Below are 70672 nucleotides of genomic sequence, written 5' to 3' on the forward strand. Positions count from 1 at the left end.
AAGATTTACTCCTGTGGGGCATTGTTTTACTGACAGAGAGATGGTCTCCTTGGCCACTTTGATCGTTGCATCAACATGAAAAACTATTTCAGAGTCTTATTTTTAAAGCGGAGTAGGCTTCAAAATTCTCAAATCTTGGATTTCGAGGAAATATAACATTTAGCAATTAAATGTGAATAATATATTGTCATATGTTGCATTTTGAGGGATACTTCATCTATGATTTGCACCTAAAACAAGGTGCAGGTCTGTGGTCCATCCCTTGCAGGCTCCATTCCCCAGTCCACAGGCTGGAGCTGCCCTGAAATTTTCCCTTCCATGCACAGAGGTAGAAAGTTGGCACCCACCCCATCCAAGCACTTGAGCAATATTTGGGTTCCTCTGTGACAGAGACTAAAAGGCATAGCAGGCACCACAAGTGGCTTTTTCTTGCCCTGCAAAGCCCGCATTAAAGAAGCTGGCCTAGAAACATTTTCAACAGAAGAAGAATATGCTTAGCACATAGGGGCAGCTTCAGCTGTGTGCATAAAGCCTTCCTGGAAACAGCTTTAATGGGACAGCCTTTCAGTTACTGTTAATGATTTACCTTGGAAATGTAGTTCTGTAACTCTACTACAGCTCTCAATATGTGTAACAGAAGATAAATTATGAGCTTCGGAGTCTGAGTCAGTGCAAGCTGGTAACATCTGAGAGGGTTTACAAACCGGTTCTGATGGCGGTGCCGCACGTTTCTATAAACGCTGGTTTCAGTGCTGAAACCATCAACACCACGTAGGTCTATTGCAACACCGTGTATCCAGAGTTAAAACCAAAAGCATGATTTTGGAGCTGGCTTTTTCCTTTTCTTTCAGGTTCATCATTTTTTTGTATAACTCGTTTAATTCTTTGGTCACTCTCCAGGAGTTCCTATGGGGACTCTTCCTTTTTGCCTCTTCCTTTTTCTTAGAGAAGGCTACATAGGGATTTTCCAGCCGTGCTCCAGTGCTGTGCAAATATGAACTTTAAAAAAAATCCATCTTTTTAAAAGGTGAGAGCCTGGCATCCCTGCAAGGAGCTGCGGGAAATGATGGATGAGGATTGGAAGCCTGTTACCATCGCGGGAGGTTCTGCAACTTGATCTATTTGTTTTGTACTTAATTGTTGCTCAGCTTTAAATGAATCTAAATGCCAGACCTGTCAATCTAGTGCAGAAACGGTGCAAAATCTGGGAATCCAACTGCAGAATTCATGTTGCTTAAGGCAACCTGCAGTCATAGTCAAAGGTATCCCATCTTGCTGCATCTACAATGCAGTTAGCTCTTTGTGTGATGTATAGGCTGCTGTCTGTTGTGTTGGTGATGCTTTCGGTGCAGAAAATGCCATCAGTGTGACAGATATTTTCTGCCAACACATTGAAATAGAAAACCTGCTGCAATCGTAATAGAAATATCCCGGGAGATTCTTAGTTGCATTAAATGAAGGAAGAATAGATCAAATGTTTTTTTTTTTTCTAAGCTCTGTTAACTCCACCAGAACAGGACACAGCTGTGAATCCCTTAAAGGCAGCACACATTCTCTGCCAAGTTAGAAGGCAATTGTTCTTTGTAAAGCTGTCTTTTTAAATTCAAGCAGATGATTGTCTCATGCATCCTTTCCCTAAGCAGGAAGGCTCTCTGAGGCCCACCTCTGGGTATCTTGGGTACTGGGTACCCTGCTTATCAGAGAGCTGCACTGTGGGGTGATGTCAGCCTGTCAGCCCCACATACCCCTGTATAACAGTGGATGTAAAGGTGTGATCAGATTTTAAGTGTTTTAACCAAAAAAAATCTGGCTTTATGTATCTGACCTCTGTGCCAAAAATAAAAAATAATAGGGCATTCCTAAAAAGTGACCATCTATCCAAAAGGCAGCAAAGAACTGTAAGAAGGCAGGAGAATTACCTTGTAATTATATCATGGTTGCATCAGAGTTGTGCTCACTTGGCTTGGTTACAAGACAGTCATCCCCTAATAGCCTTGCTTTGCTACATCACCCTGTCTCTGAATGTCCCAATGGCTTCTGCCCTTCCCAATGACCTGCCATCACTGCTGGGCACTCAGCAGGAGCAGAGATGCAGCACACGCCTGGTGCCATTGTGAGCAAAGGCTGCACTACAACACGTGGGAGGCTGGGCTGTGTACAGGGCTGTAAGGAGCTCACTGTGACTTGTGTAAGGTTTGTCTTGATGTTTATCCATTTTCATTTCTTCCAGACAGGCATAATATCTTTCACTCTATATAATGTGTTTTTTGAAGCTGCACTGATTACACCCACCACTACCATGGTGTGTCTCCTCTGGTTGCCATTTGGTGGATTTAGTAAGGCCCTGAAAAATCAATAAACACCATGAGAACAGGAGAGGAATTAGCATATATTGTGCCCTCCCACACTGCAGTGGGACAACAATGAAAGAAAAGGTGTTTGTATATTTATTTACTTATTTATTAAGACCACGTCATTATATATACTTCATATACATTCTGTGGCAATGAAACAAAACAGGTAAACAAGGTATTTCTCCTTATCAAGCTTTTTTGAGCCCAGCAGCAAAGATGACCCAAGAGATGGGATGTGGTTTGAAATAGATCCAGCAGCAAGTCCTGGGTTTGCTGCCTGGAGGCACTGGGTAGGACTGGGGCAGCCTGGGGATAAATGACATTTGTTGCATACTTTTTCAAGTGAAAAAGTATGGTATGGTATTCAGAAGGGTATTCAGAAATATAAGACATTCTGCTTGCATGTGGGAAACTCCTGTTTTACCTCTACTGGCGTCGTAGAAGGGATCTCTAGGCTCTTAGTCCCGCTCCTGCAGTACAGCTGGCCTCAAAGCAAAGCCCAGGATCATTGGAGCTGATACTTTAGTTTTGCAAAAACTGGGGATAAACGCTTTGAGCATTGCTTCCTCATCTCCTGAGTGCGTCTTGCAGGGGTGCTCCAGGCATGGCTGAGTGTCACCTGACTTTGACAAGAGTGTCTCCTTTATCTTCCAACATCTTCACTGCTGTGCTGGAGAGCTGAGATGCGTTTAAACCCTACGAATACGGGAAATTGTAGCTGCGAGTCCTCTGATAAATCACAGCAAAACAAGGATGGAAAGATTCACCGGGGCTCATTTAATCTTTTCTCCAGCCTCAAGGCAGGTTGTGCCACTTTATCATCTCTAACCACCACTTGTCTGACCTGTTGGTAGCTTGATGGAAATTTCAATCCCCTCCAGCCATCCAGTCTGGTGGTTTGATGCCATTACCTGTAGAAATTTGTTTCTGCGTGCAGGCTCTGATTCTTGCCTGCTTTAATTTAAGCTCATTGCTTCTGTTCACTTCAGGCATCCTTTTCTGCTTAAAACAACACATTACCAGCTGGAGGAGGATGTTTCCCTTCAAGTTTCTCATCCTTCCAGCAGCCAGCCCCTGCTCCCAGCTTGCTTCCCACCACCCCTGACTCTGCAGCCACCTTGATGGGTGTGCACTGGTAAATTCACATTTCACGAGCTTTTCTCCTGCTTTATCTGACTTGCAACATCTGGCATTTCCACAACAGCGGCGTTGCTGATTCTTGCTGCTGTACAAACCATAGCCATGCTCTCAGCTGTCTTTTTGGCAAAGCTGTTGCAGCTGAACCCAGTTTACATTTGCAGAGCTGACCGTCCCAGTCTGCCCTACCTGCAGCTTTACTGAGCTTCAACCTTTCCTCCAGGCCTCTCCCCCAGCTGCTCATAGCATTTATGTTCTTTCAAGAATTTTTTTTTAAGTTCAAGGAATGGCATGGGCTTGTAGGGAAGCTTTTCACCTTGAAGGATGCCTATGCTCTTAATAAACAAAGTGTAAAGGAAGTCATTGCTTGCCACTATGGAAACAGCACTTGTTTAGCAGTGTGCTATGACTACACCCAATAACTTCATACAGGAGATGAATAATAGCTCAAGAGAGAGGTCATGGAAATGTGAGCTCACAGAGAACAGGAGGGTTAATGAACACTGGCCATCATAAAACTGGCTTGAGATCTTTAATTAGCACAGATGATTCCCACTTGCCTTGACATCTTCTTGCCTTGTCAATCCATGAAACCTAAAAGCATTCTGCAGATCATCCAGCCTGGCCCTCAATCCAGAACAAGCAATGAATTTGCTCCCAGCAGGCAGCCACAGACCTTCTGTGGCAAAGCACAGTGTCACTGCCAGCACAGCGCTGCTGCCAAAGGTGACAGGGCAATTGTGTGGAGAGACAACTGGGACAGTGCTGGGACTGCAGATGCTCGAGCCTGCTTGTCCCAAATCACCGAATCATAGAATGGCTTAAGCTGGAGGGGTCATCTAATTTCAACCTCCTGCCACAGGCTGGGTTGCCAGCCACCAGATCAGGCTGCTCAGGATCCCATCCACCCTGGCCTTGAATGCCTCCAGGGATGGTGCACCCACAGCTTCTCTGGGCAGTGTGTGCCAGGGCCTCACCGTTTTCTGAGTGATAATTTTCTTAACATATAATGTAAGCCTAATCTCTTTTAGTTTAAAGCCATCCCCCCTTGCCTCATCACTATTAGTCTGTGTAAAAAGTGAGTCACTCCTCTGCTTGCAGGCTCCTCTTAAAGACAGATAGGCTGCAATGAGGTCTCTCTGGAGCCTTCTTCTCTATAAGTTGAATGAGCCCAGATTCTTCAACCTTTCTTCATAAGAGTGGTGCTCCAGCCCTTTGATTGTCTTCATGGCCCTTCTCTGGACCATCTCCAACAGCTCTGCATCTTTCTTGTGCTGGGGGCTCCACACCTGGACACAGTACTCCAGATGGGACCTAACAAGGGCAGAATGTAGGGGGCAATCCTCTCCCTCTCCCTGCTGGCCACCCTTCTTTTGGTGCAGCCCAGGGTACTGTTGGCCTTCTGGGCTGCAAGAGCACATAGCTTTTCATCCATTAGGACCTTAAGTCCTTCTCTGCAAGGCTGCTCTATGAGTTCCTCTCCCAGCCTGTAATTGTGTTTGGGATTGCCTTGACACAAGTGCAACACTTTGCATTTCGGCCTCGTCAAGCCTCATTAGATTCTCATCTTAATACTTCTGGTGCATCTTCTATTCATTGCCCCTTGTCTTCTCCATGAGGTTCCTCTGTCCTGTTTGTAGCCTCTCTTTGAGTACTGAAATGCTGTGATGATGTCTCCCTGAGCCTTCTCCTAAGAGAAAATTTCCAGTTTATAGAATCATAGGATCACAGGGGCTAGATGGCACCTCTGGAGGTCACCTAGTCCAACCCCTTGCTAAAGCAGGTTCCTTACACTAGGTCACACAGGAAAACATCCATTCTTGAATATTTTAGACCTCTGTATTTGTTTGCTGGTTACTCAGGTTTAATGTTTTCAAACTTCCCAAGCCAAATACAGGATAGAAATACAAGTGCTTTGAAAACTGAAGGTCTGTGCTCTCAAAAAATACACGAATTCCAGCATATAGAGCTTTGAGAAAGCCCAAACACAACAAGTTCGTAAAACAAACAAATTTTGTTGGGCCAGTTTTAACACAGTAAACTTGATAATAGAGGATAGGGAGTGGGGACACCTAAAGCAGTGTCATAACATGTCTTGGCAAGGCACTGGCAGGTGGGTGGTGGAGTCACCAAACCTGGAGGTATTCAAGGAACATGTAGACATTGCACTGACGGACATGGTGTAGAGCAGTCACAGTCACGGATGGACTAGATGATCTTAGTGATCTTTTCTAACCTTACTGATTCTGTGATTCTGAGATAACAAAATATGTTGGAAAATATCAGTTCCCATTTGCAGCTGGAGCATGAATGCTAACCTGAAATAATTCCAGTCATGTCAATGCTTTCTATATTAAGAGATGCTATTTTTGACTTCTACTCGCTCCTTCCATCCAAATGCAGGGTCTGCCTTCACTCCCTGAGCTGGATCTGTCCCTGAGGAGCTCTGCAGAAGGCTCTGCTGTGCTGCCGAGTGTGAATCTGACCTACTGTGCTTGGCCGCCCTACTAATACATCTGTCCTGGGTCCAAGCGTTCTCCCCATTTGCGCTATAATTATCCTAAAACTAGATTTTTCTAAATTCCATTCCCTCATAGCTTTTTATAGTTCTGGGATTTAATTATTCAGAGCCGTGGAAGTTCTCAGCAGTGCTTTTTTTCCTGGCATTTATGGGGAGAGTGCATTTGTCTACTGCAATGCACTTCAGGCAGAGGCGAGGGAATGGCTCAGTGTTCAGCATGCTGTGTTTGGTGCATTCTTCTATGAGAGCATCTTGTTGAATCTGTGGATGGTACTGGTGGTCTCTATGCCCAATAATGATTGCATCCCCTCCTTCGTTTGTATGCTTTCCCATTACTGGATGGGAATGAAGTGAAGCAGGGCTGCAGGGGAGGATGGGGGAGATTAGTGATGTCAGTGGGTTGCAGGGGGCTCCGAGCAGGACCTGTTCCCCTGCAATCGGCTTTGCAGAGGCAGTGCAACAGCAGCAGCAGAGAAGGCTGAGCCTCTCCTGCCTCCCACATCCTGCTCGGGTGAGAGCAGCGTGTGTACTTTAATTAGCGATGATACATGAGGGAGACAGGAGATGAAGCAACACTCAAATGAAGTAGCTGCAGAGCTGGTGAGAAGGCAAACAAGAGCTCCCATACCTGGGGTGTTATTTTTAGTCATGGCCAGCCCCATGCTCTCAGCTGAGGGTCTCAGGGTATATCCCTGCCCCTGCTTGTGCCACCAGGGTGTGACTTGCAGCGTTGCACTTGTGTCCTGTGTTCTCTGTATGACAGTTTTTGCTTGCTTTTGTAAACGATACAGTATTTAAGCACTGGCTAAGGGCTGCAGTATAGCTTCAAGTGCATTTCAAATGGGTAAACACCTATTATTCACATCTCCTTTGCTGTGATGTCACTAAAGGCTGTTCCCAACAGGAGCCCAAGGCAAAGCTGCGTTGATTTGTGCTGCTGGTGGGAGGGCACGTCTGCGAGGCAGACACGTGCTCTGTGCACAGCAGAGGCCAGGCAAAGTTAATCACCCAGTGCTGCAATGCCTCCGCTTTATGCAGAAGGTGACCCTGGGCAGCACTTGTTAGGAACTCATCTGGTGCCCTTTATTACTTCTTAATCTGCAGGCAAGAGGGAGCAGAAAAGATTACTCTGAAGGTCTCTACTGGAATTGACACAGCTCAGATCTTCCAGCTTGGGACAAGCAAGGAGACTTGTTAAACTTACCTGAGCACCACTTTAAAGCTCAGGATGGCAGAACTGGGATGTCCATACAATGACATGGAGGATCTGGTGATTATTTAAATGTGCAGACAGTGCCCTCATTTAATTACTAGCATGCATTTGTCAAACACCCAGCAATGTGATTGTCCTATATAAGTATTTTCTCCGGGCATAAACCATCTTTTTAAAACAAAAATTACTTTTTTCTTCTTGAAAAAGTTATTAATTAATACATTTATTGTCCTCCCCTGTGGTTTGCTTTCCCTTAATTACCAACAAGAGCACTCCACTGCTGGTGCCAAAATTAACCCGACTTCCTCCACGTTGCAGTGAATGATTCACATGGATTTGCCTTTGGATCTGCACCCCAATCCTATGAGAAATAGTGCTTTGCTGCAGCCCTCTGATCTGGGGCTGGATATGTGCAGCTGAGAGAAAGGTTTCCAACAGCAGCAGCTTTCTGGGCAGGAGATGCAGCCCATCATCCTGCCACTGCCCTGCTGGCTCTGGGCAGTATCCCAGAGCACACAGCATGGCACAGCACTGAAATAGCATCTTGTTGGCTCAGACATCCCAGAAATCACTGCCAGGTTTCCTCCTCCTCCTCTTGCTCAGCCACATGAAAAGAAAAGAAGCAGTTTCAGCAAAACTGGAAGTCTCAGTGGGGAAACATCAGTTTTACTATATTATTATTTATTGCCCTGATTAAATTATAATGTTTTTGTTTTGTTTTGCTTTGTTTTGCTTTGCTTCGCTTTTCTTATGTCTGTTGTAATGCCAGCCTAAATCATTGATTTCTGTTTAGATACACTGGTATTTTTCATGGTTAATTTCTGGCTACTCTGTTTTCCTGTTGCGGTTCAGAAAATGAACAAGCAAGTTATTTTCCACTGTGTAGAAATGCTCAGCTTTTCATACTCTATTCCACCTCTCTCAGTGAAAGTCTGATGTTTTGGACCACCAACACTAAGTAAATTCTGTTGCTTCTTGTGTCAGTAGGTCAGATATGAGCTCTGATACATGTACCCCTGCATATGAGCCCATGAGAGATCCATGCTCTGGTAGGCACAGCTGTAAATAAGCGCATGTAGGCTTAGAACAGAGGAAACTCTATTGTTTCTTTTCAGTGGGTATAGTTAAGACACCACCATCTCACCTCCCCATGCTTTGATGGCACATTGCAGTGTGGCCAAGCATTGCAGTGCCAAATTAACACAAAACACCAGAGAGAGAAACTGAGCTTTTTGATTTTCCTTATTTAGCAGGGTTTTACCATTCTATGCAAGAAGCCTTTGTATTAATATCTTATCTGTAGCATCTAACTTTAGTGTCTAACATAGCAACTGCAGCCTTGGAGGCAAAATGAAGTCCCGTGTAATAGACGGGTAGACAGCAGTCGGTGAAATGAAAATGTGCTGGTTTAAATCATAAGTTCTTCACCCCTATTATTTCTTTCTGTTTTCTCACTCAGTCATTCTGTTAGCTGAGAGGAAGACCACACAGCCAGATTTCTTTTTTGTTGTTGAATCGTTGGTCTCTCTGACTTAGAGAGGACACCAAGTGTTCTTATATGCGTAAATGTGCCTGATGCCTTGTCTGTCCATATGCTGTCACATGCAGGCACTGTGGCAACCTTAATACAGCTGTAGGTAGGAAAGTGCACTCTAGTCTTAGCACAGCTGTACAGCTTACATCTGCTGTTCCCAGCCTCACTGCCAGTCATCACAGCTCTCACTATTCATTTTTCCTCAGAGGGGAGGAAAGCAACTAAGACAAACTCCTGCTAAGGGGAAGAAGAGCAGTGACACGATGATGGAGTATTGCAACTATTTCTTTCTTGGCACAGCAGCAGGCATGGCAAGTAGGTTGGAGAGGAAAAACCATGCAAAAACTCCATTACATATTGTGCTGTAACTACGTTTTCTGAACTTTCAGTCGTTCCACATTACGTCATTCAAATCAGACAAAGAAATTCTCAAGGGTATGGCAAATACCACCGTCTCATCTCTCCTCACTCTCCAAGGTCGTTGAAAAGAGGCCAGGGAAGTGCCCTGGAAGATACTGCAGAGAACAAGCTTCCTTTAGCAGTGGAATACACTGTAAAATTTGACCTGCTCTTTTCCACCTCTGGATTCTGTGATCCAGATGACTGGCAAAGCCCCTCGCGTATTTGCTTTGGTAGTACATTAAATTCTGTCTCTGCCTGTCAAATCAATTCTCTTCCCCACAGCTGGCATTTCCCAAGCAGCCCAAGCTGGGAATGCAATGCAAAGGAGCACTGATGGATGAGATTGATGCCTGCAACAACCTGAGCCCCAGCATCTGGTAGCAAAAATTGTGAGGCTCAATAGATGGGCCCTGTCTGCAATGGAACCAAATCCTGGCTCTTGGAGCTCCCATCTGGCCTGAAAATGGCTGGAGCAGTCAGCTGCCTTCAGGGAGGGAGCTCTGGGTCCCATCACAGCTATCAGGAGATCCAGAGGGAAGGAGCATTGTGAGTTTTAAATCCCTGGCAACAGTTCCCTCTGATAGTTTTTGGGTAGAGGTAAGAGGAATTGAAATCCCCAGGAACACAAAGGGCTCGAGGTCTGGCCGATGAACTGCTCAAAAAAGGGTAAATATTGCTTTAACACCTCCCCAGAATTAATCACACCAAAACCCAGCAAGGCGGGTAATAACTGGAGATTAGCAATAGCCTTAATGCTGCCACCAGAGCTCATGTTATTATGGCAGATATTTAAAGAATAGCAGTGTGCCACACATCTCGACTTTCATCTCCACCAAATCCCTTGGTGATTAAGCACCGGACAGCAGAAGGAATTTCTCAGGGTAATTTCAGATTCAGCAGAGCTGGAATGATCCAGATGAATCTAATTCAATCCCTCATTGTTTCTGTCTTCTGATTATAGAAACAGAATGAAAAGCAGAAAGAAAATCAACCGAAAGGATGCCAATACAGCTATGGCACCATGGTTGGTAAAGACCCACATTAGGTGAACACAGGGTTACTAGAGTGGCTTAATAAACAAGGGGAAATTGTTTTAAACTTAAAGAGAGATTTACATTGGATTTAATAGAGGAAGTTTTGTACAGTGAGGGTGGTGAGGCACTGGCACAGGTTGCCCAGAGGGGTGGTAGATGCCCCATCCCTGGAGACACCCAAGGCCAGGCTGGATGGGGCACTTCTCAAAGTAGTTAGGCATCCAAATGAAGACTGTGAGGATAGGGAAGGATCTGGAGGGCCATGTGTGTGAGGAGCAGCTAACAGTGGGGCAAAGGGCTGTCACTGCCTGTGCAAGTACCTGCCCCAAATGAGCCACAGCCCCAGCACCTGGCAGCGCTCACATAGGGTGTGCAGGGAAACAGAGGGGATTACTCATGTGTAACCACCCCCCGCGAGGAGGAGCGGGCTGCAGGCGTGTGAAGTTGGCAGTGACGGTGCTTGCATCTAGTTTTCCATTCTGTGTTCCTGTTTCGAGTCGCTTCTAGTTTTAACAGCACAGGTTCGCCAGCTTCCCAGCTTGTTTTTTGCCTTGGGTCGACCTTTATGTGTATAAACATATAGGTCATTTTTTAAGTTGGCAAAATGGTTTGAGCTGCTCTGAAAGGGGCTGGAGAAATGGGTTACTGCAGAGCAACACTTTCAGCTTTGCATCAGTAGTTACAACGTATTCCAGCTTTGCATCAATAGTTACAACGTATTCCAGCTTTGCCTTAGAGGTGAAATGTGGCTTTTTTTTCCTTCTATTTTTGTTTCTTAATTCAGTTTTCTGCCCCCACAGTACGGAGATAAGCTCTGAAAACCTGCATTTCGGAGGCTTTTTGTGCCTCCCAAGGTTTGTTGCTGAAATCTCTCCAGATCTTTTGTTCCTGGTGTGGCCCTGATTTCAGCTCTGCTCGGTTCTTATCTCGTGCGCTCGCCTGGACTCCTATGAAGGAAGGCAGAGTGAAAGCTGCCGATAAGGCACAACGGGAACGGCGTTCAATTCTCTATACGTTCCTGACTTGAAAGCGCGCCGGGCAGGAGCTAAGGGAAAAACAGAAATCCTAAAGGAAGGATTCATCCCCCGTGCGCTCTGCAGGCCGTAGCTCTAAGCAAGGCTTCCCATGACCTCCCTCGAGAAGCAGCTTAGCACTGAGCCCTCAATCCCCTCCATTTTGTGGCAGGGTGCGCTGTGCGGGCGGCTGTCCCCGGCCAGAGGCAGCGCACCCGTAGGGATCCACCTGCACGGGCACGGATGGGGAGGGGAGGGGGGGTGGGTACGTGCTGGCTGCGGTGGCAGAACTCGTTGTAGGGCCCGCAGCTGAGCGCTTCCTTGTTTGCACTGGGGTTAGAAGAAAAAATAATAATAATAAAAAAAAAATAAAAAGGAGAAAAAAAAAAAAGGAAGGAAAAAAAAAAGATAAAAATATATTAAAAATATTTTTTTAAAAAAAGAAGGGGGAATTAAAAAAGCATAAAACCAAAGAGATCAACTTTTCCCCGCCGCCCCGCACTTCCTGCCCCGCGGCGGCCGGGCGATACCAAGTGGCTTCGGGCTGTTGGGCGGCCCCGTCGGGGCGCGGCGCTGCGCAGTGCTGCGGGATCCGGCTCCGCTCCGCCCCCCGGCGCCGCCGCTGCCCCGCGGGGAAGTTGCGCTCCGTGCCTCGCTTTCCCGCTCGCTCCCTCGGCGGCGGCTCTTTCCTCCCCCTCCCTCCAATGCGCCTCCCGCTCATTTCCTCTTTTCCTCTCCTCTCGCCGCCGCTCCGCAGGCGTGCGGCTCGCCCGGGCTCCGCCGCGGAGTTGTAGCTGCCGGGAGGCCGCCGCGGGACCGCTCCGCAGCCGGGTGAGGGGCGGCGGGATGCGGGCGGCTCGGGGGGCGGCGGGGGGCAGCGCCGGGGATGCGCTACGGGGTGGAGGTGCGCGGTGCCGGGAAGAACGGACGCGGGGATCCGTGCGTTCCGCGTGCGTTAAGGGGGATCTTGGAGCCGGCGAAGTTCGCTCCGCACGAGGTGTGTTCGGGGAGTCGGCTCCCCGAAATCTTACTTCCTATTGCCGTCTGTCGAACCGGCCCTGGCTGAACGCTGGCTCCGCTTCGGTCGCCCCTCCCCCGGGGCCGTTCAGCGGCCCGATGTCCGCTCGGTGCCCCGCACCGGGAACGGGGGGGAGCGGCGGCCGCAGCGGGCGGGGAAGTTTGGGCTTAGTTTGGGAGAAGGCGGCTGTGTAGTTTGTGTGCGTATGAGAAAACGGCGGCTTTATTTCCGCAGGAATAATGCTAGGCGAGCGCTGGAGCTGCAGGCTGTACCGTAGTCCCGTTCACAAATATAAATGTGGCAGAGAGACGGAGTTTTCTTTGCGAGGAAAACAAACGGAGGAGGCAATAATTCCGTCCCCGACACGTTTTCTCAATGGGAGCCGTTTGTTGTGGTTGTGGGTTCAAACGCTCCCGGCTCCTCTCGGCACAGCCCGGCGGCCGTTCGGGCAGCAGCCGCCCTGGGTGGTGCCGGGGATGCTGCGTGTGCCTGCACGGGGACCGCATCGCCGCCGGTGCTGAGCCCCGGGGCCCTTCCCCGCACGCGAGCGGATCGCACGGCAGCTGCGAGCCTCGGCTGTCATTAGGAAAAGGCACTTTGTGCTCATCTCTGCCTACGCGAGATGGGGAGATGCCGGCCGGCAGCGCTGCTTCTGTGCCACACCTGCCTTCTTCTTGCTTTCAGTGTAATGGTTATGTCTGGCTTAAAGTGTAGGAAACTGTGTAGGGGAGGGAAAAACAAGAACCGCTCGCCTCTTTAGAATGGATGTCGCAATGCTGGCAGCAGAACTCGTGTGCTGTCAGCTATCCCGGTGAAAAAAGCGCTTTTTGTTGGCGCTGCTTCATCTTCTTGGGGAGCAGTGCTGGGTGGGGAGAGCTGTGCCAGCTGCAGAGGCTTTCTATGTTACAGCTGGATGCAGGGCTGGCACCGGGCGTAAGGGACGGGCACAGGCAGCTGGTTTGGGCTGAGCAAGTCAGCTTAGGGACTGTGGCTCTGCAGAAGAAAAAAAAACCATAAAAACAAAATCCAAAGAAATCTGACATGATCTGTGATTCGGAATGGTTGCGATTCAAAAAGATTTGTGCAGCATCATTTGTTGTATTTTTGAAGCCGTACAAATAGTTTTTGATGTATTGATTACCTCGATTTGAGAGGGATGGGAATGCTGGTAGACAAAGTGGGCAGTCTGAGTTGGAATTCTATAGTGTAGGGATTTTTCTTGCTTTTGGTGATATGAGACTGTGAGGAATGAGACTGTGCTCTGTGTGTGTGTGAGATGCACTGATGCTTGTGGGAAGGGGATCTCTTGCTTGCAGAGCTGCTGCTCCTTCCTTCAAACCTGACTCCTAGGACAGCTTCAGTAACAAATGCTATACGTTTTCCAGCGAGTGGAACAAAAACTGACCATTTCTTTTCTGAAATGAGCTCTTTCCCTTGTTCCTCCTGTGCTTCCCATAGTGGTTGTATGTGGGATTGGTTTCTTGTGGAAATCCAGTGCCAATGGCTGGGAGACCCATAGGATGGGCTGCGCAATGAACGATACATTACCTTGCGCTGTCTGTGCTACAATTAGAAGGCAGGAGCCTGGAGGCTGCATCCAGCTCGTAATGTGAGAGAGACTGTACGTCTCCTGGGCTGCATCGCACAACATGTGCCACTGGCAGTAAGAGATGCTGCTTATAACTAGGGGGTTCAGGTGAATAACCTGTCCAACCCAACCAGCTTTTCTCTTCTCTTGCGCTCTCAAATGTCTTTCCTGATGACTGAACTACCTGTATTGAGCAATGCAATCTACTTGGTATCTGTCTGGCAAAAAAGCAGAACCAAAAGCTGGGCACAGCTATAGTTACGTACAGCTAATGCATCCTCCTTTGAGACCTGCCAGTTTTGTTGATGACATCTACAATCACTGCTAGGATTTCAGTGGCTGTGATCTTAACCTCATCAGAAAGGTGTCTGGCTGATGGTAAACCTTCAAAACTCCAGCTGGGTTGGAAGGTTTGGCTGGTAGGGACAGCTGGGGACCTCAAGGGCAGGAGGCTGAGTCCCAAGAGGCTGCTTTGGCCTCAGAGATGCTTGCTAGAAATGAGGCATACCGAGATCCTGATGCTTGTGCCAGGAGGGTTGGCTAAGCTGAAGCAGTTGGTTTTGCAATTAGATTGAATTTCTGTTTCAGACAATGTGTTTATCGTAAGGAATTAACCAGCGTGCTAGTCAGAGTGGCAGAGGTGTTTGTTTCCAGTTCTCCAACCATGCAGAGTACGAGCATTGGGATGCGAGTGTGCACACGTGTGTGCTGGTATGCAAATACCAAACGTGTGTTTTGAAGGAATAATGAACCTTGCTCCTGGCTATCCCCACTCTGCCCACTGACCACATCCATCAGTGCCACGTTTTCTTGTTCCTTGAACACCTCTGCTGACAGTGACCCCACAGCCTCCCTGTGCAGCCTGTGCTGCTGCCTCACCGCTCCTTCTGAGAAGAAATATTTCCTAATATCCAACCTGAACCACCTCTGGCACAACACGAGCCCATTCCCTCTCATCCTATCACTGTTACCTGGGTGAAGAGGCTGACCCCCACCTCGCCACAGCCTCCTTTCAGCAGGTGATAGATGGTGTGCAGCTCGGGCATGGGCTTGGAAAACAGATCTTTCTGATGCTTGGGGACTGTTACGTGGCTCCTGCAACATCATTTTACATAGGCGAGGGTGGCTGTGGTGGGAGGTAAAAAAAAAAGCCTTTTAGGGGCCACGCCTTCTGTTTTTCTAATTCACCTCTGTGAATGTGCCTTGCACAGAATGGATGCTTTTTGCTGTGCTGAGATAGCAGGATTTTCTTCTAGGCTTCTCTAAAGGGCACTGTGAGCAGGATTCTCTCTTCTTGGCAGCTCTTCTGTTGTGTGAAGAGAGAGAGAGCTTGCTGCTGCTGGTCCTGCCATGCTTAGCTGTCAGAGCAGTTAGCACTGGTGGGGCACTGTTTGCTTTTCCCCTTTTTCCGGGCTTTTTTTCCAACAAATAAATGGTGTTTCTCAAAGGGTATCATTGTGCATTTCTTAGAACAAAGCTTCTCAAGGGGGCAAGGGGAGCAGTTTGCAAGGGGTGAGCATGGATGATGCTGGGTGTGCATCTCCAGCAGCATGGAGCTCAGTTATTAAATGCGTGATCGAAAGCAAACATGCGGAAAGCAAGCGTACTTCATGGTGCTTAGGAAAGGGCCTCGGAGCAACATCTGTTAAGTCTATTAGAAAACACTGGAAAAACCTTTATCCCCTTCACCAGAGCTGAAGGGAACACAGCAACTTAAAACTTTGGCTTGGAAGCAGCTGCCTGGAAGGAGCTGCCTGGCTCACTGCATTGAGGCTGCTGCATCTCCAAACGCTCCCAAAGCACAGCCCCGAGCAAGCTCCTGCTGCTGCCTCTTTTGTTCCTGCTATTGCCTCCAGCTTACAGTGCAAGTGTCTTCTGAAATGATTAGTCCGTTTTGTGTCACCGCTTGGTTTAATTTCCTCTCGCTGCCGTTTGTCCTTCTAATGCTCTTGTGAAGAGATGGCTATAGTTACCGTACGGTGGGGAGAAGAAAGTGGAATCAGCATAAAAGCTCTTAGTGATTAGGCACTGCTTTGATTTCCACTGCACTGAGTTTTATTGTTCTTAAGCTAAAGTGTGTGAGGTTTGTAGTTGGAAATGCAGATGCTTCAGTCACCTTTTGTGACCGGTCTGAAAGCCAGATTGATGTAAATGAACAGGAGTTTCAGCGTCAGCCCTCTCTCCTGTCTTTGTGCAATAGCACCTTGGTGGCTGCATCCTGCCAAAACCTAGCACTGCATGGAGCCCAGTTCCTCCAAGCCAGCAGCAAACAGGAGGAAGGTTCCTCTCAAACCCACTGAGATGGAAAGGCCTTGTAAGCTCCTTTCCCCTGGCTTTCTTAGGGAATGTGCTTGTGGTGGCTGGAGCCGTGCTCAGGCTGTGGGAAGCCATTCTGCCAGGCTGAGCTGGGGCTTGCTCTGATTGTCAGAGGATGTAGCAGAAGCTTATTATGGGTGTTTGTTTTTAATGGAAATTGGGTTTCATTCCAGCTGAGGGTAACTGGAGCTGTAGAAATGGTCTGAAAGCAAACAAGAGTGAGCTCTGAAGCCTCCTGCCACAGCTTTCTATTCTCCTGGTGTCATGGTTCTTAAAATGGCATTTGTTCCTAAACCTTACCATTACGTGCCATTACAAGAGCTGCCTTTCCCTCAGCTGACAAACAGGGTGAGGGAGGACTGCCCTTCAGCTTGAACCCCCTCCAGCCCTTCTCTCCTGCTCTGCAGGGCTTCCTTGATGCTGCAGGCCAGCATGCACAGCCAGGTCCCAGTCCTGGTGGCACTGAAGAACCTGTCCTTTCTTCATGGCTGCCATCCTCTGAGGTTCTATTTGGTCCTCAGAAGCCAAAAGCAGGGGACACCCTGCCAAAATAGTTTGGTGCAGGTAGGTTTTGCCACATTCAAGCCTCTTAGCATTGCCACTCTTGGCTGTCTTTGATACTTGCCTGTGTCTTCCATCTCTTCCAGCTGGGACTGTCAGCAAGCTGTTCACAGGGCATGCTGCTACTGCTTTCCAGAAGGCTTGTCCCTTCGGTGAAGCACGCCATTACAAGCTGAGAGCACCAGCAACAAGTGCATTTATCAAGTGCTGATTGTTATGGGAGTAATTCAGAAAGACAGCTTTGATTTTGCCATTTCCAGAGCTCTAGCTTGCTGCAGGACACAGTCAAGAGGCCAAACTAACTCGAATTGCTAAATCTGGGTAAGAGGAGTTCTCCCAAGGGAGATCTTTATCTCTCTCTACAACTGTCCCCTGGAAGGAGGTTCTGGCAAGAAGGGGGTGAGCCTCTTTTTCCAGGTAATAGTGATAGAGCGAGAGATAACAGCCTCAAGCTGTGGCAGGGGAGGCTCATATTGGATATTAGGAAACATTTCTTCTCAGACAGTGTTGAGGCAGTGGCACAGGCTGCACAGGGAGGTGGTGGAGTCACCAACCCTGGAGGTGCTCAGGAAATGTGGAGATATGGCACCAAGGGATGCGGTCAGTGGGCACAGTGGGGATGGGCTGGAGGTTGGACTTGATGATCTTCAAGGTCTTCTCCAGCCTCTATGATTCTATGATCTTCAGCCTTGACAGTTGGCTTGGCCCTCGTCTCCCTGTTTCTGGGTGTTTCACAACCAAGTGTAGGCCCACCTGTAGTGGGAGTTTTGGATGTGGCTGCTTTTTGTTGTCCAGCCTTGTTTTCAAATGCATGTCCCATGGCTGGCACTGGGGTCTCATGGGTCTCTTTCTTGACCCCACTGACTTTTTACCCTTGGCGGTGAGGCACATTTATTAACAACAACAACAACAAAGTTCTGCATTACTTGCTCAAGGGGATTCCATTAAAGCTTTGTAAAACTAGTTCTATTGTTCTTCTACAGGTTGAGCTGTATGCATATAGGCTGAGTAGACTAATGTTAAAGTCTCCTCAGGGACTTTCAACAAGTGTGTGTGCTAGTGTAACAGCCATTGTATGGAAAGACAACTCATCCTGGCCTTGACGTATCACCAGAGGTAGCACTGTGTCTATTACTCTCCATGTGAGCTTGCTCTGCATCTTCTGACCTGTGCCTGGGGAGAGGAGCAGGCATGTGGCTCATTGTCACCTGGGTGTGTGGCAGTGTTTGTGCCATGCCCATTAGTCTGTTTCATGTGCCAACTTACATGTGGGTCATTGCTTCCACAAAAGCATCCTCAGTGCCACCCTGCTACAGAAAGAAGGGACTTCCAGTGGTGTCACCTGAGTGTCCCCATGGCTCCTGAGAATGGTATCACCAGTGCCTCGTGCCACATACAGATTGCAAGAGCAGCAGACAAGCAAGTAAGACCATCAGCCTCAACTCTGGGCTGATATTTTACAGTCTGTAAAGCAGTGATTGAACTGTACAGGCACTCTTGCTCTTAATGCTGCTTTCCCAGCTCTCTGGAGGTTTAGTAGGAAACCAGAGCCTTGTTTTTTTTTTTTGCTTTGCTTTCAAGATGTTTTTCCCCTTTGTAATTAAAAAGGCAAGAATGTGTAATTTTTTTTTTTTTTTAATGAATAAATGATCTGTCCAGGAACATTAGTTTGTGATGAACTCATTTGAAATTCAGCAGCATATTCCACAGCTGGAGAGTGCAGGAAATCCACACTTTTATGTGGCATAAAATAGTCTTAATATACAGAGAGGGTTAAGGTTACTTGCAGCAGCTTACTGGTGCCATAACAGCACTAATCACTGTAATTTTATTTATTTATTTGTAGTACATTCATGCTTCATTCAGTCCTTGGAACTGCTCCGTTGTGTCCTTCCACCTGATAACCTTAGCAGATGCAAATTTGCAATCTCTTTTAATAAAAAAGCAGTTGACACTTTGCCCTCTGTATCTGCTAAAATAAGATTTGCTAAGCAGCTACCTCCCTTCCCACGACCTCCCCTTGTTGCTCCATTCCTCCCCAGTCTGTATCATGTAACTTGAATATAATGTTTAGTTTAGAGCATCCTGTGAAGCAAGGAAATGCAAATGAAAAGGAGGACTGAAAGGGGAAGAGAGAGATAAACTTCCTGGGCAGTGAATGTGCAGCGATATCATTTTGTTAATTGTACTGGGAAAAAGTTGAAAAGAGGAAATAGAGTAAATAAGGAGCGCTGTTCTGGTCTCTGCTGCCTGTATCCTTTTAAATGGCTGATGGTGTGTGTCTGAGCCTGACCTGGCAGTGTGTGGCATCTGTCACTAGTCTTTCTGGATAAAAGAAAAAGAAACCCTGCAGTTCAGTAAGGGAAAAAACACATAACTGCAAATAATTCACCTTGTTCTGACACTTTAAATTAGAATTAATAAAACGTAATGTCTTTAGTCACAGCAGAGTGCTAAATTTCCATGCCTTCCTTCCCTCCTTTTACACACACACAGCTTCTGTGGGAACTGAGTGCAGTATGTGAAATTACACGTTTTACTTTGGGAATCAGATACATGATAACATCAACTTACCCAGCTTGGCTTCCAATATGAAGCCCTGGCCCCGAGAAGGCCATCCTCACCATTGTTTGCTTGCCTTCAACTTTAGAAAGCCTCCTTATGCCGTTATGCTTTCCTTTTAGTTGCTTATGTAGAACTCAAGTTTGGACTGTGTTTAATAAGCCAAATAGCTCTGCTTGTGTGAAACTGCGCTGCAAATATTGATTACTTGCTTGACTTGGGTGGAGATGTTTGCATGGCATCCTCAGTGCTCTGAAGTGGGTACAGTCATCCCCGGTGGCTCGTGTTTCTCAGCCAGCTTGTGAGAGTCCCTGGCAGGATGTACGTGAGCCAAATGTGACGCATAATGAAACAAAAATGCAATCTTCAGCTTTTGGCTGAAGTGAGCAAAGCTCCTCTGAAGCCAGGACAACAGTGGCTGCCTCCAGTGAGATGGATCTGGTGCGCTGCAGCCTGTGGCGTTTGTTGGCATGCAAGTTTTCCCTTTGCATGGGTATTTTTCTGTTTCTGTTTTGGTTCTCCTGTTGTTTTCCTGAGCCTGGCATGGGTAATTGTTTGTGTTGTGATAGCATCAGCCAAAGATAAGATTCTTGTACAACACTTCAGGCTGTTCTTCACTCGGTGCTTTAAGCACTCCAATGAAGCTATCTTCAATAAACAAACCTTTGGGGATGCTCAGGGTGCAGCTTTTTGGAGATGGCACAACGCTTACTCTGGACTTTATCTTCTATCAGTTTAGGTGCAAGCTCTTTTAATTACCTTGGAAGTTTATCTACTGTGATAATAGCACACCGGCATGGCAGATATGCAACAGAGTGTGATGGCATGGCTTATTTCCTAAAATTTCACCATGCAAATGGAGGGACTGGATCTAGAGTTTTGGGTTGTGTGGCCCTGTTGCACCCAGTAACTTGTGTCCAGGTTCATGTGTGAAAGTTGAGACATTTTCTGATCATAGTGACTGCTGAAGCAGGTCTTGGATGTATGGACTGTGCTACTGGAGCTGGGATGAGAGGCCTGAAGTTACACCAGGGAAGCTTCAGGTTGGATATTAGGAAACATTTCTTCTCAGACAGAGTGTTGAGGCAGTGGCACAGGGAGGTGGTGGAGTCACCGACCCAGGAGGTGCTTAAGAAACATGGAGATGTGGCACTGAGGGACATGGTCAGTGGGCATGGTGGGGATGGATTGAACTAGATGATCTGAGTGGTCTTTTCTAACCTTAGTGATTCTATGACTCTATCTGTGATTCTGTGATGGAGTTGCAGCTGGGCCAGTGGCCTGAGGGAGTGAAATTCAATTCCTGACTTAACCAGATGCTTCTGTGATACTCCTTGGGAACCTATACAGCTGCTTCCCATTCAATGCTTGGATTATTGTGCACTTCTGGGGGTGTTGTAGGCATACTGTTGAGGTCAAGTGGATATAAGAGAGTTATCATGGGCAGCATTCAAAGCTGAGAAACTAGGGACGGTGCTTGAGTCTGCTGAAACACAAGAGATCTGTCTAAGCATTACTAGCCCCTCAGGGGGCATACAGCCTGAAGTGTACCTGCACCACAGTCAGATCGGGATGCTGAAGAGAAGACTTGAATTAGCTTTTAAATTAGCCTAGATCTCTAGCTGTAGCAGTCTAAAGTATGGTGAGGGTGAGGGCTGCAAAACCTGCCCAGGGACCAGAAGGAATTAACCTGCACTGGGCCAGCTGGGAGCCACAGGCATGCCAAGTGATGCGAGTGATCCCCTGGATTTAAGAGAGCTGGAAATGAGCCCGAGGAGTGAAAATCTTCTGACAGATGGGGGAATGACTCTTCCCGCATTGAAAGGCCTTGAGGAAAACAAAGCAACCTGGAGGATACATCCCTCTGAGAGTTTCTTTGTGCCGTGGGTAAGAAAGAGGGGAAAAAAGGCCACATTTTTTTGTGAAGTAGCAGATTCCAGATGAAAAAGAAATTGTAGCGAGGAAGCATTGCTAACAAAGCACAGGCAGCATCTAGTGTTGGCAGTTATCTATAAAGCTGCACGCAGGGCTTGCAGACAGGTTGCACCATTCACAAACATGGCAGTGTCACTAACAGCGTTCATTTGACCTAATGCAGTTATGAAAGCTGGACTTTGGAAGTGTGGGAGGGCCTTATCGGTATTCGGTATTGAGTCTTATCAAGAGAAATATCAGCCTGAGGGAAAGGCTGGGATGGAGCAGGGTGAAAGGGTGGCCCTTAGAGGATGAGAAGCGCCCACAACACTTGGGGCTCCTCCATTGTGCACAAAGAAACCTACACTTAATGTCTGTGATGTGGAGCAATGGAAAGGGGTTGAAATCACCTTGGAAAATGAGACAAAAAAAGCAGCTGTCACCTTCATTTCTCACATCCATCAGTGAAGATCTTTTTTTGAAGAAGATCTTTACAAACTGTTCTTTGAACGCATCTCTTCATTAAGCTTTCTGCTAACGGCTCTGAAAATAGTAGATTGATGCACTTGCCTCTTCCTGCCCAGCCTCCAAAAGTTACTGACATCCCTTCCTTTAATTCTGCTTTGTAATTGAATTTCTGCCATAAGTTGCTTCTGCTAATTCAATTATACCTTTCTTTTAATTGGCAGTGGATTTGAATACTTCTTGTGCTGTTCACGTGGAGACTAACATGTGCTGGCCAATTACCCTTTACTCCTCAGGCTGGAGCAAAAGTTTTGGATAATTATAAGAATACAGGCAATTTTTTGCTGTTGTTTTGTTCTGTTTCGCTTTTCCTAAACGTTTTGGAATGCAGGAGTGTAGCCGAGGACTGGGAAATGCCATTTTGTTTTATTAAGCATATAACTACGGCCTAATCATTTTGGTGCGTTGTTCTGTAAGGCCTTCTGAATGTGACATGCATGGAAGGCACAATAATTTGTACCAGCAGCACAGAACAGAGATGAGAAATGCTTCTGGTTTGTGTTTCCTCTTTTGCTGGTGACCCAGCTTGGTTCTGACGTTGCCTTTCCATTGGGTTCCATTGGTCAGCAGCCTGAAGCGCTCAACATCCATTCCTGTAAAAAACGGGGATAATGGGTTTTCTTCCAAGAAGATGTTGAGGCTAAAATTATCTGTTTAAATGCCTGCATTGCTGCCAGTTCATGATTATGAATGCCTGCTTGGCGATCTTGGGAGTAATAGAAACTTTAGCAGAGTCCTGATCTTCCTTCCTGTGAGCAGAAGACTGATGGAGTTAACATCTGCACCAAAGAGGGAAGATGCTGACATAAAATAGGACAAGAACCAATTAGGGAGTGCTCGCATAAAGGGGGTGGGTTTCTTTCTCTTCTTTATTTTTCTTTCCAGATTCTTTGGGCCTTGGGAAAGGATTTGTCTAACAAGGTCCCCAGCTGCTGGGAAGACATGTTCAGCAGGGTCGGGTCTTTGGTCAGAGCCGCTCGGCCGGCATCGCAGGTGTTTGGGACACAGGGCATCTCGTGACAATTGTCTTCTTCTGATAGTTTATGTATGAGGCTGATTTCAGCTGCCTGCTTGGCTTTGGTGCTTTTCAGTTTCTCCTTGGTGATTATCTATGAAAACATGTAGAAAATTTCTGAGGTTTCCATAACGATGTAAAAGGAAAAATATAGCGCTAAATGTTTTAAATGGGGGGAGAATTACAGTACAGTCTGACTTTTATTACAGTATTTTCCTGGAAGTTAATAAATTATTTCCCACCTAAGCATCTTCTGGGTGTTTATGAGTAATAGGCAGCATGGATTAGTCTGGAACAAATTGTGTCAGACATGCTAATTTCCTTCGATAGCAGGGCAACCAGTTGTGTGGATAGCAAGAGAGCAGACAATGTGCTTTGCTCTTAGCTGGCCTTTTGCCACTGGTATTCCCAGAAGGAAGCTGGAGAAGAGGAATTCTGGTGAAACTCTTTCCTTTCGGGTGGTGCAAGGATGTACTAACTGTATTTCAGGTCAAGTTGTGTGTAGTCAGTCTCCATAGGCTGTTGGTAGGGGGTTGCAGAGATGGGCCTAATGGCTTGGCCAGTCAATTATCAGCGTTGTAACTGATGCTTTTGATAAAATACTGGTTAAGATTCAACAGGTAGTGTCCTACTGGGGAAGATGGCCACTGCTTGGGAGGATGGAGGTTCCAAATCTTTGGACACAAGCAGAATCTGGATTTGGAGGGTTTGTTGTTTGTACCGGAGGTGTTAACCCAGGCTTGTGGTTACTTCTTGTGAATGAATTAGCAGTAAGGGATGCTTCAGGGTGTGGTGGAAGGGTTTGAATGTTATCACAAAAGGGAGGAATTCACCTTTGTACGGTGCTGAAGATGACTATCAGATGGCTTGGTGGTATTTGGAGTCCTGAGGCTGGGCTTTTTTTATTGGGAAGGCCAACTACGTTACTTTGGGATGGAACAGTGTGAGGCATTCATTGCAGAGCTGTGGGGTTGCAGCATCAGGAGGCGTTGGTCTGGAAGCAAGGAGCAATGGGGGGAATTATGGACAGCTCTGTGGGAGGATGGGAAGTGGAGCGAGCCAATTTCCTAATTTTCTTTATCATTTTTTAGTTCCTAATCCACAGACTTTGAGAGATTACGAATCACAGGAGCAGGTGAACTCGCTCCTTGTGCTCTTGTCTGTGACTCCTTAAGTGCTGATGAACCTTGGCACTCGGAGCTGGCAGATGCTGGAGGGATGCATATTATTATACTCTGTTTTATTGAGTATCATGCTTAAATGATAGGAAACTGATTTCTGCCCTCTGAAAGCAATGCTTAATGGCTCCAGAAATCCTGAAATAGGCTTTGTCTTATTCCAGTGCTGTTTCTCCTGTTCTTGGATGTTGGCATAGCAGTATTCTAAGGCATAAACCAAGCAAGCCTTTCCACCACGGCATTTAGATGCAATCTGAAGTTGATTCTTGCTTATTTTGGAAGTGAGTTTCACAAAAAGGTGTAAGACAGGAGGGATGGTTTTGGCAGATGTTTGAATGCCAGAAGAGATCACTGTCCAAATCTAAGAGAAACAAGTATGTTTTTCAGCATGCCTTTTGATTTCTCTTTCAGGACCAATAATCAAAAGCAAATGCAAAGGACGAAGTCATAGTTGTCGCTCAGTTTAGAGCAAGAGCTGTAGCAGAGCTTTCACATATTTAAACAAATTCTGATTTCAGCTGGGAAAATTTGTTTGTGGAGGCCAAAAAGGAGGAAGGCTGTCCCTTAGAAGAAAGCTGTGATGTAAAGCATGTTTGTTTTGTTTTCTCCTTCAGGCAATTGAGCCCTGTGGACTTTTCCTGAAGAGGTTCCAAGATAGGTGGTGAGTACTTTCCAGATCCTGATTCTTTTGAGCTGCACATTACATGGGAATTAAAGGGCAGCTGGTGCAGGAATGTGCATTATCTCGGCTTGTGGCACGTGTTGAGAGCTGGCAGGCTGATCTTTGAACGTGAGGTTACCGTCAAAATGGGAGGCTTTACCTTTGCACCAGAATGAACTTCCTGAGACTCAGTTAGTTAAATAAATGTTATATTTTCTTAAATATTCGACTTAAATGGTGGAAAATCTGCAGCAATGACACTGGGTTTTGCACAGAAAGCCTGTGCAGCCCAGCAGGCAGTGTTTTCCGTGTCGAGGAACAACCTCGTCCTTTTTACTCCCTTTTGTTCTGACCATCTGTGTTAATCTGAAGGAATGCAATTTCCAGCAGTTCAGATGACCTGCATAACTCGTGCTAATCTCTGCCGCGTGTGACCGCTTCTGCCCTGGCGTGTACCCAAAGCTTCCGTGTATTTCATTTGTCTGCACATCATTAGTTTCTTATTTGTAAGCAAATGAAACATGAAAGCAGAAAAGACCCGCAGGAGCACAGGGGTTGATCAGAAACACTGTCAGCCAGGGAGCCAGCTCGGGCACTGGGCACTTCACTGCTCCTCCCTGCAGCCGGCCTCTGCCAGCACTACCCCTGCCACGCCGCTCTGCAGCACCCTTTGCTGTTTGCTTTTGTTGTTTCTAGAGAAATCCACACCCCGTTTCCTCTTTCAACTCTAGATTCTTTCCAATGAGATTAACAAAATTATATCGTTACGCATTAATTGCTCAGGAAGTTTATTCTTTAGTTGCATTTCCCTAGTGCACAGGATACGAGCTATTAGAGATCTTGTGTGTTCAGACTGACTAATGAACCACAGCTGAGTGTCCAAAGCCTTTAATGGACTTCTCCATCTTTCCAATAAATGTATTTTCAGTAGGTAAGGTGCCTTTCCCCACGGATGATGCTGGATTGACTTGTTGTGTCTGTACAGCATATGGCTGAGATGTTGCAGGGGAGTTGCTGGGGAATGGCGTGTTATACTGAGCACATGTCCACCTTAAGAGTGTGTTCATTTTGGACAGAAAGCAATTACTGTTATTTATTACTCCTTTAAATGTATTAGTCTCCAATTACTTCTTTAATCAACAAAATTATCCCTTACTTAATGAATGCTGTTATCCACGTTTTTGGTATTTTTTGGTATTTTTTGTAAGGGGAGCTCAGTTAATTCCTGACATTCCTACTGAGGCATATATCCACATAACATGAGTCTTACAGGGCCAAGTTATGAATCCCATGCACCTTTTGCAAATGTTCGTGTGAGTAATAGCTTACGAACTTCTCCTCTCCCCCACCCCTGCAGCTGCCATGAGTCTTCATTATAAACCTGTGTGCTATTTGCACTAATAATTACTATATTGAGACCTGAATCATCAGTTGATCTTTTTGAGAAGTTGAAAGATGAATCAAACTTTCTTCCTGAGGGCAGAGGGGAGCATGGGGCTGCTGGCTGTAGCAGTGTGTATTAAAGGCTGGGTAATTTCCTACTGCCAGATTCAATTGAACTTGCATTGGGTTTTCTTTTGCTGTCATTTTGGATGACACTTACATTGGTTATTGGTACAAAACTTGCTAATACTCCACATTAGGCTTAGCCCCTGCATTATCCCTTTGGATAGTGCTCTCAAAAGCATGAAAGCCCTGTGGTCTTTGGTGAAACGTGGATTTTTGCAAACAGAATTTGGAGTTTTGGGGTGTTTGTGCATTACAGTTTTGCCGCTGTTATTTTCTATGTTTCTCTTTGCCTTTAAAGTTCAGATATGTTATTTATTTTGATTTGGGAATTTAAATGGTCCATGGCAATATTAAGGTAATTGTAAAGCATGCAACAGTTTCCGTATGGAAGTTTATGGCATACAGTGAGAGACAGCAGAGGGACAGGCATCAAGTGCTGAGTTCTATGGGCAGCTTTCAAAATACAGCACCTTGTCTGTGGTCTGAGGGTGGCTTCAGAGCAAGGCCAGCACCATGACAAACATGAAAGTGCCTGGCTGTAGCTTGGATCTCACCCACAATGAGCACTCTTGATGTGGAGAGTGCCCACAGCGGCCACTGAGGTAGGTTTTGGGAGCCTCATCTTCAGCTGGGTGCTTGAGTGTAGTGGCCTCAGCCAGGATGGGGTATTGGAGCATGTGCTTCAGTGCTCTCCTGATGGGGTACTACAGGCTCTGATGGAGCAAGCTCCTTAGCTGCAGTGCTGCCTGTAAGCAGATAAGCAGCTCTGGGAACAGGCACTGTCCCAGCCAGAGACAGCACGTGATGGGAGCATGCTGAACTGGGGCCACTCTGAGCAGGACAGTCAAATTGGTGCCTTAGTGGTTCTGCTAGGAGGCTGTATATCCTGGGTGCCAGCAGGATAGCAGTGCCCCAGCAGTGGCATTGGGTCTCTGCATGGGGGACTTCTCCACCTGGGGCATGATCTCAGTGGCTAAAGCCATATGCTTTTCTACAGGGTGGAAACAAATAGGAAACAGAGATGTGTGCAGGGAAGGGACGATGGGATGTAAAAAAGGGGCGAGGAACAGCCTAAACTGCCTGTCACTTGTATGGGCATGGGACTCTGTGGCTGAAATGGGGCACCTATCAATAGTCAAGCATGGGACATTAAGATAAACACCAGCAAGGACAACAAGACTTCTGGAAACAGCTGAAACCTTGTTTCTGAGGGAAGGTAGCACCCCGTGAATGGAGGCCTCACAGAGCATTGGAGGCTGGGCTTGTGGAGGTGTGTGGGGACTGCCTGCATCTTGTCATGGAAATCTGAGTGCTCTTGTAATTGGTGCTCGGGTGTTTTGGGGAATACTCCTGTCACACAGGACATCAGGGCTGGGATGACCCCTCTGCTGTTGGTGTGCAAGATCTCCAGCACAGGGACCTCCTCCTTCACCTGGGAAGAAGAGGAGGAGGATGAGGAGGAAGTCAAAGAGACAAGGGGCAGTTGAGGCTATTCTCCCTCATTTATGGATATTCTCTGTGCTACCGCCTTCGAAAGAACCCTGGTTTCTCCTGCTGGGGAAGAGGAGACCTTTCACTGGCATTACCTTGTTTTCTTACCTTTCCCCACAGTTTGATATAACCTTCTGCAGCAGGCTGCAAGGGCCAGATGTCAGCGATACGCACCAGTATATTGCAGCAGAGAGGAACAAATGTGCAGTGAATTGGAAAATGTGTCTTAAAAAAGCACAAATGGGGGAGCACAATAGCAAGCGAAGTACCTTTGTGTGAGTCGCTTATGTAACAACATAATTAAGAAGAATTTATTATAGATTAAAATGTGTCACCAATCAAAGCTTACGTTTTTCTCTTCTTCCTGCAATCAGCCTTAAAAAGTGATATTTGAAGCTTTCTGTTCTTCTAGGTTCTATTATTAATGGATTTTATTAGCATTTTCACTGTTAAGACATTTCTGTGTTGTACTGTTTCTAATGTATACAGTTTGCTCATTCAAGGATATTAAGGAAAAAACCAACAATGAACGTGCAGCGCTGCTATTCATCTGTTTTTGTTTTTATGAATGAATCAGAAGATTCTGAGCTCACACAGGCTTCATGATTGCCCAGTTTGCAAGAACTTTGAGAATTCAAAGATTTGAGTTGATTCTTTATAGCAACAGGGAAAAAAAATTAAAAGCAGGCTTAACGAGCTATTAGCCAGGATTTCAGAACTGGAAGATAGTGGGGCGCAGCCTTAAGAAGAGGTTATTATTTTATGCATATTACATACGTGCTATTATAGAGTTATCCCTTAATAGCGCTGCCTTCCCCTCTGTGTGCTGTGCCTCCTACAGCCACCCCTCACCTCCTGCACTTTGTATAAACGTCACTGTACAGCAAGGGAAAAGGAGCATCTCCTCATGCAAGTATCTTGTGTTGATTCACTGCTATACAAATGTTCATCCTCTAATAGTGCAGGATTACAAAGCATTATCATCCTCAGATTGACTCAGGTAGTGCTATTTTTGTTTAATCTGCATTAAGGTATCATTGCGAATCTTTGGTCTTGCAGCATGGGGATAATACGATTTACTATTTTTATAAAAAATCAACATGGCTGTGCAAATCCTGCCCATACCAAGAGCTGCAAAGATTACCATGAGCCCAGCATGCCTTGGTTTTGTTTTTCTTTTCTACATTTCTTTCTTTAAAATGCATCATTAGATATTTAATTTTCTTGTGACCTCAATTATGTTGGCCAAGCTTGGAATAAAATATGAGGGTGTGTTGGCTCGTAGCCCTTGCTGGGAAAAGCTTTGCTTGCCTTGCTCCTTCTAGGAACTATCCATTCAGACCTGGCCACATTGTTCTTTTCAGGGAGGAGGTGTCTGAAGCAGGAAGGACAGGTGGTAGAACAGGATCCGTGCTCTCATGGTTGGCCAACCAATTCCAGCAATTAATTCTTGTGGGTTCCATTCTTGTGCTGCCCACATTCCTTTGCCATAGAATCATAGAATCACAGAATCACAAGGTTGGAAAGGACCTACAAGATCATCTAGTCCAACCTTCCTCCCTTTACCATACCTATGGAAAACCACTAAACCATATCTCCTAGCTCCCTATCCAGATGCCTCTTGGACACTGCCAGGGATGGCGACTCCCTGGCAATGTTCAAGCCTTGCTGGCTTTGGGGCCAGCTCTGCCCCATCTGTAAAACACACTGAAATTTGGCACCTCCTTTTATCATCCTGCTGCAGCTTTAGTCCTGATAAAGCCAATAGAAATGCATGCCCCACTGTTGAGGTTAGCCTGGGGGTGCAGTCAGTGCTATCTGCAGGCTGCACATCCGTCCATCCGGGTTCCCACTGGTCAGGCAGACAGCACCCAAACCACTGAGCAGCTGCTCTGTTTTCCTGTGTTTTGCCGTGTTTGGCCTTTATTGGAAGGAGAAGGCAATAAGAAGCAAGGCATGTTTTTTTGTTTTTTTGTTTTTTGTTTTTTTTTTCTGAACTGGAACAAATATTCACACTCTGGAGCTGATCAAAATTAGCTTCTTGATTTCTGGTTAAGAGCACAGCAGGCAAACATAGGAGCATAGGAGCCAGCTGGTAAAATCCAACCTATTTTTTGGCATGTAAGGTCAGTGAATGTAAGCTGTCGGGTTGGCTGTAATAAAGTGAATGATTTTGACCGGGGTACATGCTGGATTTGACAACAGCCAGGTATGAAGGCAAGGAGACATTTCTGAACACTAATTGAAAGACATTTTGAAGGAAAACCCTCCCATCCTGAAGTTTTGACCTCCCTAATGTAATTATCCCTTTAAAAGAACGACATCCCCCAATTCATTTTAGTCCTTTTACCTTTAGCCCGTGTTTAGCATTTGGGACTACCATTATTTCATGAAACATCAGCATTAAGTCATGTATTAATCTGTGTCCATCATCTTTCATTGTTTGTTGTGTACTGCTATGACCTAGATGTCAGAATAGGTAATTATACATCATCATTTCTACTCTAATCATGAAGGCATCTTGTTTTTAAACCTCCTTCTAAGTTAAAATATCTTTTTTTTTCTGAATTATGATGAAATATTCTCACTCTAGTAAGGAGTACAATGGCTGTGTTAATGCAAGAGGATGAAAATGGAAACTTCAGTGTGCAGAAGCTTGAACTGATTGTTTTCAGAATGCACTGAGGGTACCTTCACTGAGTTTGTGTGTTTTCTGAGTATTCTGAATCCGAGGAAAAGAGCTTTTTCCCTTTGTTTTGCTTGGGTTTATGTTCTAGTTGCGCTTGTTTGAAGATGGACCAGATATATTTGATGAATTGTTCTCCTCACTCAGACAGTCAGGTAAGAGGATTGAACGGTCCCTCATCCCGGTTATAAGGAGAGTGGGAGATGAATTTACCTGCAAAATGACAACTGAATTGAGGACTGAGGGATGATAGCGCGTACAAAAGATGTTTCCGGGCTGGCAGGTACTAACTGTTGAATTTTGTAGAGTACCTGCAGAATGACTGCAGATTGTCCTCTTGAGCCTTAGGCAGGATCTCAAAGGAAAAGAGTCTGATTTTTGAGTTTTCCAGGCTGTCTGCTTCTTCAGCTGTTTCCAGACAGTTCCAAGCTCTGTGGTTGCATTCCCTTCCAGCCAAATGCTCTTTCTGCACCCTAACCAGGACAGTTGACTTTATCATGTTCTTCATGGAGAGAATCGTTCTGTTTTTAGCTAATCACAGGTCAATCTTGATGTTTATTTCTCATCGCATCTCATGCTTCCTTCTCCCTTCAGCCTCTCATGCTCTATAGGGTGCTTGGGGTGATGATGGCTCTGCCTGCAGCCCAGGGCACCCCACAGCATGGTGGGAGCTGGGACAGATCCTCCTCTGTGGGAGCACCTGTTTTTCCACATCCAGTCAGGATCCTGGGTTTATTAGGTCGAAATGCAAGTGAAGACCTGCAAGAATAAGTTTAATAATGGGAATGTCAGTAGACTCCTGAGTACAATGATGCTGCAGGATGCTTTCATAAATCTGAGGTTATGGGATGACAGCTATAATGCATGGCATTGGGAGCATGTGAAACTGCAGTCATTAAGCAAAAATGGGCTTTTAAACTAATGGCAGATGCCTAAACAGTTTTGCAGTGAAACCAATTCCCCTAGGCCACCGTTCTTCAAGTTATACACGTCCTGTTGACTTTTAAAAACAGGAAAATATTTTGGTTTTGGTGCTGTAGCTGTGCTTTTACTTTCTTCCCAGAGGTCAGGCTTCTAAGCTTTTGCTTGGTTTTAAGTTGGATGTGCTAGAAAATGATGAATGGCAACAATTGTGGATAATGCATTCCTCATCAATCCCCCAAATTAAGCCACCTGGATAACAAGTACTCACACCTGTTCCTGGCTGGATTTTCAAGCCAGTGTGGGGGTGTTTCCTCCATCTAAACTCAGCTGTGTTTAACCCAGTAGGTAGTTCTGTACAATGCCTGCACTACACAGAATTTTATCCAAATATCTCCATCAAAATCTCATTTCAGCTCCTGCTGCTTCAGAATGATACACAATAAAACAGCGTGTCGCCCTGACTGCTCTGAAGCCACCATTCCCAGCCTAGATCTGGAGGCATTAGGATGCAGTTATTGCTTTCTCCTTTGCACCTGAGGGATCCCAATGGAAGAGTGCCCTCCACCAACTGAAACACGTTGGCCTGCTCCTTAGAGAGGCATTACAGGAGCGTTAGGTGGTTGCAGAAGGTCAACTCTTTATCAGCCATCTGCTTTCACAACTTTTCCTTTCCCCTACCCAGCCTTGGCCTCTTCCTGGAAATAACGTGTTTGGGCTTTGTATCCCTGCACCCCTTGTTCTTCAGCTTGATCAGAACTTGTCATCTTTTTGTTTGTTTGTTTGTTTTTCCTTCTATTACATGGAATAGAGGAGAAGAGAGAACAACTCTGACTGTGAGAGCACGCAGAGTTTCTTCATATCTCTTCATATCCTACGCAGCTCGGAGCCCACTAATCTCCTTATAAACCCAGCTTCAGCCTTGGGCTGGCCTTACTCGCTGAGAAACTCCAGATGCTTATATTTTTAAACATACAAACATATATATATATATATTTACAAGTTGCATATTTATAGATATAACTTTAAGCAAACAATTCCATTAGATACATATGTGAAATCCACAGAGACCAGCTGTATTTTACTTGGAAGCTCTCCATGCTGGGAGATGACCATTTCATGTGGGATGTTAGGCTTCTCTAGGAGCCCTGCAAGACTGATTAGAGGTTGGGAGAGATGGAGAGAGATGGAGAATAAGTATCCTGAGATGTGAGTTTTCTTCTGAATGGCACATGCAGTCCAGGCTTTATGTAGGTTTTAGCATAGTGCTTCTTTCCACTCCTTTGGTTCTATCTCTTGCTTCATGCTCTGCCCTAGCCAAAAATATGTGCATAGAGCCTTCCTTCTGCAAGAAGAGAGCTAACTGCTGTGACTTAGGTGGTATTTTCTCCTCTCTGAGGAGTCAGGAGAGGAGAGTGGAAGAAGAAAGGTTAAATTAACAGGAACGTGAACGTTTGAGCAGATGGCTGACCTTTCTAACACCAAGAACCATTTAATTTTAGAAATTTGCAGGCTGTTTTCGGTTTGTCGTGCTCTTTGCAACCATCTGAGTGCAGATCCACGGTATGATTTATTAGCCTACCACCAGGCTTTGTTGCCTAATTTCCCTTCTGTTGGCACCACTGAACTCTGGGTGGAATAAGCAAAAGGGAGAAGCAGCGTGTCTGCATTATAGGAGCATTGATTCAAAGCCCCGGATGCAGAGGGAGAAGGGATGCTGCTGGTCATGCTGCAAGGAGCCCATTCCTGCATACCTGGGTGCTCAGCCTCAGTTGCTGCCCTAAGCCATCCTCCCCAGCATGACGAGGGATGTGGAACAGTTAACTGTGGTCACGGAGGAGACAGATGATCATCCTGCCCCAAATCACTTAACCGTCTTAAGGGTCTACCCTTGTCTGCCTGGACGAGCCAACTAATCTTGCAGCGAGCTGCACAAGTGGGCTTGGAGCTATATATGGGACTGGGAGAGAAAGGGCACAAAGCAATCAATTCCCCCGTCCTTCCTCTCCCCAAAAAACAGCTCAGAGTGTATCTGATTACTGCTTAAGGAAAATCACTGCAGATCAGCTGTTCTTCAATTCATGCTTTTTGTGAGATGACAGCAGATTGCACTTTGCAAAGTTGTTTGGCAATTTGGAAGCTCACACATCTGCACAGCAGCCACACGTGATGTCCTCAGTGGCCTCCTGGAGAGCTACTGGGATAAGTGCTGCTGAGGGTCCTGCCTGGGGTTTGGTGACATTGGACAAGATAGAGGAATGACCGGGGGACGGAAGGGATGTACCATGTTGGCCCACCAGAAGTGGAAAACAGAGCAAAGGATCTCTACCCAAGCAGCACACATTTCTCTTACAGCAGCCTGACAGTTGGCTTTTCTTAATTAACACTAATGCCTCTGTAGGCTGTGCTGCTGCAGAGATGGGACATGGCTGGCCCTGAGTCAGGGTGAGGAGACCGACTGTCTGCAAGGCTGATATTTTAAGGGGAAAAAAGAAAAAACAACTAAAATCATCTTCCCTAAATACAAACGTGATGCTGTGGGAATGTGTGTTGAACCCCATTGCTTCACCCCGCCAAAGCTACCATCTTCTGACTGCTTTGGAAAGTTGTGTTTGGCAAATGGCTGTTGACTTCATTCCTCTGCTGTCACTGTCTCCTGTCTGTGAGATGCAGATCTGTGCGTGCAAGCTCAGCTGCAGCTCAGTTTGGAGAATTCTTTGAAGCATTGTGGCTTTCTGCTCTCTGGTTGTTGTTTTTTTAGCATCACTTCTCTCATTACAGAGATGGGCAGCTGTCCTTCCTTCCCCCACGTGGTTAAGCTTTTAACACCCTTCCCAGAACACAGGGTTATGAGATGCTCTACGCAAGGGCAGCAACCCATGGCAGTACCCACGGTGCTGCAGGCACAGATGCTCAGCCTCCAAGGGAGGCTTCTCTGGAATTACTTCCAATGAGATGGGTTTCTCAGCAGCAGTTGGGAGGATTAGCTTGTGCCTGTCTGCCTATCTATCCATCCATCTATTTACTTTGAAGAAAAGTGATTTTCTTTGGCTTGGTGCCCTTTCTAAAGGCGTACTATTTGCTGTTTGGAGCAGCACCCTTGTTTTTCTTTTCTTTTCTGAGTTAAATGTTCCTTCACAACAGAGCTCCAGGCAAATATCACCTGGAGGGTAAGAAGAAGGTGTCCCTCCATGGCCTGGGCTGTTGCAGGGCGTTTCTGGAGCTGTTAAACTTGAGGCTGTCCCTAGCAGGGTGAGCTGAGGGGAAGATGAAGTGCTTTTCACACAGTGACTGCTCTGTAACCCAGCAATGGCTACCACAGCCCGGTAGCGGGTGTCTGTGGGAGAAGGTGGAGCACAGAGACTAAAGCTACAAGGGGAAACACCATTACCAAAGCAAAAGAGCAAATGGTTGTTCATAATCTACAAAGACTGATACTGGCTGCCCTCGGGTTTGCCTCCCTTGCCTTAAGATTTCCTCATGAGAAGCAGTTTCTGTAAATGACATCCCTTGGAGAGCTCTGAAGGGGTTGGGCTGCAGTTGCATCTGGGCGATCAATCAACTTTCATCTATGAGATATTTTTTTCCTCCAAGTTGGTTCTTTCTGTCACAGAGAGAGCACGTCTGAAGCAGATGTAAAACAAAGAGTCAGATTTGACTCAAGTCACTATGCCCTCTTATAATTTTGCAGTCTGAATGAATTCCAAAACAATTACATTTATGCTAAGTGGGCAATAAATGATTAATCTGCCAGTGCAAGAGTGTCTTTGAAATAAATGTTGAGCCTTTTTGCTGCTGTTCTTTCCTTGTAAGCGTGATGCAGAGATAAAAGACTGTCAATGAAACACATTGTGGATTGTAGCCTGGTTCTCTTTCAGTATACTTTTCTTCAGCATTATGCTGTCTTGCCCTGGAAAGCATATAATGAAAGGGGTTTGAAGTATGCCCCGAGCCAGAAGAATGTTCAATCTCCTATTTTATTTTGGGCTCGTGCTTCAATTATAGAGTCGGCTGGATTTATTTGTGCACTTAGATACATGTTTAATCTGAGTCAATAAAGATGCCGAGAGCCTTTGTTGATCGGAGGTCACAAGTGCTCTTCATTGTTAGCCGCTGGTATTGTGCAGAACATGTGAAAATCCCCATCAATCATCTTTGTACAGCCTGGAATAGCCCTCAGAACAGGGATAGCAGCTTATATCTTGACTTTACCCTCAGCAGGTCTCCAGCAGAGAGCACTGCCCAGCGCTTGGTGATGGGCACAGCTGGATGTAGAAGGGTGGCTAAACGCTCTGCAATGCAATGATTTGTGAGGCAGAAGGCAAGGCAGAACTGTAAGGCTGCAGAAGAGGCTTTGGTTTGGTTTCTTATGATTCTGGAAACTTGTACGGTTTTAACATTTTTGCAGCTCCAGGTCACAGCGCTACTCATTGCATTGCATCAGAACAACTGACTCAGAAAAACCTCATGTCTGCTGGAGACTCGCATATGTGCTAGCTCTGGTTTTAATTGCCGTTCTGTTGGAGATGTCCCCGGAGTATTTGGCAGGTTGAAGGTTAAGCTGTTTTTCATTACTTGGAATAGCAGTGATACATTCAGCCTACACCCAGCCGAGCTGGCTGGGAGGTGGTGAGCAGCAGAGGAGCTGGGCGTAAGTCACAAGGTTACTCATATAGCTTCTTACCCTTTCCTCAAGTTATTCTGGTTGCAGTTCTTCCAGCAACACCCATCTTGTTTTCCTGGTAAGCTGGACGAGAATAGGTCTGTGTGGTGGGAGCTGTGTTGTTGTGCAGGCTGTGACTCCCAGTGATCTGCAGCAACGCCAGCGTTGTGGTTGAGCGCTGTCTTGGTGCAGCTACACAGCAGCACTCATTGCAAAGAAATTGGTGTTGCTCTGTGGCAGAACTGAAGCTCTTTGCTAGGGGTATTTTCTATTTCCCTTAAGACAGCTCTGTGCTCTGATGGTGACGCTTCAGTGCTGGAGGTTTTAGATCCATTTCATGCTGTGGTTTTTGGTTTGATCCCAAGAAGAGGCAGCTCTCTCAGGTAAATTAATTGCCTTTCTCTTGATAGCATGTGGCAGAGTCCTGATAGTGCTTATCAATGATGCAATTTGCTTCTGCTCAGGTACCAAAGTTGGGGAAATGAGCTCCAGGCAGACACCTGTGTGACATTAGGGTTATTCATGGCAAAGCTTGTTTGTAGTCTTAACCTATTTTCTACCAAACATGAGTAAGTAAATGTGAGCCAGACTGCTCTTACCCCACAGCAGCTAGGCTGGGTTTGGTCTGCCTTTTGTGCCTGTCCCCAAAGGGATCAGATTAGCAGCAGCCAGAAATAAACACCTGCTCTGGGCTGCCAGGTGTGGGAGCCTCTGCAGCTCCTGCCAAAGGGATCAGGTAGGGGATGCACTGCCGAGGTCAGAGATGGGATGGGAAGGCACTGAGGAGAGCACCAATAGCAGTCCTGTCTGTGGGTGCTGAGGGATGAAGCCACAGGTGGCAATTAATCTCATTTAATCTTATTTTTTAAGATAGGTTTTTCTCTGTGCATCAAGAGACTCTTTCAGCAGCCCATTGTGTTGGTTGCTCCTATAAGCAGGTGGTGGTCAGTGTGGTTGGAAAGAGCAGCTTTTAGTAGCCATGCTGGTAGCACAGTCAGCCCAGTGCTGTTGCAGGGGGTCGGGGTGGACTTCCAATCCAGAAGCCAAGCATGGTCCCCTCTGGGTGCTTGCTGTGTTGGGAGGTGCCTCACCTCCCTCCCTGGTAGGAAACTGCCTCACTTTCAGGGTGAACTTACAGGCTGTTCTAAATGTTTGGGGTTTTTTTTATCACCGTTGTGGGTTTTTTCTTTCCACCTGCTATTCACCACCCTGGTGCAGCAACAGCAAAACTCCTCTCTCTTTTGGTGCTTTCAGTTTTAGAGGCATCAGCCAAGTTCTCTTCTTTTTTCTTTTTTTTTTTTTTTTTATATATATTTTATTTGTATCACTGAAGAACATTTTGGTCTTCGCTCTTTATTTTCATTAGTGTGATCTAATTCAGCTTGACTTTGGCAATTTCTCTTTACCCCTTGGCTTCCCGACCTCTGTAACACAGCTGTCTTAGCTGAGTTCCTTTGTACTCCACATAGGCTCTCTGCTGAGTCCCATTATCCCTGTTTTGGTGAGTATTTAGGCAGTCAGATTGAGGATTGTTCCCAGCAAGTCTCCCCCACTTTGCTTGGGGTACCAGCTGCTTTCTTTTTGTATTTTCATCTTTACCATTAGGATACATGAAGCTCCTTGCAGTTCTACCCAGCTTATTTCCCTCCTAAGTTCCCTGGACTCCTCTAAGCTTATTGCAAATTAAAAATGTTAATGACTGTGTTTCCAGTCAGAGTTTCCTTCTTACTTAACCCATTGCTCCATGCTTGTGTGAGTTACACTCTATGAATACTTACAGCAATTTACAGTGTCTAAATTAGCATCATCTTCTACTTCGTAACTGGAGGACTAAGCCTTCTGCCTGCTGCTTCCAAGAATACCTGTGATCAGTTCTTAACATTATGTTCTTCACTTTAACATATGGGGCAGTTGCAGTTCCCCAGTATGTGACCCCTACCAGCACCTCTGTCTCCCTGTGGGCCTTGTGTTCTACTGTGCTGTCCCACATGGGCACTGTGAGGCTCTCATGTCCCTCCTGCTCTTCTCTCCTGGGCTGCTTTTCCTCTATCATCCTCTTCTGCTTCCTGGTTTTCCATTGCCGGCTCTTCTGCTGTATTGTCCTGGCTCCCAGTATCACTATGTTAATGCCTGCTCTTGTTTCTTACTCATCATCTGCCTAAATTATCCACCATCCTATCTGACTGCCGCTGTTGATGTTAATGTGCTCTTTGTTCTCCAAAGTTTAGATGACACTATGTGCTTTTTTGTCCACGTTTACCAATCTCCCTGTCCGCTTATTAAAACCAGATGTGGGAATTAACTGATTTCCCTGATTATCCTTTCTCTAGAGGATTTTTTTTTCCCCCTTTAGTTTAAAAATCTCAGCCGTGCCTGCTGTGATCACAGACGGCCGTACCTCCTCCACTGAGAAACATCCTTTTTCCATGCACGCTTTCTGGGGGCAGAACATCCTAAAACTTCCCTTGCACTATCAGTTCTTGAACCATATGGATGACATTAACTTGTAATGGCTTTTCTTTCCTTTTGTGGGGTTGAAAGCAGGCCCCCGGGGATGGTGAGAGGAGGCTCAGCCTGGTCTCCCCGGGCTCCCTGCATCCCAGAGGGAGGTGGACACCTCCAGGGAGCATCTATAACAGGCTCCTGCTTGCTCCACTTCATCTCCCTGGGCTGCTCCCCCCTGCTGGTACAGAGGCTGTCCTCTTCTGAGCCAAATTTAGCTCTGTTCTTGAGCCCGTGGGTGAGTTCTCTGCGCACTGAGGGCACTTCATAGCTTACCAGAAAACCAAAAGGAAACACCTCAGGCAATGAGGAGCTCAAATACTGTAATAACAAGGACCAAGTGAAGTGGTGAAAGTGAAAACAGAGAACTGAAAATGGTACGGCTAGAGACAGGGGATGGAAAAGGAGATGGTGAAGGAGGGCACAAGGGAGGAAAGCCAGCCCCAGCAGGAGCTGCAATCCAAAGCAGCTGAAGGATTCCTTGCTGCACACACATCTTGCAGCCTCTCTCTGAGCAGGAGGAATGAGTCCAGATTGCTGTGTCTACAGTGAGTTCTTGTTTTATTTCCCATTAAGAGGGTAGACACCAAATCAGATTTCCACTCTGAGTTGCTTTACATTTTTAGCCTGTGATTGGATTGCAAATGCACACTGCATATTTACATTTCTGGAAGCAAGCTCTACTGCTGTCTTCTTAACCAGGATCCAACTTAATTTGCTGAGCTTCCAGATGGGAGCCATTTGTTCCTCTATTACAGATTCGCAGGAATGCTTAATTTAATCTAGATTTTCTAGCTGAGGAGTTGGCCTAATCTAACATTCAGGCTTTTTCCTTGCCTCCCATTCTGCTTTTTATTTTTTCCTTCCCCCTCCCCCTGAGCCAAATTAGCACTTGTGCAGAATGAAGCAAATTGATTTTGCAGTGCGAGCCACCGATCCATCATCCATCCTGCCCAGCTCTTGGGGAGCAGATTGCCTTTCCATCTCCTGCAGAAAGGCTCCTGAGAAAAAGGCTGGGCGTCAGGTGTAGCCAGAGGAGCCCCTCAGTAGCATTTTGCTTGCTTTGTTGAGGCCTTTTACGTTTTGCTATGTTCTTTGTTATAAACTCTTGAAGGATCACCTGACTGAGCTCGTACATGTGCTGAATAAAAACAGTGTCAAACTGCTGTTGCAGTTAGATAAGGTTATTTGCAGGGGGAGGCTCATAACTTTCCTTAGCAACGTTCAGCCTCCGGTGAATCGAGTGACTTGTGATTGTATTATAGCCGTTTCTTTAATGAAATTTTGAACTACATGCCTCTTTACAATCACTTCTGCCCAGGGTTCCTAGATATGCATGCAAACACTGAGTGTATGATTTCCGTGGCGTTCAGTGCATGCTGAAGAAACAGATGCAGAGCAGGCAGGTGAGGTTAGCTCGTGAGCTGGCCCCTTTCTTTGCTAATGCATTTTCCATAGCAGTTAAGATTGTGGTAGGAAAAAATGATGCGTCACGTCTTTGCTACTTCGGTTTCAGAGTGAGTGTGTTGAAGCTGCTTGAGGTCTGCTTTATTATTTCTTCTCCTGCTTTCTGAATTCCCAGTGCTGTCAATAGCCAAACCTCAGCCCCCAAAAAGCCTGGAAGTGCTGCACACAGAGACAGCATCCCTGAGCCTTGGAGACCCCGTGTGCCTGGAGCACCGGGCTTAATTGTGAGCACATCCTGAGCAGATTGGGTCAGCAGCCTGCAGCACTTAGCAAGCTGCAGTTGCCCTACCTGCTCCTGCATGGGTGGGCACAGGTTTGGCACCACAGCTCAGCCTTGGGACTGGCAGTCAAAGGATCAAGGCAGGACCTGGGCCAACTTCTCAGCACCACTAGCAGCTATGAAACAAAGGCAGGTGGTGAATATGGTACGGTAAAAGATGATTTATTTTGTTCCCAGTACTCAGGTTAACAGGCAGTAACCCAAGCAGGGAGGGATTTATTTGTTAGGAATACAAGCAATGTAGGAGAGGTTTAGATCCTTATCTTGACTGTTTGGATAAGGTACTGACTCATTAGAGGGAGAATTGGTTTTGTTTACTTACAGGCAGTGAGATGACATAATGAGCTAGCACAGAGAAGCAATCGAATATTTGAAATTATATAAAGGATTCTCTAAAGCCTGTTTTATTGAAGCATTGTTTTGCTCACTCTAGGATGAGCAGAAAGGAGAAATAAATGGCATTTGTCACAGAAACAGAAGTATTTGTGACCTAGCCGTGGGATAAGCTCGTTACTTTGGAATTGCTGCATGGAGGTTTTCTCCCCATCGTGCTGCACATGCACACCTCCCTGTGGCCCTTCAGTGGTTTCTCAGGATCTTCTCCTGCTTTAGCCTGAATGCAACACCAAAAACATGTTTGTGCCCCCTCTCTCTCTGCTCCCCTTGTGCAAAAGTTGTGAAGATGCTGCTGCTCTGCTTGGCCAAACTGCCCCACACAGCCAGAACTGGTTCAGGCTACCAACAAATCCTATTAAGTCGGGAGTGTCAGTGCAGTATATAAAACTTAGGTTCAGAGGGGACTATTTATAGCTGCAGTAAGAGTATTGTGTACACGGGTTTTTCTTTCACTCCTAATCTGGGGCCTTGGCAGGTTTGCCATCTCCTTTACCTGTGCAGCATCTTGGGTGCCAGACCTCCAGGAACACTGGTGTTCAGCTGGGAGTCCTGGCCATCCTTTAAAGACACCTGAGGGCCTCTGTGGGGCAGGGGCTTGTGATGTTCTGCCTGCCTTTGTCCAGCACCTCTCTTCTGGTCTTCTGGCTCACTTGCTTCCTGTGGTCAATGGTTTGGCTCTTGGGGTGTGCAATGCCAGCAACCAACAGTGCTCTGGTGGAGGAGAGGTGGGATGTGTGGGAGTGATTTACCTGGATTTCTCAAGCTCTTCTCTGTAATGAGTGAGCTTTCTGAAGCACAGAATTTACTGAGAACAAACCAGGCTGGGTATGACCTTGAATGTTCATCAGATCCAGTCTTTCCTGGGAAAAGTGAGCCTGGATGAACTTATTTAAGGCTCAGTCCAATTGCCTCTTGAGGACTTCCGTTGATGAGTATCCTATGTCCCTAAGAATATCTTGGGGTAAGACGTGTGACTGCACGTGTAGACTTGGATTTGGAAGGATCCAATAGAGCTGAGCTGCAGAGGCAGGGTAGGAAGATTTGCTTGCTTTCCATGGGAAGGCCAATTTAAGCATCCTGACACTGATGTCAGTTTGTGGTTTTGGGCTGGGGGGACTGGCTAAGTAGATAAAAAGGACTTGCCTCATAGCAGTTACCAGCTTGGTTTTATCCAGCCGTGGAGCAAAGACCTTTGCAAGCATCATTTCGGTTGGCTTTAAGCTCAGGCTTTGGCATTGCACAAGTGCACTAATAGTATGTCAAAGAACTGCTAGTGGTTTTGTTTTAAGATACCACATTGTTCCTGGAGCACAGACAGTAGTGACCAGCACTACTACTATGTGGGCAGACACTTCGTGCCCAGGAGGGGGTCCCCCCCAGCACCACCAGCCCCAGGATGCTGCCACAGAGTGCAAACAGATGCTTTAGTAAAGCGTGTGAGCTTTCTGCACGCTTACCACATTACATCAAGCTACTTGATTACAGGGATTATTTATTTTATGGCTTTTTTTTAATATTCTTATTGGGAGCCATTTGTCAGTCTGCATGGAAATCTGATTAGCTGAGAATTGCTAGCTCTCTGGTATATGTTGACCTATAAAGTGAAGGATGCAGCAATAAACACAGTCCATTAAGCTGCTTCTGGAGTAGTCTGCAGGTTTCACTGAAGGTGGGAAAGGAAAGAGCTTGATGTGTGAGTGCCAGGGCACTTAAACGCATGGGCATTCAAGGAACAGAAGGCATAGGAGCACGTCATGTGGCTTCCCTATCACCCAGAAAGTGTGCCTCTTTATTGCCATGGATAAATAATCCCAGTTTTTAAGCAAGGTGGTATCTGGCTTCTTGGCTGACCTTGGAACCGGATGCTGTGCTGCATTTCCAGAGGGTGCTGCACAGGCACTGAGCAGGAGTTGATAAAATACCAACAAGGTGACACCTAAAGCCTTGCCGTGGTATTTGTGTGAAGTCTCTCCATCTCTAGTACAGCAAAAGCCGTGGCCGGCTCTGGTCAGTGTCCTCTTAGTTTGCTTCTAATTACAATCCAAGGTTTCTTGGTTGGTTGGTTTTCATTTTTATATGTAACTTGCAAGAAAACCTTTGGAAAGAAGACATTCCACAGTTCTGGAGAACTTTGCTCTCCATGGTGGTGCGTTCAGAACACGCTTCCAGGCAGAAGCACTCTGAGATGAAAGCCTGGGGCGCCTGTGTGGGGCTTTGCCCTGTGTCTTTTCCCAGGTAGGAGCCAGGTGTGGGTTTCCACAGTACCACAGCCTGCAGTGCTCTCTGCAGCTCCTCATTAAAGACGTGTTTCAAGAGGCTCCTGTTTTTGCCTGGATAGAATCGGGCATTCTGAGCGAGTTGATGTAGGTAAACGCAATGTTACGGTTTCTTCCAATTCTTGACTAATAGGAAGAACATAAAGCACGAACAGGGTGAGAGTGAATGAGCAGCCTGTGTGTGCACATTTGGCTTTGTGCTTTAAAATAAAAAGAAAAGAATCTAAAAATAGGTTCCCCACAAGCCTGCACTTCCTGATGAGTGGCAGCAGCTGGGGCAGCCCAAGCCATAGAGCCATAGGACCACTGTGCCTGCCTGGGGACAGACGGGAGGAGTGAGCAGGACAGCAGGCATCCTCCTGGGCTGTGCTGGGGTCAAACAGGTCAGGAGCAGAGCAGCAGCAAAGGGATCAGAGGTACACAGAACAAACCAGAAATCAAACTGCAGCCTCCCGTAGACTTGCAGTGGGCACACAGAGCCTGATAACGTTCTCAGTCCAGGGAGCTAAATGAGTTTTTTCCATGCATTGCTCAGCCTTGCTTCTCTCAAATCCAGCAGCCAGTGATTTAGAAAGATTGCTCTGAAACCCCTTTTAAGCTTTATCAGCACTCCTCATCATAACTCGGTTTCTACTGGTCTATATATTATCTGTATACTTAAGTTGCACATTTCTACTTCACAGCTTGCTGGTTATTTGTGGCTATACACCTCCTATGGCCATCCCCATGTGTCTGCTGCCTTCTGCAGCACTTTGTGCTGAGCAAGAGGGTGAGGTGGTTTTGTTCAGTGATCCACCATCTCATGTTTATGAATGGTCCTGATGTCCTTCCATCTTGTTTCCCCCTGAAAAGTTCAAGAGGGTGTTGCTGTGTGTGCTGCCCAGCCCTGTGCTTCACAGGGGTGCATCCACCCATGCTGGGGATGCCCCGGGCTGGGCACCAGCACATGGGGCAGAGATGGTCCCTTGGTGGCTTGGTTGGGGACATTTGGGATGGGTTGGACACCTGTTGAACCAGGTTGGAATTGCAGTCCTGAGGTGGGTTTTTATGAAAGGTGAGTTATTAATACAATCATAGCATCCTTTGAGTAGGATGGGACCTCTGAGGGCCATTTAGCCCAACTCCCCTTTAATGAACAGGGACACCACAGCTCCATCAGGTTGCCCAGGGACTGATTCAGCCTGGCCTTGAAAGCCTCCAGGGACAGAGCATCAACCACATCACTGGGCAACCTGTTCCAATGCCTCACCACGCTCCCTGCAAAAGACTTTTTCCTTATATCTAACTTAAATCTCTTTTCTTGTTTGGGAAGAACCATTTTCAGCATAGGGACACTCTCGGGGTATCCAGTGATTTTAACTCAAACTGAACTTGTGTGACTAATTGCAGTCCGATCTGGCGTACAAAGCCAGTGCCACATTCATGTGAGGCACTTGTATGACAGGAGGAGGAAAAAGTCATTTTTGTATTTGGCTTCTCTGAAGTCTTTCATCCAGCCAGTCAGGCCAGTCTGCTCATTAGTCAGTTGTTGTTCTGATATTTTGGGGTGTGCTGTTCTTTTTGTTATTAAGATAAAGGCTACGTAATAGCTCTGTGTCTCTTTAATGCCCTCTTATTAGCCTGAGGAACAGGCTGTTGGACTGTCCTGGCTAAAGCTGTGAAAAAGAATAATTTTAACTCCTGCTGTATGAAAACTCTTTTTATGCCGTTACAATGACTGCCCGTTTGTGTTCTAGCATCTGTTCCGGTATATGAATGTAGAAGGAAATGAGCTGGCTCAGCAGAAACTGAAACCCACACTAATCTCATGCTATAATAAGAGCTTAATAGCATCATTGTCCGTAGGCACTTCAGCAGCAAACTAAGCAAACAAAAATAAATCAGCATTAGAAAACAGATCGCAGTGAAAGCATCAGCACCATTTGGGGGCCCGCTGTGGCGGGGTGGCTGGTTCCTACCAAAGCTCTTTATCAGCTTTTGGAGGCTCGCTGCCGTCCGTCCCGCAGTGTCCTCCCGTTCCTTCACCCCACGCTTCCCCGCTTACATAACTGACTTAGGCATTACCTTCCCTGCTCTCCTTGACGTGTCTTTAGCCCGTTCGCATCACTTGGCCTCTGTGCTTCGATGAAGAACTTCCCCAGTAAAGCCACTGCTTCGGAGGGGAGGAGGGAGCGGTTCCAGGCAGGAGCAGCAGGTTTATATTGTTGCATGTTTAATTTTGCAGATCTGCCTAAACTCAGTAGTATATTGAGAATAGTATTTCTAATTTAAAAAGGAGCCCCTGTAGCATTTGAATTCTTGGAGCTTTCTCCTGACAGAAACTGAAAGTGGATTTTTTTGGTGTTATTAGCAGACTGAGAAATGTAGAGATTAGCAGAGTGTAAACAGGAGGATGTGCAGTTGTCCTCAAGTGCACTAATGATCTGAGTAGCCAATTTGTTTAGTGGGAGAGTTGTGACTGAGCTTGAAATTTGGCACTTATGCTCTGAATTCGTTAAATAAAACTAAATAAAGTGTGGAAGTGGAGTTTCTAGACAGTCTGCTCCAGCTTTGCCCTGTCATAGAATGGCTTTGGCTGGAGGCAAACTTAACAATCACTGGGTTCCCAACCCCTGCATGGGCTGGCTGCCCCCCACCAGCTCAGGCTACCCAAGGCCCAGCCAACCTGGCCTTGAGCATCTCCAGGGATGGGACACCCACAGCTCTCTGGGCAGTCTGTCAGCCTGCTTCAGTCCCATACATGGAGCTCATGGTGTGTCCCCATGCAGCAGCCCTCCCCATGGGCTGCTGTGTTGTGCTTTAGCTCATTCCTGTAAGAGGAGGTGCCAAAATCTATACTTGCTGTTTGCCACAGGCTGTGATGATTCGTAGCTGCTATTTATACTGCGCTTGAACTGGTTCTGGCACCACTGCATGATGAAAATTAGTTATAGTATCTGGAGAGGGATAAGTGTTCTTCAAGTTTAAGACACAACCATCTAATATTGTTAGTCTAGGTGAGCATAATGATACGCGATGAGTGGAAAGGCAATGGTAGGAAAGAAGTCCACAGCCTCTCAAAGCAGGGAAAGCTGATGTTGCATTCAGCTGTGTTGTGTGTTGCCATTTATCTCTGGTCGCACTACAGCCTGCTGGTGGTATATTTCCAACAACCTCTGTCTCTTTTGCTGCTCTTGTAAAGGGCCATTTTTGTTTTCTAAGCGAACCATTCTTCCTGATGGCCTCTTGGCTTATTACAGCTGTCCCTCTGCTGGGCCAGATCTCAGTCTCCCTTCAGAAGGAAAAACCAAAGCAACAGCTGGATGATGTATAAAGTACAAATACGTGGATGTGAGAAGCTGCACTTGCTGAAAATGTTTTCCAGTACACGTATCCAATTCAACAGCAAACAGAGCACAATTGTGGTCTCCTATCATTAAGGCTGTGGTTAGGTTTGTTTGTTTGCTTTTGTATAAACCTGAGTGGGTGTTTTCTTAATGAAACAAATGCAGTGCTATTGCCTGCCTGCGTGGGGTGGGTGGCAGATGTGTCCCTCCTGATCACTTGGAGCGGAGACTGACAACTCCCTGTGTGCCCTGCAGTGGAGATGGCTGTGCTGGTGGAGATGTTCCAGGAGCGAGCTGGAACATTTCTTTCTTATGTTGTTTTTCCACTGAGCTTCTCATCTCTTCCATTAGACTGCACTGGTTATCGGTGTAGATGCATCTTGGAGTGCAGGAGCGAGTATCTGATGCCAGAGTTGCCATTTGACATTAACATAAAAGAAAGTCAGGATGTGGTTTCAGCAGCTGATTAGCCTTGGGGTGAAGGTCAGAGAAATGGCACGGGATTCAAGGGAGCCGCTGCATTAATGCACCGTTATCTGTAAGGAGGGGAGAGGATGCTCCATGGGGACCACGGGGAGCAGCCTTGGTACAGCCAAACACAGACTGACCCAAAGCAGCCCTGGAAAAGACAAATCCTCTTCTTGGATTGGTTCCCAGCACAGATAAGGGAACGCAGTGTCACTGTGCAAGCAGGGGCAAGACCTTGTCGGGGATGGTGCGGGTGGTCCTGGTGGCCAGAGGGACAGAGAAAGGAAAACACATGTCTGGAGGGGGATGGGGAGCCAGTCAGGAAGGGCACACAGGGAACAGTGCTGCGGGAGTGATGCTCTCTGAGCTTCTCAGTGTTATGGTGTTTGTAATAGGGACAGCTTGCCCTTAGGACTATTAGAACACTGTATGGCAGGGTCATACACAGCACCGCGTGGAAGCCGCTGGCACTCAGGCACCTCCATGCCACTTGCCCCAGCCATGAAATTGGCGTTGCCATGGGCTGTTCCTTGCTGTGCTTTGTATAATTTCAACATAACACAGCTGCTTCTCAGCTGAGTGCTCACAGTATTGCCTTAATATGAATTACTAGAGATAAGCTGGCAGCTTTATAACAGCTGTACATTTACCGAGCACGTCTTGTTGTCCATTGAACCCAGAACCTGGTAGATAATTGCTATGACAAATAGTTTGGGCTCCTTCACTCCCTTGTAAAAGCAGGGAGGAGCTGATCTCTTAATCTCTCTCAGTTTTGGAACAAGTGCAGTTTCGATGGCTATCTCGGCAGGTTGAAACCACAGATGTCTGTTCCAAGCCAGTGGGTAATTGCTTTGTGCAGAGCCGTTCATGAACTAATTTTTTCCTCCAGGAAGCTCAAGTTTGTTTGTTCAATACCGTTTCAAAGTAGTGCCATTCCTTACCAGAGAGCGTGTGTGCGCAGCTCTGCTCTTTCTGACCTGCCTGTGTCTTTGGTTTTGTTTCTTGAGTGTAATTTGGAATATATTTTCCCCACATTGCATCTTAGTGTGTCTAGCCTGCTGTTTTCCAAACCTGTGGTTTCCTTCCTAGTCTCCCTCATTTTCCATTATTAAATCATCCAGCCCACTGCAAATGCCTGAGATGTAGATTTAAACAACTTAGGCACAGCATAAATGTTCCTCTGTTGGGTTTACAGGCAGACTGTGCTCCTCCAGTGCTCTGAGTGTGTTGGAAAACAACAAGCGAGGCTTCCTTCACAAGAGCTGATGCTCAGGATAGAGAATAGGGCATGCAAGAAATGTAACAACTGAATACATGCATTTAAAGTGTGTAAATCACAAGGTCACAAAGGGGCTGAGGTTGGCAGGAACCTCAGAGTCCATCAGGCCCAGCCCTGCTCCAGCAGGGACACCCAGAGCAGGGTGCCCAGCACCATATCTGGGGGCTTCTGGAGAGCTCCAAGGATGAGTGGTGCTGGGACCCTGCTATTTCTTTCAGTGGCAACCCTTGTGGTGTTCAGCAGCGCCCTGGAGCAATGCTATTTAAAGCTGTGAGCTGTAGGATGTAGGAAGCACTTCCTCCACGTTGATCTCTATCCAAACTCTGCAGATGCTTTTGTCTGCTTCCTTGCAGTCCCCCACCCTCCTTGGAGCCACTCCAAAACCTGGGGCAGTGCACTATTGTTTGGCAGGGTCATCCTTAGCTGGGTCTCCTTTCCTTTTCCAAAACAAACTACTGCTATACCAAAATGCCCAAGAATGGAGGCATGAGCTGGAGAATCAGCAGAAATGTCCGTCTGTCTGCCCTTGCCTTGCCACTCCTTGTGCAATTGATGTTGCAGAGTGGAAGTACAGGGGCTGGCCTTCCTCAGGGAGCACCATGGATGTTTGCTGCTGTTTTTTGTTGTTGCTGTGAATCTGTGGGGGACAGGGATATCTCCAGATGAACTTGACAAGCCATGTTCTGTCTTCTCTGCGATAGAGGGTAAAGAAGTCGAAGCACAATATTCACAAGGACGTGAGAGCCTGAAATGCTTTTAAGGTATTGCCTATTTTTATGTGGCGCCAACTATTTCCAGCAGCTTTGAAGCTGGCTCCCCTGGCCATGGAGGTTCCCTTTTTAACGAGTATCCAACAAACAAAGTGTGCTTCATGGACTCCAAGGCTAAGGGAAGTGGCCTTCTTCATGAGTGCTGAAACGTGATGTCGGCACATGCTGGGTGAGCACATCACGCCAGAACCTTTCACTTAGCACCTTGTCCTCCATCAGCATACCCCTCCTTTCAGTCACCACCACATCCTTTAAACACTTTTTTCCTGTTTCTCCATAGGAGGAAAAACTAAATGATAAACTATTGCATTGATGTTGCGCAATTGGTCTGCTGACGGGAAGGTCTTGTTCTTCAGTGGCCAGAGTGATAAAAGAGAAGAGAGCAGCTGAGGGCATTGCCTGGACCCTTAGAGGTCAGCTGAGGGCAGTACCTTGGCACAGCCAGACCCAGAAGACCTTATCTGCCCACAGCCTGGTGTGGTAAAGCCTTACTGGCTGCGTTCTTTTCCCTTTAATGAAACAACATTCATAAAGACAGCGCTACCTGAAAGTGAGATCTTAAGGTAGTGTCAGGAGTGGGTTTTTTTTCTCCCCCCCCCCCCCCCCCCCAGGAATGTCCACCATCTATGTAAGCATTCAGGGAAGATGCCGTTTTCCTGTTTTTCCAGCTGAGCCCTTCACCGATGCAGCACAGTGATGACAGGGCCAGGCTGTACCCCATGTGTGGTCTCAAGGGGAGGTCAGATCTCCTCATTTCATGCCTGTTGGGGGCCTCCTGCCTCAGACCCAGCTCATCTCCTTCCTGTCAGTATACCCATTTAGGGAGGAAAATACACCCATTGGGACACCACTGGCATCACTTAGAAATAAATTCAGTTAGATTTGATTTTCCGCTTGCCGTCTTGTGCAGCCTGCTGACAGATGCAGCTCCAGGCTGCCCTCCCTGCAACGCTCGGGAAAGCACATTTGATGTGGGTATTGCTGAGATAGAGCCCTGGGGTGGAGGTTAATGAGAAAAGTGATGTCTGGGCTGGGGATGGCACGGTTTGCTCCTGAGATTATTTGTGCTCAAGTATTGAATGCCGCACAGAAATGCCAGAGGAGGGAATAGGTTGTTCCACAGCTGCTCTTTGTCCCCCTAAAAATGTCATCGTGTGCCTGGATGTGTCTGCAGCTGTCCCCTGCAATCCAGATTCAGTATGGGGTGCTGATGCTGTGGCCTCAAGGCACAAAGGTTGTGCTGTCCCTGACCTGTGCAAGTAGCTCCCAGCATGGCACTGCCCTTTCCTCCAAACTTGGTGCTGGGTATTGTGGCTTCCCTGTAAGAAATAGAAATCATAGAATCATAGAATCACAAGGTTGGAAAGATCATCTAGTCCAATCGTCCTCCCTTTACCATGCCTACAGAAAACCCCTAAACCATATCTCCTAGCTCCCTATCCAGACGCTAATCATCTCTTACATTCTTGCTCCTTGCTTATAAAAAGTAAAATCTGACATTAGCACAGCCACCTGCACAAAGACTCAGCAATGCCCTCCTCCAGTGCAGAGCTTGGGCTGGTTTCCAACACTACCATATTGGTGGGATGCTCTTCTTACACAGTTATTTTACAGAGCTGTTGTTTCGTACACCTGTGCAGAAAGAAAAAGATAGCGTGAAACACTCCGTTTGCTTATAGGTTTTTAACTCAGGCATTTATTTCATTCAGCAAACAGGAAAATAAAGGTTCGAAGCAATTAGATTACTATCATTAGTAGCTGCACCGAAGGGGAAAGGAAGCAGTGTTTGGAGAAGAATTTGGTCTTCGGTGTGGTGAAATCTATTTTTGCAAGTGAATTAAGTGGTGGCTTCTGTCCTTTATTAACATGGCGGTATGTAAAAACACGCAGTGCTGCTGCAGAGAAGGTTTGTGTAGAGAGCTAGGTGAATAAAATAGAAGGATGCGGTTCTGTTCGGCTTGAGGCTTCAGCAACAAAATATTGAGTAGCAGTAGAAATTGTTAGCAATAACAATTGCAGCTGGTCAATGAAAATGTTAGTGGCAAGCGATCTTCCTCTTTTCTTTTTCCCTTGGTGGCTCATTAAGCATCTAAACAAATGCCAGTTCAATTTTTGTTTGAGGTAGCTGGTTGGCGTACATCCAAACCCACACTGCTTATCATCTTCTTCCTAAGCACACCTCTGTTAAGTAAGGCTTCTTTTTCCCTCTCAATTTCTCACCAGCCTTTGAAAACCATTGCAGCCGCCCTCCTTGCCAAAGACAGCTCCAGTCGCAGCCCTGGGATCCCCCGGTTCCTCAAAGCCCCCAGTCTCAGCACCATACATGCAGCTGGGAAAACAATGTCAGGAACATGCTTTACGGATTTTGTGATGGTGGCTCAGCACTCCAGAAGGGGAAGAGAGACTGATCTGTTGCCTCTGTGTGACTGTAGCAGGGCACTGCTCTTTTTTTTTGCTCCTGAAATCTCGGATGTAATAAAACTGAATCACAGAATCACAGAGTGGTTGGATTTGGAGGGACCTCACATCCCCACCAGCTCAGGCTGCCCACTGCACATCCAGCCCAGCCCTGAGCACCTGCAGGGATGGGGCACCCACAGTTCTTTGGGAAGCTGTGCCAGGGCCTCACCACCCTCTGAGCAAAGAACTCCCTCCTAACATCTAACTTAAATCTCCCCTCCTTTGGCCTAAAGCCATTCCCCTTTGTCCTATCACTGTCAGACCATGTAAGAAGTCATTCTCCCTCCTGCTTATAAGCTCCCTTCATGTACTGGAAGGCTGCAGCGAGGTCTCCCTGGAGCCTCCTCTTCTCTAGGCTGAACCTGTTCTGCTTTCTGTCCTTTCCTTCCCTCTGACCTTTGGGAACCACACAGTGTTTCTGTGCTTTGCACTCACAGAAGATTATTTGAAATCACATATCACAATAGTACCTTGAATTAATGTGACGTGGGCTTTTCCTCCTGCAACCCAGTCTGCTTGGAAAAAAGACCTTGTACACGAAGACATTGTGCTGACATGTTTCCCTTGCTGTGTAATACTGTGTAAACTAAGCAAACTTTGCTTTTTTAAGCCTTGCATCCAGTGGCAGAATGAGGCTGCCTGCTTCTGCCTTGCTTTCACTAAGAAATAAGAAAAGGGCAAAGGGAGGAGATGAGGAACATCCACTCATGGTTTGCTTTTCCTGTCTCAAATGACAGGCTGCATCCCTGCCTGATCTGCTCCCACCCAAATTAACCTAATTTCCTAATTTGCTCAAAATATTTCTATGCTTTTCTTATTGCATTGGGAATATTTGCCCTTTACAATAATAAGCTCTCCTCTCTGAGTTGGAAAACACTGTAGAGAGCTCCCTGAGGAGCTGTCAGATTTTCTGGCCCTTGTGCAGGTCTCCACAGCCCTGTTTTCCTCATTTGCAGCAGCCGGTGCAGTCAGGGTGGGTTTGAGAAGGCTGGCAGGGTGATGGGGCTGGGGAAGTCCCACAACCAAACTCTTCTGGATGCAAGCTTGCACCCCAAACAGCTCTCAGCTGTGTGCATCAGTGCTCAGTGCCCTCAGACTAATTCATTTCCTGAGTTAATCAGGAATACAACCCTGAGGAAAGTGCCAAATAGGAAGAATCCAGAGCCCTGTAAGTGAATTTCTAAGTTTACAGTTCTTGTGTTTGGCTCCATGAAATCAATGTGCCATCTTGGGGTATTCCTCTCACATTTCTCTTGGCAGGATTGGAGCTGTGTAATTCTTCTTTCTTTGGAGGGCTGGGGACGGATGCTCAGCTACACCTGCTGATCATTCCCAGGCATAGAACTGGGATTTTTATGGTACTTTACTGGTGATGAGGGCCTTTGAAGATCATCTGATCCAACCTCTGATAGTAGTGCAGGTCACTCAGAGAAAGGTGCCCAGCACCATGGTCAGGCCTCTTGGAGATCTCCAAGGAGGAGACCCCACAGCCCCTCTAGAACCTGTAACAGTCTTTGCCACCACTGCTGTAAAATAACATTTCCAAGCAGAGTCTCTCTTAACAGAATGCTCACAGTATCCCTGTGGGCTAATCCTTTTGTGTCCTCTTCTGCACCCCAGGGCATCAGTGACAGATCTGATGCTTTGGCTGTTTTAATAAAAAGTCTTCAGCTCCATATTGCATTTCAGCCCACTTCAGAGCAGTGGAGCGGCACTGGCTGCCTGCCTTATGCTGCTCCTTGGCTTTGGGCTCCCTTAGCCCCAGGGACACCGTGCTGCAGGTTTGGGACCATTGTGAACCTCAGTTCTGTTCTGTGAGACAAATGGTGCTAGTTTTCCCCCTGCAAAGCACATAGCTTAGGTATCACAGAGCATTTATTGTGTTCACTGTGCACTTTCTCTGCTAAAGATCACTACTGTCCCAAACTCAGGCACTTCACGTCCTTTTGTTAATGCTATATCCATACACAAGCAGTTTTACACAAGGAAGAGCCATTCCTCTTGCAGCCTTAACTTAATGCCGTGGGAACCTCCCTTCAGGAGCTCAGGTCAAAGAGATTGCAGTGAAAAAGCCAGCCTGGTCCTGGTGTGAGCAGCAGCATCTCCCGCCATGTCAGTGTGTACAGCCGGCCCTGAGGCAAGGGATTCAGATAGCACAGGCTCTTTAAAAGAGCAACCACACGCAAACATCCCAACTACCCACAGCCCTCATCACAGCACTGACCTGAGCACCCCGAGCCCCCTCCCTGCAATATCCATTAGCATCCATCCTCCGAGTGCTCTTGCCTCTAAATCAGCAACGAGTGATCTGCTGAAAGCAATCGAATGAAACATCAGTGGGGTGCTGGCACTGGGGGGCTCCTACTGTGATTTATGAGGTATTTAGGCATTGCATTTTGGAGAAGCTACCTGAAACACAATGCATAGCAAAGGTGGCTTTGAGATGTGCTTTAATAAATTAATGCTAAAGTCGGTTGTTCAATTATTCTTCACAAATTGGTTACAACAACGGCGGGGTTATGTTTGGGTTGAGTGCATTATGAAGCCTTTCAGAAAGCTCATATGCAAAAAAGGATTGTGTTTAGATCTCTGCACCTCACTTTTCTGACAAAATGATCCAAAAGAGGAGGAAGGGCTGAAACAGTCTGTAATTTTTTGAATGCAAAGACGACAGGGATATAAAGCTTCAAGATTAAATGAGCATCCATCCAAAGAACAGGGTACTTACTTACCTTACTGCTATTGGAAGTATTGACTCCAACAACTAAGCTTTTGCTGTTGAGGAACCTCTCTTTGTACGGGAAAAGGGCAACAGTGGCACTAAATGTTTTCAAACCTCCTCTGGCCAACAAGTTCCAGCAAGCAGAGCCACACAGGGACCTACAGAAAGCTGCCACACACCGGGCAGAAGTAGAGTTTCATGGCTGAAACGCAGCTTTTATGGTAAAGAGATGTGCCAGTGATAGCAGAGCTTGCTGCATTGAGCTGGGCTCTGTCTCCAAGCATCCAGCCACAGGGCAGGATGTGGATTTTGTACACTGCTGAGGCAACACACAAAGTAAGTGGAATGCAAATAAAATGAGGCTAAATTCAGCTGTTGAAAAGCTCTCTGCTGCTCAGCCCCCTTCTTTTCTGCTGACCTATAACATTTTTGTAGGTTCTTATGCATGCCTGGGATGTTTACCCCTGGGAACTGCTCAGCCCTGGTACATTTCGCAGTGTTGGTGTCTGCATGCCATGCTGCTCAGCACTTGCTCTTTTGGCTCTGGATAAGCGTGACGGGGATGCAAAGCAGGGCAATGGCACACTGCTTTGGTTATTGTACATTGTTATACTTTCTGACAGAACAAAAGGTGGTTAGGGTAGGGAATGGTGGGGAATACTGAGCTTACAGAATAAGTGGCTGAGTTGGATGGGACCTCACAGCCTACCAACCCAACCCCTGTCATGGGCTGGCTGACCCCACCAGCTCAGGCTGCCCAGGGCGCACCCAACCCTGCATGGATGGGGCACCCACAGCTCTCTGGGCAGCTGTGCCAGGGCCTCACCACCCTCTGTTTGGGCTCCTTCAATCCCATTGCTGTCCCTACCCATTCCTGCTCAATGGATCAGCCATTGCAATGGATCAGCGATTTTAGAGGGGTGGGGGTCAAGAATTGGACCTGGGCACTGCAGACTATTCTAAGGGGAGTGGTGGTATATCACAGAGATAACACAGGTGCTCTCTCATTGGCAGCAGCTGAGCCAGGCTCTGGGCAAGGATGGGGAAGCAGAACAGCAAGCTGCGCCCTGAAGTGCTGCAGGACCTGCGCGAGAACACCGAGTTCACGGACCATGAGCTGCAGGAGTGGTACAAGGGCTTCCTAAAAGATTGCCCAACGGGCCATTTGACTGTGGAGGAGTTTAAAAAAATCTACGCCAATTTTTTCCCTTACGGCGACGCATCGAAGTTCGCTGAACACGTGTTCCGCACCTTCGACACCAACGGCGACGGGACCATCGACTTCAGGGAATTTATCATTGCGCTGAGCGTCACCTCACGGGGCAAGCTCGAGCAGAAGCTCAAGTGGGCGTTCAGCATGTATGACCTGGATGGCAACGGGTACATCAGCCGCGGTGAAATGCTGGAAATAGTGCAGGTGAGCCACTGCCCCCGGTTTTGTGTTCACTGCTGTAACTTCTAGACTTGAGAATGGAGATTGTCTGTGGTGCTGGGACACACCATATTCTCAAGGGGTGGTTTGGAGTCGTGGTGGGACCTCTGAGGTGCAAATGAGCAAAGGTCCCAAGAGATAAATGCAGCTCTGTGCAACAGGGCTGTGGCCAAAGTCTCCCTAGAGATTCTTCAGTGGGGTTTTGATGGGGTTTAGAAAGACCGAAATGCAAATTTTTCTCTCCTGATTGACCTCAAGTTCAATACCTTGGGCACTGAAACTTCAAATCGGAGTCAAGGTGAGCTCAGAATTAGAAGACCGTGTCATGTTCTTGTCCCCTGAAGGCTGGGTCCCAGGTCAGTGGCATCCACTCTGATGGATGAACACGAGAGGTACCTCTGAACATCAGGGAGCGCTTCTTGCTGTGTGGGTGGCCGAGTGCTGCAGCTGGTTGCCCAGGGAGGTGATGGAGTCTTCCTCCTTGATTGATACTCAGAAGCCACCCAGACTTAGAATGGAACCATCAGATGACCTGGTTTCAAGACCATTGAGTCCAGCCACCCACCAGACCTACTGAGTCCCATCGCAGAGCCACAGTGCTGGGCTCTTTGCTCTGGGCATCCCTGAATGAGCAGGGGTGGAAACAGATGGACCCAGAAGCCCTGCCCACCCAACCACTGTGACCCTGTGGTTCAGCCCCTAACTGCATCCAAACCAGCACTTGGTTTGTGCGTTGGTGTCCCCAGTGTGTTTCAACTGAGCAAAGAGCAGCAGCCTCCCTCAGCCCCTTGCAGAAGGCAGATTCTCACACTGGCACTTCACTCCTGTATCCTGGCTCAGTCCTCCTCGTACATTCATCTAAACCCTGGTTTTCTCTTAACCTCACCCAGCCGTGTGGGCGCTGCTTTGAAGTGCGAATGAAGACAGGAAAGAACAATCAAAAAAAGCTGCAGTCAGAAATTCCTATTTGTTTTGGTTTATAAAAGTCCTGCAGTTGCCTGGTGGGGTCAGCTGCCTTTTTATTGCTTCAGGCTTAAATTAGTTTTCTCAATCCTGAAGCTTTGCAGCTCGGGTCATGTTTTTCCTATATCTTTTTTTTTTTATTATTTTTTTTTTGATACGCAGGCAATCTACAAAATGGTTTCATCAGTAATGAAAATGCCAGAAGACGAATCCACTCCAGAGAAGCGAACAGACAAGATCTTCAGACAGATGGACACAAACAATGACGGTACGATCCCCTTCATCCTGCCCAAGGGAGAGATGCTTGGTGGGAGCGTGGGTTTAGCTTCAGTGTCGAGGAGACCTATAACAATGTGGCTTTATGTTTAGAAAGGCTATTTTTTCTTTCAGGGCATTTTGTGGCCAGGTTTTGGTGTCTGCTACCACAGCCCCAGGTCACATGCCCCGTTCTGCTGTGTTTAACCCTTGACTTCAGCAAGAACACTGCTGGCAGTTCTCCTTTGCACTTTGCTTTAAAGTATTGTGAGGAAAGGGGAATGCTTATAAACTTCCCAATAGTCACAAGTGCTCTTTTTCAGACCAACAGAAAATTCAGAAAATGCTTTTTTTTGGTGATGTTAGCCTGAAGCTAAGATGGAAGCTTGCCACGGGCTTGGGTGCTGCACCCAAACAGGGACCTTTCCCCATTCCTGCAATAGGCTGAGAGCATAGGATCATAGAATCATAAAAGCAACCATAGGTTGGAAAGGACCTACAAGATCACTTAGTCCAATTGACCTCCCATCACCATTGATACCACAAGCCACTAAACCAGATCTCATAGCTCCTCATCCAGATGCCTCTTGAACGCTGCCAGGGATGGCGACTCCACCACCTCCCTGGGCAGCCATTCCAGTGCCTGACCACTCTCAGAAAAAAAGTTCCTTCTTATGTCTAATCTAAACCTCCTCTGGTACAACTTGCAGCCATTTCCTCGGGTCCTGTTTGTTGCCTGGCAGAAGAGGCCAAACCCCTCCTCATCCCAACCTCCCTTCAGGAAGCTGTAGAGGTCTCCCCTGAGCCTCCTCTTCTCCAGACTAAACAATCCCAGCTCCCTCAGCTGCTCCTTATAAGACTGCAGGGAGCCTGTGCTCCCAGCTGGTGACACCAGCACTATGCATCTGTGCCTCGTGGCCTGTAGTGGCACTGGGAAGCAGCCAGAAGCACCATGCTTGTGAGCAGCTTGGGCCATGAAATGGATGTCCTTCATTAATGGGTCATGCCTCAGTGTCTCAAATGGAAGAGCCGTGTGGGAGCGGGAGGGAGGCGAGGGGCTACAGGGACAATAGAGCTGCACTGCTCACCCCCAGCTGTGCAAAGCAGAGATTTGGGAAGTCAGGGTTAAAACATCATAGCAATAGGAGCATCATATTCAAAGCACACAGTCAGGTACCGAGCACCGTGTTTGTGTTATTTGTGTGTCTCATCTCTGTGCAAACGGCTGATGACATTAGAATGATTGGTGTGATGTTTTTTGTGGCAGTGCCTTTTTAAATAAGAAATGACAATTTTTTGTGGGATTGTTTTGCAGAAGAAAGATGCATCCAGACTTAAGGGCTTGAGTGGGATTTGGCTGCCGTGCATCGCGCTAAATTCCCCTAGATGCATTTGCAATAGATTAGATATATGCGCATTGCTTGTGTGCAGAGGGCTTATATTAAGCTGCAGCGAGCGGCAGCAATGAATGACTTCTTTTCTGTTTCACATTTCCTCCTTTGAAGGCAAGCTGTCCCTGGAGGAGTTCATCAAAGGTGCCAAGAGCGATCCCTCCATCGTGCGGTTGTTACAGTGCGACCCCAGCAGCGCGAGCCAATTCTGATCGGAGTGGACAGTTTGCAAGGAGAATTCAGCTTGTCTTTCAAGCTTTGCTCGCAAATGGATGCCTTCTCAATCATTCCTCAACAGTTAGTGGATAAGATAACATTGCCAGATTGTGTGTGTCCGAGTGAAACTGCCCTCGCCCCTCACTAACACCAGTGTTGCTCTCCTTCGGCAGCTCCATTTCTGCTTTCCTGTAATGTTTTGATTCACTCTGCACGCGTTAAGGGTAACTGAAAGGTGTTTACATGCAGATACAAGGAGCTGAACCTCCACTGGGGTGTCCCCTTCACTTCAGCTGTGGGGAAGGGGGTGTCCCATGGGCTCGGGAGGACACTAGGTAGAACTTTGGCCCAACATAGCAGGTGGCAGGTAACTTATTGCTTCTGAAGTGACTATGTGGGGAAAAAAAAACAAACATGGACTGAACAGAGTAGAAAGTTCAAATTAAATAAAACAAAAACTAACAAAAAAAAAAGTAAAAAATAAAATAAAATTAAAAAAACACACAAAAAAAAGCAGCTTTCCTGGGCATGGTTCCAATTTTCTTTTTGAGGAAAATTGCTTGCACTTATCTAATGGTCTTTCCTTTCTTTTAATATATATATATATAAATTATATATATATGGTGAAGTAAAATTTTAAATATTTAGGTCATCTATTTAAGGCATAAAATAGACTCCAGCTTTGTTTCTTCTAGTTGTCCGTGATTTATTCCAATCTTGGAGATGATTGGGTTTTTTGTTTTTGTTTTTTTTGTTTTGTTTTTTTTTTGTTGGGTTTTTTTTGTTTTTTTTTTTGGTGGTATTTATGCATTAGCAAATTGCTGTTCCAAAAGAAAAATGCATGAGTAGCAGTTTGTGGGTATTTCACTCTGTTTAATTCCCGAATGCAAATATTTGTTCATTTTTACTGTCGATCGTTCTGGCGTTACTGTATTAACGGGAGATCCGAAAGGAGCAAATCCTCCTTTTCTATTTCTCAGTGGAGTCCTACGTTATGGTGGTCGCTGCGTCCAGTGGCTTTGAGTGACCTGAGGTGACGTGAGTCGCACCGCTGTCCTCCACCTCGCTGCGCCTCTCCCCTTGCTGTCAATAACGTTAATAGTCTCGTGCATTCCAGTGTTATTTAATATCTGCCTAATGCCAAGAAATACTCATTGAAATAAAAGACTACTTTTCTTGTCCGTCCCTGTCTTTTTTTCACCCAAGTCGTGTGGTTGAGTATCCAATTGGAAATGTGCTGGCAGGTAGCACTCAGGCTTATGTCAGTGTTGCTGAGCGGAGCGACACATTCATTACCTTTTTCCCTAGAAATTCCAATTTGAGCCATTAAACCAACACTGTGTTCGACTGCAACATGATGCTGGTGGTTCAGGCTGGATATGAGGAAACATTTCTTCTCAGAAGGAGTGTTGAGGCAGTGCCATAGAGTGGAGTCACCAACCCTGGAGGTGCTGAAGAAACATGGAGATGTGGCACTGAGGGACGCTGTCAGTGGGCACGGTGGGGATGGGCTGAGTTGGACCTGATGATCTTCAAGGTCTTTTCCAACCTCAATGACTCTATGATTCTATGAAAGTGAAGCCAGTCAGGAGTCTGCTTTTCCTGGGTAATCCAAGGGGGAAAAAAAACAACACAAAAGTATGGGAAAAACACGGGAACATGGTGCTTCCAAGAGGACCAAGTACTTGGATCCTGGGTGCTTTGTGGGGTCTTAATATGAGCCAGGCATAGTTTTATTCAAGCGCCGCACAATGTCCCTTTTGTTATATACTAAGGATGGAAGAGTGAGCTTGGTGTAGCTTTCAGACATGCATCTAGTCTTCTCCCATCATTATATTACTTCAGTAAGTTACATCTTTCGTACTTTCCTGCCATCCCTCCTCTTCTGGTTTCTGCTTCTGCCTTCGGTGAGTAGCAAGTTTCAGCTGCTGTTTGACAGAACCCCAACTGTTCTCACCAGAACCCAAAACATGTTCCAGTCCCAGCTTTGATACTTCTCCTAGCTTCACTTTGCACCTCACCACCCCCTGAGTTTCCTCCTAACATCCAACCTAAATTCCCCTTTTAGTTTAAAACCGTATCTCTCTGTCCTGTCACCATCATACCATGCATAAAGTCGGTCTCCGTCTTGTTTACAAGCTCCCTTTGAGGCTGCAATGCACTCACCCAGGAGCATTCTCTTTCCCATGCTGAACAAGCCCAGTGGACCCAGTGGACGGATGGAGCCCTGCAGCTCATCAGCCTCAGGACAGTGCCAGCTGCAGAGAGCTCTGAATTCTGCTTCTTAAACAGTGTCCAAGGGCTTAGTTGGAAACTTCAGCTTTTCCAGTGATTTAGGTGAGTGTTTTTGCAAATTTTGCAAATTACATGTATAATGAAATATCACCTAACTTAGTAAAAGTGGAGTTTGGAACAAAAAACCCCACAAAAACCGCAGGTCCATTTTTACCTGGCTGTATTAAGCCGTGTAATTATTCTTTCATCGTGGAGATATCCAGCACTCTGAAAGCTCCAACTAATTACTCCATCAGCTCAGACTTCTCTGTATGAATTGCAGCTCCTGTTACACTAATTCCACGTTGTGTCATTGCCTTCTAAATAAGGTTAGTGCCTGCCTGGTTGCTGCCAGGCCATTCCCTTTTGTACTAAGCATCCTGCATGGATGTTCCAGATACATTCAGGTGGTTCTTCGGGATCTGGCTCGTCCCTGTTCTGTCCCACCCCCTGGGATGGGTTTGCATCCCAGAAGACAGCAAAACCCTTACAGTCCCCCTCCTCTTCTCCCTGCTTTCCAGCACTTCCCTGGTCCCCTCTCAGGGTAACTCATGGCTTCCCACAGGAGCTGGCAGCAGGTGCAGTGCTGGCATCTCACTCCTTGGGGAAAGGTGAGCATAGCACAGCTGCATTTGTGTGCCACTAATAACCAGAAACAAAGCACAAACACCGTGAACTCTTTCCTTGGAGAAAATAAAATAAATTCAGCCAATTCAGATGTCAGTGTTGCACAGCTACAGCTATTCCTCTGCTGCTTCCCTTCTGAATTATTGATGTTTTTGAGCAGGCAGCTCTGCTGCTGCTGAGGGACATGGGCTGATCTCAGAGCCACCTCTGTGCAGTGCCATCAGCAGACAGCAGTCCCATTGCCATTGTCCCTGCAGGGCTGAGCAGTCCAACAGAGCACTGCTCCCCTGCCACGATCTTTTCATCTGAACAGATTTCCCCACCTGAGGTGCTCTCTGCTCTGCTGAGGAATCCAGAGGGCTGCAGATGGGCAGAGCAATAATAGAGCAGGTTGGACGGACCCCTGGCACCACATCCAGGGGCATTTGGAGAGCTCCAAGGAGGAGACCCCAACAGCTCCGGGGAACCTGTGCTCTGTCACCCACACTGCATAGAAGTGCTCCTGGGGCCCAGAGGGAACCTTCCTGTGCTCCAGTTTATGCTCATTGCCTATTGTGCTGCACCACCCCCACCATGTGTGGCAGAGAACATCTGCACATCAGTGCCAGCTCAAAATGCCACAGGAAAGGTTTACAGCTGCTCATTAAAGGGAACAGCAGCAAACTGCTGCAACCTGAAGGGATTCACTCGAGTGTACTGAAAGAGCAGAAAGATGAGATTGTAACCTCGTGCTTATAGCAGCCCTTGGCAAACAGGATCCCAGATTATTGTATTTTTTAAATGACTGCAGGGAAGCACAGGAATGCCACAGCAGCCAGCCTGAGGTCTGAACCAGAAAACAGAACATAGAAACTACAGCAAAATGCAGACATTGCAGATCCTGGGATAAAAGGGATACATCTGAGCAAAGGCAGCATAGGCTGTTGTTAGAAATGGGAGTGACACCTTGTAAATCTGTTAGCAGGCTTTGCAGTAATGCGGCCATAAACCAGCAGAAAAGGGGCAGAGAGAGACACAGTGAGGTAGGGGTTACTATTGGTATGGACTGTCTGGGTCAAAGTGCTGCCAGAGGGTTTCTCAGTGCTGTGACTGGGCAATGGGGATGTTATAGGATCACAGAAGGGTTTGGGTTGGAAGGGACCTCACAGCCCACCCACCAGCTTGGACTGCCCAGGACTCACCCAACCCAGCCTTGAGCACCTGTGGGGATGGGGCACCCACGGCTCTCTGGGCAGCTGTGCCAGGGCATCACCACCCTCTGGATAAAGAATTACCTCCTAACTTCTATTTTAAATCTCCCCTCCTTTAGCCTAAAGCCATTCCCCCTTATCTTATCACTACCCTTCCTAATAAAAGTTCCGCCCTGTCTTTCATGTATACCCCCTAGAGTCCTACAATCCCTACAATCTTGAGACATAAACAGCCTCTCTCCATGGTCATCCCTATGGTACCGGGAGCAGCCAAACCTCGGGCCTCAGACATACGGATCCACCAACCCGTGAGCGGCTGCTGCCCCCTGCAGCCATCCCTATGCCCAGCAGTCATCCCCCCAGCCCTGCAGCCATCCCCCAGCCCTGCAGCCATCCCCCTGCCCTGCAGCCATCCCCCAGCCCTGCAGCCATCCCCCTGCCCTGCAGCCATCCCCCTGCCCCGCAGCCATTCCCCTGCAGCCCCCCGCGTCTCAGTTCATTTTCAGTAGAGCCAAACGCAGTGATTTAGGCAGCTGAGGAGGAATGTGAACGGAAGATATTTGTAATGTGGGTACTGAAGCCAAAGCAGAGCCAGGGAGACACCCACTGCCTTCACAGTGCAAATACAGCAGCGTCTGGATATACCCGAGATTCTCCTGTACAGCGAGTTAGTACCAATCGGTGCTTATTTCAAGCGAAATTTAAATATAATTACAATTGCAATTATTGATGTCCTTTTCCTTCTTGACAGTCGAACAACCTTCGTTTGAGATCTTCATGTAATGCTTTCAGAATCTCAGATCATTCGGTTCCAGCCCCTGCTGCAGGTAGGGAGCCCACCCACCAAATCAATCAGGCACAAGATCAGGTCACCTGAGGCCTATGCCAACCTCTGCTCCCACACAGGGATAGAGCGCTCCCCACCCTCACCGCTGGGCTCCCACCTTTCCTTTCCCAGCTGCCAGGATGAGGGATGCAATTCTAGAGGACCAATTTCTCACATTCTTATTATTTATTTATTTTAAATATGAAACCCCATATCCTGGGCTGCTTCCAAGGGTGTGTGGCCGGCCTGCCCCTCTACTCTGTACTGGTGAGGCCTCACTTGGAGCACTGCATCTAGATGTGGAGTCCTCAGTACAAGAGAGCATGGACCTGTTAAAGTGCACCTAGAGGTGGGCCACAGAAACGATCCAAGGGATGGAACAGCTCAGGTGGGCTGAGAGAGCTGGTGCTGTTCAGCATAGAGAAAGCTCTGGGGAGACCTGAGAGCAGCCTTACAGTATCTGAAAGTTCATCGTGATTCTCAGCATGTTGCCCTTGGATGACCCCTTAAATATGAGCTAATTTAGAAGATCTACTTACTTCTTTCTCTTCACCATATAGAGGCTTACTAAGGTACGCCTGCAGCTCAAGACTGTCAGGCAAACAGAGCTGGGACCTATAGACCATGTTAGAAACACTTGTTTCAGCCCACTAAGTGGCAATAAATTAGCACCAGGTCAACATACTCTATCCCAGTAAGCATTCCTTGTGATATCTCCTATGGTTTACTTAGTTATTACATTTACTATGAAAGCTTCAGTTCAGTATCTCCTTAAGGTTAAGTAAAAGCTTTAAAGGGATCACATGCATAATAAGCTGTGTCTTGTCTGGAGTTCTGGGTCCAGGCCTGGGGTCCCCAACACAAGAAGGACATGGAGCTCTTGGGAACAGGTCCAGAGGAGGGGTGCTAAGGTGATTAAAGGGCTGGAGCACCTCTCCTATAGAGAAATAGAGAAAGGTTGAGGGAACTGGGCTTGTTTTGCTTGAAGAAGGCTCTGGAGAGACCTCATTGTGGCATCCCAGTACTTGAAGGATATAAGCAGGAAGGGGAATGGCTGATTACATGGGTTGACAGTGACAAGGGGGAATGGTTTTAAACTGAGACATGGAGGTTTAGGTGATATTAGGAGGAAGTTTTTCCTACACAGGGTGGTTACGCACTGGAACAGGTTGCCCAAGGAGGCTGTGGATGCCCCATCCCTGCAGGCATTCAAGGCCAGGCTGGATGTGGCTCTGGGCAGCCTGGTCTGGTGGCTGGTGACCCTGCACATAGCAGGGGGTTGGAACTACACCATCATTGTGGTCCTTTTCAACCCAGGTTTGATTGATTCTATGTCTTATCTCTCACTATTTCTAACACCACTCTAAATATGAGTCAAGCACTACCTTGCTCTATCATCAGCCACGTAAGCTTCAGCCTCTCTTCTTTTAACCTTTCTGTATGTACCTTCTGCAACAAGCAACTTGTCAAAGGCAGCCACAGAGCCTGCACTGTGTTTTCATTAAGAGCCAGATATGTTTAGTCAGCAGCTTACAGGAGTCATAAACTACAACAAAACTTGCACATTTGGCTTGCATAGTGCAACAATAGCCATGTAGAAAGACATGCAACCCCATGGGTGCTTAACTACACAAGCCCAGACAAGTTACTTACTGATAAAGGCTGGAGAAATGGATCATGTAGCTCCTAACAGCTCTCCAAGACAGGTGAATTTACCACATATCAACCAGCACAGGACCAGTTATTTCAATATACTTTTATTTTAAAACAGGTAGGTCACAGAACACTAAGCTTTGCCCATTCTGCCATCCACAAGCTACAAATACTTGTTTGACAGGTGAGGGTCAGTCTTTAGTAGCGTACATGAAAAGTGAATAAAAATCCATATAAAACAATATTCAAATAGTTTCCATAGGAACACAGATAAATGTGACCCATCTCCTAGTCATTTTTGTCGTGTTTATGCCAAACCTATGCTTTAAAAAAAAAAAAAAACACTTAAAAATTCTAGCAAGAATTAAGTTAATGGTCCCCCAAATGCCCTAGAATTCAATGACTAAACTTGCAGTTAGTTTCTAAGTATTTATTATTTATACATTAATACTAGCTGAAGCACAACTTGCTGGATACTCAATTCCGCTTTCACAGGCACAGGAGAGGGGCAGACTAGCAACATCCTGCTCCTCCACTTCAGCTAGGAACTCCTGCTCCTTTATCTGTTGCATTAGTTGCCTAGAAAGAAAAACAGCAACAGTTAAGAGTATTTCACTACAATATCCGAGCAAAGATAGATGAAATAGTTACTACTACATAGCTACCAGAACATGAAATCAATGCTTTGTAATCCAGACATCATTACTAGAACTAAATACCTAAGCACATAATCTGCTGACTTGAGTGTAAAGGCCAATATGAAGCTGTTTCACTGTTTCCAAGTAGGATCTGTATCTGCAGATATACATATATCAGAGCCTATGTTTTTATTCCACATGCCACAGGTTTCATGACTCAGAGGTCATTCCAGAATGAAATTCATTCTCCCTTTCCCATGCCATCACATTCTCAGCTACCTTGAATTTCAAGTGAGTTGAACAGCAGGAATGTAAGGAAGCTGGTATAGGAGAACCACAACTCCCTTCATCCTCAGACACTGCACCAAAACAATCTCAGTACAGAAGAACTCCAATTAATGAGTTCTTGACTACTTATCTTACACTGCGTGCAAAGAAAAGTTGTGTTTACCACGTGGTTGCTCACAGGATATGCACTCAGACATAGGCAATCCATCACACATACTGCAGTCAGAGCTATACATACAGCTGCACACTTAAACATGGAGAGCACATAACAAAACAGCTTTGGCCTGTGCTGAAAAGACACACAGCGTATCCTCACTAACTAGATTCCCTTCAAGTTAAGGGTTAGCATATGCTAGTTGAATTTACCTGCCAAAGAAAGAACACTAAGAAAGGGTGAAAAGAACTGTAGCTTGACAGCTCTGATATTACAGTTTTAACAGAAACCTACAGTGAAAAAGTCAGTTAATTCTGCAGAGCCACTTTGAGTTTCACACAAGTCTGGAGCCTAACGAGAAGCCCTAAGGCTTCATGTGACACAGCAATGCTTCACTTGACTGGAGGTATCAATGAAAGAGGGGGGAGGGAAAAGCCAAACGACAGGGCAAAGCTTGCTTATAGGAAGGCAAGAGTAATGAAAGAAAGGAGGGAGCTTCCTCCTTTACAGCCAGAACTCCCCCAGATTTAAGAGTTAACAGTAAATGCCAGAAGCACCTGATCCTAACCAAACACAGTACTGCTGCACAGATACTTTAATAGGCAAACTTCAGTAGAGATAAGGACTTCCTCTTACATAAGAACCCACTCTTATAGAAGTCCGTTAACCTGCTTTACAGAGAAACCATCCAGATTACTTCTAACTACTGTTTAAAGGTGTGGTTTTGCAGTGTTCTGGTACTTGAGTAACCTTGCTTTCCTCATCTATTTTAAGGCTTCCTGTGGAGATCCAACATCCTGCAGTAAGCAATAGTCCAGAGCTCAATTTACACCTACAAACAGCTCTCAAACAGAACATACTGTGAAGCTGCACAGCTAAGAACTGTTCCTTTGCATCCCTGTCCCTTACACTCAGGATTTAGTAGGCCATCCATTTGCAAGACAGCATAGTATCAAGACAGTGATTGATCACTGGTCAGAGAAGCTACCTGCAAAGAATCTGTAACTACCCTGCATCACACAAGACTGAAAGGCAAGCTAGAAACCCAGGTTAATGGAAGGATTCCTAGCATTCTCTCTTCAAAAGCACCTCCAGAGATAAATACATCAGAGCAAAAAGTAATTGGTAGTGTTATGATTGTTCTAGAGACATACACAAACTACCAGAGGTGTTGCTTTTCACATAAAATCTGGTTTGCCAGACAATACAGCACCTCAGCCATGACACTGATACAGAACAGTCACAACTGATAAGCCATTCACTAGTTTCTCTAATAAAAGCACTCGAGGGATCAACTTATTACCATACTTAAGTTACTAACCATGCTGGTCTTGACATCACATAATGTATTGTTGGCCTCTGGAACCCATTGAAAGTAGAAGCTGCTGCAACAGTATAGGCACCCATGTTTTCAAACAGGATCCAGTCACCAACTTGCAGCTCTGGCATGTTACAACGCTCAACAATTCGATCTAGGCCATCACACGTTGGTCCCCATATGCTGCAGGAGTAACAGCTGTCATCTGGCTTAGGCCGCTGAAGAGAAGAGACTAATTAGTTTGACAACCAAAACAGCTCCCATAAGTAAAGTCATGATTGATGTATGCACAGCACTCTTTGTTCAGCCTGGAGAAGGTTGCGGGGTGACCTCATCGCAGCCTTTCAATACCTGAAGGGAACTTACTCCCAGGAGGGGAATAAACTCTTCGAAAGGGCTGACAATAGCAGGACACGGGGAAATGGTTTTAAGTTGAAAGAGGGAAGATTTAGGTTGGATGTTAGGGGGAAGTTCTTCACTAGGAGAGTGGTTAGGCCCTGGAACAGGCTGCCCAGGGAGGTTGTGGATGCCCCGTCCTTTTGGAGGTGTTCAAGACCAGGTTGGACGGGGCCCTGGGCAACCTGATCTAGTAAAGGTGTATGTTTGGTGGCCCTGCCAGGCAGGGGGGTTGGAACTACATGATCCTTGAGGTCCCTTCCAACCCGGGTCATTCTGTGATTCTGTGATTCTTCTCTAAGAGAAAGAGAACTGATGGCAGATTCTTCTGCACCCTCGGCTCTGAATTAAGTTCCACTGCAAAGCTCTTAAGTTTAACGTCAGATTCTGGCTATGCAGAAGGAGCAGTGAACACAAGAGACTGCTATGAGGAGGGATTTGTCTACAGCCAAACTACCAACGTGCAATACTTGTGAACTGCTGTACCTTTTGCAGAACTGGTTTAACGTGTGCATGATCATACAAGATGCAATTGAACGATCCGTAGACGCCATCATTCACATAATACATGAGTGTTTTGTCATTCACATCATCTTCATCTGGAAGAAGCAGAGACACCATTAAGAGTGCTTGGAAAGAAACATACAGTGATGCTAGGGGGAAGACCAAGTCCAGATTTACATACCATCAGAACCTGTTTGCTCCTTTAATACAACTTTCTTTGCAATGATATTGACTGCCAGTGTGAATGCTGATGCAACATAATATCTTCCTGGCTCTGCAATAATAGTTACTTCAGAATCCAAAGGAAAGTATTTATCCAGTGCTGGGTTGATTACGTTTGTGATCTAAAAAAATAACACCAGTTGCAAATATTACTACTTCAGCAGCTACTCAGATACTCTTTTTAATCTAGGATGAAGTCAGACTTCCATGCTCACAGTAACATACTATTCAATCACACAGATTAGAATACACAAGTGGATTACTGTATCATTTGTCTTTGCTTTATTATATTTTCCAAGTGGAACACAATAAAAGCAGACACTCGCAGCTTAAAAACCTAAACATGAGCTGTTTGGTCACCTAAGTCTCAGTGAAGTCACCCTTCATTAAAGACTCATTAAAACTGCATTAGTGTCCCATGTGTCAACACTCTTCAATTCTTGGTCTGCTTCTCATTCTGATAACAATGGAACAACCTCCAGTTTATTGCATCTTAGAGAAATCATCTCATGGGATTTTAAGACTCCAGAAATCTTTGTCATCATTGGAAACTGCTGCCTTCACAGCTGCCAAGTTATCAGTGATAAAGCTGCCTCCAACCACTGCATGACTGTCTCATGCCACAGGGCCCACTCACAGCATAATTTGCACTTGATATTTCATATAAGGCCAGTAAAACACTGGAAGTCAGCTTTCATTAACAGTCATAGCAAGTGAGGTGACATCAGCCCACGTTACAAGCAGACAATTCACTCCGTGGGTCTTGTTTGATGTCTCCTTGTATAAACATAACACCATTTAACATCACTTTAGACTGGCAGGTGTTCTGACAACACTGCTCTATGTCCTCTTAACACTAAGCCACCTTCCCTTCTTAAAGTAGGTATTTCTATGAACGCAGGCTAGAGAACTGATGGAACAAAAACCTAGACACTCATAACACCAGTGCTCAAAACCACTCAGAAAGACTGTATGGGTGCAGGGTTTTCTCATCTTCACAGTATCACAGAATTGTAGGGGTTGGAAGGGACCTCTAGAGATCATCGAGTCCAACCCCCCTGCCAAAGCAGGTTCCCTACACCATGTCACACAGGTAGGTGTCCAGTTGGGTCTTGAATATCTCCAGAGAAGGAGATACTATGTGGGAGCGGCATCAATTCAGAACACCTGAAGTAGGTAATTAACTGGAAGAAGTTTATGCCAGTGAGAATCAAGTCTGCACTTAAAACTTGCTTTACAAGTTTGGTATCTCTGCATGTTTATGCATTCATTTAGCTCTATCTTGCAAGAATCTAATTTTCCAAATACAGCCTCCTCTTCTAAGTTCCATTTGTGACCAGACATTCTCTCATGAATGTGTCTTTATGCCAAGAGAAGAGATAGATTTTAACACAGTTCAACATTCAGAAAGACATCACAACCCAGGGAAGTTGATAGCAAAGCTTTACCTCTTCAAATTTAAGCTTGACGTCTTCAGAGCCAGGGAAGCCACCACCAATGTCAAGCAGATACATATTGAAGCCAAGTTCAGCCTGAAGTGAAATTAAGTGCAATAGTGTTAAGGAGAGTCTTCTGTGTGTCATTTTTAGCTAAAAACATATCAATAAGTCATACTATTAAGAGATGAAAACAGAGCTGGGTTCTAGTAATAGTCATCTCAGTTTGAGCCACTGATTTTATATAGCAGAACTGCTGAAAGTCAGCCACCAAAACCACAAAAACACTAATATGAAATGAGGGACTTCAATTTTTAACCCTATAACAGTTCCACGATTTATTTGGTTTTTGCCACAACAGCTAAACAGGAATTCCAGATTAAATAGAATTTACTACTTACTCCCATATCGAACACACAGCGGGCATCAGAAATAGCCTGAACAAAGGTCTCTGGGTCTGTGCATCCACTTCCAACATGGAAACTAAAAAGAAAAACAATACATTAGCTTGTCTTTGGTAAGTTACAATACACAAAGGTGTATCTGTTGTCAGCTTCATCACTTAAATCTTATTTCACATGGCTGTGTTTTGAAATGGAACGCACCTAACTCCAACAATGGCGAGGTCCAGCTCTTTTGCACGCTCCAGAAGCAGTCTGCTCGTCTTAAGAGTAGCTCCAAATTTAACACTGAGACGACAAACTGCTTTGGAGTCATCTGTTGTGATACGCAACACTAACCTGGAAACAGGGGAGAAACCAAGTTCTAGAATAAGACATTATCATGAAGATATGATTTTAGAATATCAACCTTAAACATACAAGCTTTCCTGTCTGTCTCCTTCCTCCTAATGCACCAGTACACAGGCTCAGATTTCAGCAGCTGAAGTAGCCTTATTATCTCACAATTTCACATCATATCTTAAAGAACAAGTTGCAGCTAACTGCAAGTGCTTCAGTAACATGAGAACTCGAGCAAGAATTATGAAACAAGCTGGGATAACTTACTTGGCTTTTGGATGGGCCCTTGCAATTTTCATTAGTTCTACTTCACTATCAAATGTCATCATCTGTACACCACTGCTAGCAGCATGTTTGATTTGAGATAGTTGTTTGCAGGGATTTGCA

General features: G+C 46.4%; 2 protein-coding genes across 9 annotated transcripts in view; one reads left to right on the forward strand and one right to left on the reverse strand.

Annotated features, from left to right (window-relative positions):
• Positions 1 to 11802: 11802 nt before the first annotated feature.
• On the forward strand, positions 11803 to 59200 carry HPCAL1 (hippocalcin like 1). 5 transcript variants are annotated; one of them, XM_015859445.3, is made up of 5 exons: positions 11803 to 12039; positions 24500 to 24546; positions 54777 to 55179; positions 56320 to 56425; positions 57918 to 59200. In XM_015859445.3, exons 3-5 carry the CDS (start codon positions 54802 to 54804, stop codon positions 58013 to 58015), a joined length of 582 nt encoding a protein of 193 aa, XP_015714931.1. In that variant the 5' UTR covers positions 11803 to 12039; positions 24500 to 24546; positions 54777 to 54801; the 3' UTR covers positions 58016 to 59200. The 5 variants fall into 5 exon arrangements, with proteins under 5 accessions (XP_015714931.1, XP_015714933.1, XP_085400076.1 ...); XM_015859447.3 differs by having other exon boundaries at positions 54780 to 55179; XM_085543950.1 differs by lacking the exons at positions 11803 to 12039; positions 24500 to 24546 and adding an exon at positions 35857 to 35895.
• A 5477-nt stretch (positions 59201 to 64677) lies between these two features.
• The window catches only part of ODC1 (ornithine decarboxylase 1), an 8260-nt gene continuing 2265 nt past the window's right edge, over positions 64678 to 70672 (reverse strand). For 3 of the 4 annotated variants that reach the window (XM_015859458.3, XM_015859459.3, XM_015859460.3), the window contains exons 4-11: positions 70553 to 70672; positions 70151 to 70285; positions 69947 to 70028; positions 69558 to 69641; positions 68069 to 68231; positions 67870 to 67982; positions 66991 to 67205; positions 64678 to 65168 (exon numbers count right to left, since the gene is read on the reverse strand). The exon at positions 70553 to 70672 is cut by the window's right edge and continues 53 nt beyond it. In XM_015859458.3, coding sequence (XP_015714944.2) covers positions 65027 to 65168; positions 66991 to 67205; positions 67870 to 67982; positions 68069 to 68231; positions 69558 to 69641; positions 69947 to 70028; positions 70151 to 70285; positions 70553 to 70672 — 1054 coding nt within the window. In that variant the 3' untranslated portion in view covers positions 64678 to 65026. The remainder of the gene's footprint in view (positions 65169 to 66990; positions 67206 to 67869; positions 67983 to 68068; positions 68232 to 69557; positions 69642 to 69946; positions 70029 to 70150; positions 70286 to 70552) is intronic. The other variant, XM_085543954.1, reaches the window with a different exon arrangement.

Source organism: Coturnix japonica, chromosome 3, assembly GCF_054131305.1.
Source record: "Coturnix japonica strain WE chromosome 3, WE-NBRP24, whole genome shotgun sequence".
Taxonomy (NCBI): Eukaryota; Metazoa; Chordata; class Aves; order Galliformes; family Phasianidae; genus Coturnix; species Coturnix japonica.

Coding starts and splice junctions, on each gene's coding strand:
- HPCAL1 (XM_015859445.3), top strand. CDS start 54,802: ATGGGGAAGCAGAACAGCAAGCTGCGCCCTGAAGTGCTGCAGGACCTG. Junction 55,180..56,319: donor AAATGCTGGAAATAGTGCAG/GTGAGCCACTGC, acceptor TTTGATACGCAG/GCAATCTACAAAATGGTTTC. Junction 56,426..57,917: donor GATGGACACAAACAATGACG/GTACGATCCCCT, acceptor CCTCCTTTGAAG/GCAAGCTGTCCCTGGAGGAG.